This window comes from Megalops cyprinoides, chromosome 9 (genome assembly GCF_013368585.1).
Source record: "Megalops cyprinoides isolate fMegCyp1 chromosome 9, fMegCyp1.pri, whole genome shotgun sequence".
NCBI lineage: Eukaryota > Metazoa > Chordata > Actinopteri > Elopiformes > Megalopidae > Megalops > Megalops cyprinoides.
The window spans coordinates 126788-178685 of record NC_050591.1 but is presented as its reverse complement, the minus strand read 5'-3'; the positions used below and the strand labels follow the sequence as shown (position 1 = coordinate 178685).

The following is a 51898-nucleotide window of genomic DNA, read 5'->3' as shown; positions in this document are numbered from 1 at the left end:
GTTTGGGGTTTTTGACTGTGTAAAGATAAACATTTTTGTAGCCTGTCTTCACTATAGAGTGATTCTTTTTTGTATATGGAGATGAATAAATGAGCCTTCAATGTCAAGGGCTGTGGGAGAGTGGACATTTTTTCCATCATGAAACTCAAGCCTGTGTTCCAAAATTTGCATGTGTATTAGCTAAATTATGCATAGAAGTGTGGAAGCTCTAGGCCATCATATGAAGTATTCCAAAACTCATGTGAGAGCTAGTATGTAGCAGTAGTAGTAGATGCCCCATGTGTTCCTGCTTGCTTGGGGAACTGAAACTGGTAGCACATATCGAAGAACATTTTATCCGTATTTCTTATTCCAAGAGGTTTTCTCTCCATGAGTCTACCGATTCCAACTCGGACAAGGAGGAAGGTGGCGGCAGCCATAGACAATGAGTGGTCAATGAGTATTTTGTCTTGAAATGACCTTTCATTCAGAATTGTGTGTTCAGCACACACTACCTCAGAATGCTGGCATTTTTACTATCACCTCTACTGGTGCTCAAGCATGCCTTCTGGAACACAGCCTGATCTTTGGGTCCGATGCATAAATAAACCTGGATAGAAACCTGCAGAGATCCAGTAAGGTTCTACATGACCTGTAGATGATCCACAGAGGTAGATTTCTCTCATTCAGCTGTAATATAGGGAGAGCAGGTCACATGCTCATCGGTCTAACAAGGTCATAATTAATTATAATAATGAGACCTTTTTTATTAATATCTTACATTCAAGATAAATGATACATCCTTTACAATACATACTTTGTCATCCAAACATTGGTTTTCCAAATAAAAATATGTTTAAATAAATAAGAGTCAGTGCACCACATTAATAAAGAACACATAACAGTCAACGTGTAATGAAGGAATGCCACATTCAAGGCTTCACTGATCTGCAGCGTACAGGGGTATGGTCTTAGAAATGCAACAATGAAACCAAAGTAAAAAACAGAATCTGAAATAAACCTTCTTTACTGTCCTGTATAGAAATATTGGGCTATCACTCTGTACAGTGGCAGAGATGGACAGAGGGAGTAATGTATCGTTCTGCACAGTAGGAATAAAAAGTGTCATATTTAATACAGCTAGTAAAACAGTCTCGGGGGAAATATATGCATGCCACCAGGCTTTGGTACACCAGCTCCTGCCAGAGGGACAGATGGTCATGGCCTCTCCCCACTCCGCTCAAGGAGGGGTGGGGCTCCTGCTGGCCAGCCTGATCCACGGAGATGGAGATGACATGCAGAGGTTGTGCGGGGGTATCAGAGAGAGGACAGGGGGGATGGAGGGGCCTTGAGGGGGCAGGGGGAAGACATGCGCTGAATCACAGATGTTGGTCTTTTCCAGATGTGGCTATAACATTTGCGTCAGATGGTTAGGGCTGGGGGCTTGGGGTGGGGGGGAGTGCCGTAGGTGCTGTTGGGGGGGGGGGGGCTGTTTGTTCAGTTTAACAGACCCACCCCTGCCTGTCCATCTGTCCATGTCTGTCCGTGTGTTGGCACTCTAAGCTCTACAGTCCGTCTGCTAGGGAGCATCCCTGCAGGCCAGTCCCAGCTGGATCAGCAGCAGCGGGCAGGGCACGTGGCAGGACACCTGTTTGTCTTGTGGAAGTATCCCTCCCACACCCACCCCCACCCCCCGAGGTCTCCCCTTGACAGGGGCACCACCCAGCTCCCCCCCCAATACCCAAAGTTGTGCAGGCTGGGGAGTGTCTTCAAAGTGCAAACGGTGAAGAGAAGTGTGTGAATATTCTCATGAAGGCAACATATTTTCATGTCAACAATTCCAAGCCATTAAATCCCAGAAACATGAAGAGAGCAGCAGAATGAATCCAGAGTTATCACCTCCCATACAAACACCATGAAAACGTCCTTACGTTGGCACAGTTCTTTTGGTCACAAGTTAAACTGGAATATTTTCGTGGCTTTATGTTAGTGGGGAAGTGGCTGGCACAAAATCCATTGGCAACCGCGCTCTGCTTTCTACTCACGTGCTCTGTTATGTGCTCTGCTTTGACCATGTTCTGCACACATGCTCCACTCTGACCACATTGTATAGACATGTCCAGACATGTGCTCTGCCTTTACGGTATTCTGCACATGTACTCTGCTTTGACGCCCCTGTACAGCCACCACTGAGAGGAGGATTGGGCTTTGTGGTGGTTGAGCAGAAGAACCCAGCTTAAATCCTCGGATTCCAGAGAGCAGAGATTGCTGAGTGGAAGAGACTGATGTACAGGCTCCATGTGAGGATTGAGGCATTACTGTAAACTGGACTGATCTAAAACGATCTAATAAATACCGCATATGTGTGTGTGTGTTCGTGTGTATATTTTACATAAAAACTCAAAACTGGGTCACAGTGTGATCAAACTCACAAGCATGCAGACGAGTCTGAAGTCCAACACAATCGCATTCTGTGACAGCAAGTTAAATACACCCAGAGTTGCACCCTCCCAGGGCTGCTGCTCATTGCTGTGGGCAGTCTGTGTCTGGGAGGGGCATGGGGAGAAGCTGGTGGGGAGTGGTTATTCTGAGGGTCACACACTGAAAGGAAGTCCACACTGCCTCTTGTGCCATCTTATCCCCTGTCATGCTTCCTGGCCCTCCCCCTGTGTTCTCAGCTCCTCCCCCATGACGTTCACTTATTCTCGATGAGGCTCTGGACCTTGTGCACCAGCTCCCGCGCCAACTGCAGAATTCTCTGCACATCATGTCGCTCTGCCATCTCTGTTAGACACATGCGTAGACATGGGGTCAGAGTTCATACACAATCACCCACTCACACACACAAGTTCAGATTTCATACACACACACAGGATCAGAGTTCATATACATTCACACACACATTATCACATTATTGGCATTTAGCAGACGCTCTTATCCAGAGTGACTTACATAGGTTACAATATTGACGTTACCCATTTACACAGCTGGACATTTACTGAGACAATTCTGGATTAAATACCTTGCCCAAGGGTATACACACACACACACACACACACGCACACACACACACACACACAAACACTGGGTCAGAGTTTTCACACAAACACAGAAAGAGAGCAGCTAACCATTGAAGAACTTGATGATGTCGGTGAAGTCCATGTTGTTGTCGCGGATGATCTCCCTGTACACCTCCACAAGTGCCAAGGCGATGAAGAGCACAAAGTGCTGGGAGGAGATGCGTGGGGCCACCCAGATCACCTCCCACATGGCAAACACATCCTCATACAGCATCTCTAGAGATGGAGAGAGTCAAAGAGTCAGGGCCCAAGTCTGTGACCCAAACGGTATTGTCACACGGGGATTGCAGCCCTGACTCGGCACCTCGTTTGAAGTCCAGCAGAAACCAACGGTAGCAGAAGTAGAAGTGTGTGTAATCCCCATTCTGCTGCATCAGCTCGTACAACTCTGAGTCCAGGATCTGCGGCAACGCACACGCATACACACACAGACACAAGTCTGAGATCAGCCAGGGAGCACAGTGCACATGCCACAACATTGCCCTCTGGTGGAGACAAGACATAGTGTGGTCACCTGTATCAGCGACCTCATGTTGGCAAAGTGAGTATCCATGGCACCGCCACTAGGGAAGTTCTGACTCATCCTCTTCATCAGCTGGGTGAAGCAGCTGTATGCAAGGCATTCTGGGATACAACACAGTACACAACGTCTCAGCACACAGACACCCACTCAAAAATACATTTGAAATACAGCATTTTCAAATACAAGAGATTTGCGTTCAAGATTGTATATGAAAATACATTCAGTTTTGAAAGTAATTGGGGAATATGTTCAAATGCTTTTATGCTCATATAAAGGTCATTGCAAAGCCCTTGTAGCCATGTGTGTGTGCATGTGTGTGTGTGTGTGTGAGTGGGTGTGTATATTTGTATGTCTACGTGTGTGTTTGTGTGCGTGTGTGTTTGTGTGTGAGAGTGTGTATTTGTATGTCAACGGGGTATGTGTGTGTGAGCTTGTGGGTGCTTGTGTCTGTGTGTGTTTAGCTGGCTTACTCTTACCATCTTCCAGAATGACCATTAAAGGGGCCAGTAGGTCACACATGCCCTGGACATAACCCATCTCCAGATGCTCCCAGACATAGCTTCACCGTGAAGGAGAGAGAAAGAAAAGAGAGAGAGGACAGAAGGATAGAAAGAGAGAGTGAGGAAGTGAGGGAGGGAAGGAAAGGATGGGACAGGACTGTGTGCACATCCCAAACCTGCTCTGCTCTACAGCCCCATTCTCCCATTCTCCCTGTGTGTGGCTGCAACTTCAGGCTCCTCACTCCAACAGGAGTTCTGGTTGCTGTGTGAGGCAGCAGTGCAGAGGAGGAGCCTTCACTGCAGTTACCGACTGCATGTCACATGACACGAGTGTCCAATCGGAAGGAGGCAGGCAGGTTAATTGACTAATAGGACACAGAGATGTATAATTGCTGCCAGCGAATTAACTGACCAGCCTCAGCATGGCACTGGCTAGCACTGGTTTCTGTTATCTGCAGCTCAAGTACAGAACATTGTCACAGTAAAACACCCACTGTAAGAGCTAGCAGACTTTCTGGTTTGCTAAATCCATGGTAGCTGGTCAGCTGGCTAACATTAGTCATTACAGGTTTGGTAAGCTGTGCGGTGTGCGTGGCCTCTGACCTGCACATGATGTTGCGCAGTTTCTCCAGGTTGTCTGGGGTGAAGTAGTAGTAATTGCGGTCGCAGCGCTGCACGTCCTTGTCAATTCTGTGCAGGTTCAGCGCCACTGTGTCCAGCAGCTCAATCTGAGCACAGAGAGAGTGGGGAGTGAGTGAGTGACTGCGTGTGTGTGTGTGTGTGTGTATATGACTGTGAGAGAGACAAGGGAGTGAGTGTGTGCATAGGAATGAGTGTGTGTATGAGTGTGAGAGAGAATAGGGTGAGAGTGTGAGAGTAGGCAGTGAGTGTATATCTATGAATGTGAGTGTGAGAGTCAAGGGAGTGCCTGCGTGTCTATGAGTATGACAGAGAGAGGGAGTGAGTGCGTGTATGTGAGTGTGTATGAGTGTGAGAGACAGACAAGGGAATGAGTGTGTGTGACTGTGAGAGTGTAGGGAGTGAGTGTGTCTGTATAATGAGTGTGTATGTATGATTATAAGTGTGTATGAGTGTGAAAGAAGGTAGGGAGTGAGTGTGAATGTATGAGTGTGTACGGGAGTGTGTACATGTGTAACAGAGTAACAGATGTACACATGGTGTGTGGATGCTGGGGAAGGTAGGATGGAGTGTGTGTAATGCGGCTGTGTGTGCGCATGTCTCTGTATGTGTGTGTAGGTGTGCATGATGGTTCTGTATGTGTGTGTGACTGTGAGTGTGTGATGCGGCTGTGTGTGTGTGTGTGTGTGTGTGTGATATGACTGTGTGTGTGTGTTCGGCGTTTCACCTACATCGCTCCCCAGTGGTGGAACGAACTCCCTGTCCCGCTACAGACAGCTCCTTCCTTCAGACGGGGCCTGAAGACGCACCTCTTCAGACTCTACCTGGACTGACCCAGCACACAATTGCTGCCCCCCCCCCCATCAGTGCTGTCGTAAATTGCTGTGCTTTTTAAGTTGTTTCTTGTCGCCACCTTTACCCTGACACTCATTGCGCTGTTTGAAGTTGTTGATGTTTGCTGTTTGAAAGTGTATCGTATTAGTTGCCCTATACGCTGTAGTTGTACAAATCTGATAGTACTGTGTCCTCAAACAGACCTTGCTCTCAGCTGAGAACTGTCTCATTGTGGAACTGTACACATCCTGTATGGGGTACTGTCGCTATACTTACTGTATGCACGTTTGTACGTCGCTTTGGATAAAAGCGTCTGCTAAATAAATAAATGTAAATGTAAATGTAAATGTGTGTGTGTGTGTGTGTGAGTGTGTGATGTGACTCTGTGTGTGTATGTGTGTGTGTGTGTGTGTGTGTGTGTGTGTGTGTGAGATGTGAGAGTGTGTGTGTGTGTGTGTGTGTGTGTGTGTGTGTGATGTGACTCTGTGTGCGTGTGTGTGTGTGATGTGACTGTGTGTGTGTGCGCGTGCGCGTGCGTGTGTGTGTGTGTGTGTGTGTGTGTGTGTGTGTGTGTGTGTGTGTGTGATGTGACTGTGTGTGTGTGAGATGTGACAGTGTGTGCGTTGTAGTACCGTGTAAGAGGAGAAGGACACGGGCATGCCCTCACTGCTGGTTGCCAGTTTGTCCATCTGGCCGCAGAGCCGCTCCTCACACAAGGAGTCCTGCCGACTGTGACCTCCCAGCATTCCCTGTGGAAGCTCCTCCCCCACCTCCTCCCCTGGCTCCTCCTCCATGCTCTGGCTGTCCTCGATGCTGGACAGGATCTGGGAGTGCCCCGAGGCCACCGAGTAGTTGCGTGAAGACGGGAGACCAGAGTCCGGTGAGTCAAACTCCACTAGTGGCCTCTCGTCTGGGGCCAGTGCTGCCGGAGTCACCACAGCAGTCAAAGTCGGGGTACCGGACCCCCCACCTGGCGTGTCCTGTCCGCCCCCATCCGGCTCATCCACAGACATAAAAACCTGCCAGAGAGAGGGAGAGGATTAACCCCCTACCTACTGTGTGTGACTATATGTGTATGACTATATGTGTGTGTGTGTGTGTGTGTGTGTGTGTGTGTTTGAGGATGTGTGTATGCATGAATGTGTCATAATATGAGCGTTTGTATGTATGGGTGTGCATATATACACTAGGGTCCAAAATTATTGGGACACCTGGGCATTTTGTGGTTAAGTGTGGATGTGTCCATGTAGCTATTAGTTTTATCACTCAAACCTAATTTATGGTGTGGCGAAAACAGTTACATGTTTTGGCAACTATTAACATTTTCAAAACATCTCTTTATGTGGTTGGCACACAATTGCCTGATGACTACCCTTATTTCCAACATTTTAATAATATGTATGACATTAATTCTGCCAAACAAACTGACAATTCCATGACATTAACTTAATTTTAAAGGTACCTACATACTTATAGAACAAAAATGACCATCACTTCAATTAGGCCTGATTGAACGTTGCCCTGCCCCCTAATTGAACACTCATACTGAAGCCTATATAAACCTAACAAGGTTGGAACATGGTCACAGAAGATGAAGCTGAAATTGACATAAATATGACTTTCCCAATGTCTGATGGAATATGCAGCAAAAATATTGTGGGTTTTCAGAAAAAAAAAGTGAGTGTCCCAATAATTTCGGACCCCAGTGTATTTATATGTGTGTGTGTGTGTGTGTGTGTGTATATATGAGTGTAGGTAAGTATTTATGCTCATGGATGCATGAATGAGCATGTGTGTGTATTTATGGGTTTGAGTATGTGTGTTTGCACTGTCTAAGGATATGTGTGTATTTTTGTGTGTCTGTATATGTATAAGCATATGTGTCTATTATTGTGTGTGAGTATGGGTCTGTGTATACGTATATGTGTATATGTATATATTTGTATGTGTGCATGTGAGTATGTATAAGCATGTGTGTGTATTTTTCTGTGTGTATGTACAAGCATGTGTGTGTATTTGTGAGTTTGCACGTGAATATGTTTAAGCATATGTATGTATTTTTGTGTGTATGTATTAATGTGTATGTACTGGTGTGTATTTGTAAGTGTGAGTGTATGTGTGTATATATAAGCGTATGCGTGTATTTTTGTGTGTGTGAGTGTATATGTATAAGCATACGTGTGTGTGTGTATGTGTGTGCGGGTGTGATCACCTCGTTGCTGAGGGTGGAGTCTCTGTGAAGGAGACGCAGGACATGGCTGTCAATGCTGCTCCCAGAGGACAGCTTGGCCAAGATAGCCGACTGCGTCTCCTTCTCCCGCTGCTTCACAATGACCTCACAAGCCTTCCACTCACGCATCACCTGCTGGTACCTGGTAGTGATCTTTTCATCGATCTGCAGAGTGCATGCACACACACACGCGCACACGCACGCACACACACACACACACGCACGCACACACACACACACACGCACACACACACACGCGCACACACACACACACACACACACAATTAAGCACAGTCAGTGCCTTGTCTTGGCACCCATAATGCATTAAGAAATTTAATTCAGCAATTCAGCAACAGTTTTGCACTCAATTAGCTTTTTATTAATTAGCCATTGCAACAGTAACTGCTGCCAGATCATATTTCCTTTTGTTTCTTTGTACAAACCCACCACATCAAATAAACCAAGCAAAAAAATGTACTCAAGGTAGTGGGTTGGATACTGTCCAGTCATATTATACCAGTGCTCTAAAATAAGCTAAGCTGCCACACCTGGCCAGAACTTACCTGAGTCATATCCTTCTTGCCCATGCCAAATCTGTAGTGTCCCAGCAGGAAAGGCCACACCTCCTTCCTAATTTGGTGCTCCACCCCCCCATAGTATACCAGCCGCAGCAGTTCCAGCTCTTTGTAGTTCTGAATGGAAAAAGAGACACAGAGACTAAGCGCCTGTCCTACGCTGCCCTCCTGTGCCCAGATGCAGCATTACCCAGCCTCACCTTGCAGTCCTTCTGATACTTGCTCCACACATCTCTACTCAGTCCCCCCGAAGCCTCACAGGGTTTGTCTGGCGGCACAATGTTGTGGTTGACCAGCGCAGACAGGTGTGTGCGTACAGTGGACAGGTGGCGACAGTAGGCCAGCCCTGATAAACAAAGAAATGATCACCATTCTGACAAATGTCTGTAATGACACAAACACCGGTGCCATTGTGTATTATGTTTAATGTGTAACACAATAAAACATATCTCAAGGATCTACAATTTGCAAGTGTTCCTGAAGTTTTTGGAATACTCATCATTTTTGTAACACTCACAACATTAACTTACAGCGGCTTACAGCAGCTGTATATGTTGACAGGTACATATATTTCTAGAGCCTAAAGGGTGTGACATCATGAGAGGTGCTGGGCAGGATGTGAGTGGCATGCAGCGGTGAGCCATTAGTGCCTTATTCTCAGTACATTAGTACAATAGTCTGTATGTCAGACACAGACCAGTAAAGTATTTCTTGTATGGCTACCACAAAGTCTGTGTGTATAGGTGGAACAGATGACAGGTGATGTTCAGATGGGATAAGTGCCAGGTGAAGTTCACTCACAGCCATAAAAAGCCCTGGAGACAATCTGCCTCTTCATGTTTTGGCAAAGCATCTTCAGGGGAATACTGTATATAAAAACACAGCAGTGAGACACCTCTCCTTTCTCTCCTCTCCCTACCTGTATCCCTCCCTTTCTCCCTACCTCTATCCCTTTGCTCTTTCTCTACCTCTATCCCTCCTCTTTCCCTTCATTCTTCCTCTTCCTTTATCCCCCTCTATCTCCCCACCTCTATCCCTCCCTCTCTACCTCTGTCCTCCCTTTCTTCCATCTCTCTTTATCTTCACACCCCCCCCCTCTCTTCCCCTTTCTTCTCTCTCTCCCTTTCTCACCGGTCGTGCATACAGGTACAGCCAGGTGGGAGCTCAAGTGACGTGCTGCTGCCTGCAGTGGAACAGGACAGACAGGACGACATGTGGCTGGTGCACTCTCCCTGCTGCCATGACAATGGGCTGCCCCCAAAAGCCTGCGCCTCCAGTATCTCCCCGTGATCTGGGGGGGGAAGGGAGGGACAGAGACATGGGGAGAAGGAGAAAGGGAGAGACAGATTTAACACGCTATATTGTATGATCTGGGCCTCTCCATTCTCCCTTGTGCAGTACATCTGCATCTCCAGGAGCATAAGGTGTGATCTTTCAGCTTTCTTGTCCTTTTTCTGTTAATCACTGCTCAGCTGAACAGAACATCAGTGCATCTCCCTCACCTGAATGCTTTTATCCCAGTTTTTAAAATCTATTTTAAAACATCATATATTAACCAACACAGCGCTGTATAAAAAACACACATGGCCATATGCCATTTGCAGTCAAAAGTTTTAAAATGACTGTGTTACTTCAGTGTACCAATCTACTCCCAGAAATCACTTTGTGTAACTAAGCTGTGTATAAAGTAAACTGCCTCAGAAACACCTGTTCAGCACAGACTCCTCAGCTCCACCTTCAGGCTAATTAAGGTACTGATTTCCAATTCAGAAAGTGATTGTCACACAAGTTACTCATTCAGAAAACAAATGCTTTAAAAAAAAGGGTACATAGATGTACAAGGTATACATTTATGTTGCCAGAACACATTGTAAAAACATTTTAAAAAAGCATGAGTTAGAAACTTTGAAGGGCATGCACCTGTGACCGAGGAACATAAAAGGTGAACCAAATCAGGAAGAATCAATGTGGGGGGTGCAGTTCAGCACTCTACTCGAGCCACACGATGCAGACAGAACAAAGGCCAAACAGAAGCTTTCAGAGTCAACTGCAAGAGGGAGACATGCTGGATGCACTTTCACCATAATAACAGAAAAGGAGAAGCAAAACAAACCACACAAAGAGGTGCACACGTTTACAAATACACATGCACAAACCAAAAAAAAAAAACTTGAACATTGATTAAATGCTCTTCACCTTAATTCTTCAGGTTGGAGCTGACAGCCTGTCATAAACAGTAGCCTCTCTCTGGTAATAATCGTTAAAAAAAAAAAAAAACGAAGGGCAGATGACGCGCGGCATTCTCTCCCTTAAATCTCTTTAGGCTGTGTGAGTTCAAATCGCTACTCTAGAGTCAATGGGTAGAGTGTTCACAGAACGATCCAAGTTTCTACAACGGCAGAACCCCACAGGACCTACGCATTGTGACAAAAGGTGACCGAATCAGTGAAGAATTACAGTGAACAGCATTGCAGAACACTGGGTCAACAGAGGGAATGAAATCAAAAAATAACCAAAGCAAAAGAAGGAAGATTTTTACAAAAAAATCAAAATACAGAGAAGATATTTCTTACAAATATGCAGAAATACACACATAGGGGAAAAGGATATTGGTGCAAATATCACATGCAAAATAGGCAAGCATGTTGCAGTAAAACAAAAGGAAGGGGTGGAACCCAAAGTGGAATCCAGAAAGTAAATGCAAATGAAGAGTTGCAAAGGAAAACAGCAAATAATTGAAGCATCTTTCCTCCGGCCCCAAAAACCCGAGCTCAACAGTGCTGAGAGGAGGGGGACCAGATTTCCACAGCTCCACTCCTCTAGTGACCTCTGACCTCTCATAGAATCACAACTGTTTACAGTGCATCTGGAGCCCTCAGCGTATAGTGAAAAACTAAGTGAAAATGTCTGAATGGACACGAAGAATTTACAGCTCCACCTTGTAGGGGGCACTTGATTGGGTGCCACCTGGTATGTCCAACGAAATGCTTTTCCCGAGTTTTATTTTCGAATAGTCATCGATGCTTTCCAGATAAGACGTACTGAACTTGAAAAGTGGCATTCAGTTCTTTAAAATGACTGCCTCTGTGAAACTAATCTTTTTGTCATCCGGTACATGACTATGTGTCACAGCACGAGAGGGGGATGTGTTGGAAGGGGAGATGGGCTTGGAACAGGTGAGAAGGGGGCCCCGAGCATGAGGAAGTGACAGCAATCGGCTGGGGGTGGGAGGGGGGTGTCAATCGGTCAGTGGGAGGATTGGGTCCCTGGCGACCTGAGAGCCATGGAGGATGTGAGATGGAAAAAGTGACGACAGTGAGGGGTGACTCACAGAGAAACACATCTCAGACGTAAGCGCCAGACTCCCTACAGACTCATCTGGAGGTAACCCCTGGGGGAGAATGCTCAGGGAGAAGGCAAGGGGTGGCGGTCAGGCGCGGAGGCTGAGTGGGGTGACAGGGGTGGTCCTGGGTTACCAGGCGGACACTACATTGTGGAAACTGCTGCTTTTTCAGTTAGAACAGCAGATGAAAGAGGGTTTGTTCCTACTGAAAGCCTGCAGACGCAAAGAAAAGTACTTTAAAGGCTGGCTGGGGACTGGGCTGTGTAAACATGCTTCAGCTAAGCATTAAGCTACACAGCCACCAGCACAGGTTCAAGCATTACTGATATGGGGAGATTCAGCACTAAGGGAATCAGCTTCCCTTTCAGTTAGACATGCCAGCTACAGTACAGATACAGAGAGCGGGTGGTGTCTTAACGACAATGGCCTCTTTTAGTCTCTCCCTTTCTGCACAGCCCCAATCTCTGCCTCTCTTCTCTTTTTTGTTCTTCCACTCTCATTTTCTCTTCGCCTCTCTCTCCCTCCCTCCTTCTCTCTCTTTCTCTTCCAGTGGTGAGTGGTGGAGTTCATTGCAGAGAGAACCATCACCCTGCCTAGCTTTCTCCTACAAGTGTGGAGATCACCATGGCAACACAAGGGCCTGCTAGAGCGGGCCTGGAAGGAGCACGCCTGGCCGGGTCAGCAGGATCTGGCCGATCCGGGTCCTCCCGCAGCACTGTTGGGCCAGGCCCTGTGGTCTCAGACAGCAGCGTGAGCAAGGTTTCATGATAAAAACCTTTCATGACATTAGGGTCTGTGAGGTTCCGCGAGCAGATCATTGAAATCATTGCGTGAAGTCTATCCTCCTCCTCCTCATCGTCGTCCAAAGAGGGCGCACGACTGCCCGTCGTGTGGTGGTAGTTTATAGTGACTGCTCGGGTAATAAGAGAACACAGTTTAGCACCCCTCCAGGGAGAGTCAGAGAGTTACACACTCACACACTCTCACACACTCACACACTCACAGCCACACACACACACACATAATCACAAAAACACATATACACAAGCACAGACACACTCACAGCCACATACACACACACATACTCACACACACACACAGCCACATACACTCACACACACATGCGCGTGCGCACACACACACACAACAGACATATACACATTCTAGCACACACACGTACACACACACATGTATACACACATACGTATGCACACATGCACATGCACAGACCCTCACACAGACACTCACACACACACAGACACACACACACACCCACACCCACACACACATATATGCACACACACACACACACACACACACATATGCTCACACACAGACATGTATGCGCACAGATATACACACGCACACACACACACACAGCACTCTGAGGAAACCTCCTGTCCTCTCCACGGACACAGACTCTGCTTTAATCTCTGCTCCCACTAAGCAGAGGATTACTCTTTCTCTGAAATATGGCACAGAGGTCTCCTGACACCACTCTGCGGTTCCTGTTCCATTAAACTTACATACGCATTGCCCACACCCAGTGCCAGCTCCTGATTGGTTGAGATTCAGGAACAGCAGCATATGGTCCTTGCTGACCCTTTTAGAGTTCTCCATTCAGGACCCCACCCAAGGGCCCTGCCCAGCCCTGCCCTCAGGGTGACATCACTGTCACTCACTGGACTCATGCCGGTGACCGGGGTAAACGATGCGAAAGACGTAGTCGGCAGCGGTGTCCTCCTCTCCCCCAGTGTCCTGCTCTGTTACCAGCCTTGCTGTGCTGTTCCTCTTCCTCAGCTTTGGGAAGACCTTCCCCTGAGCACACACACAATCATTAAAACACATACACAGTGAGAGATGACAAAGGCCATCACTCTCGCTCAGCACAGCACAGAGAGACTCTCTCACTGTATCTCTGATACCAACAGCACAGAGAGACTCCCTGCTGCTCTGACACTAACAACACAGAGTGACTCTGTTCCTCTGATGCTAACAGCACAGAGAGACTCCCCAACTGTATCTCTGATACCAACAGCACAGAGTGATTCTGTTCTTGTGATGCTAACAATACAGAGAGACTCTCTCTCTCTGTATCTCTGATACCAACAGCACAAGATCTCTCTCTCTCCCTTTCTGTTCCTGTGATGCTAACAGCACAGAGATCTCTCTGAGAGTGTCCTGACAGCCACCCAGCCTGTGGGCTGCTGAGATTCAGCTGGGGGCTAATTACCCTGCAGGGACAGAGTGTTTGTCTCTGGCACGGCAGGCGTACAGTATACCCTGACAAGTGGAGGGCTGTCAGAGAGGGGTGGCTTCAATGGCTTTCTTAATTGCCCTGGTGAACGCACTCCAATCTCCTCCCCATCCAGAGAGGGTCTGGCCTCACCTTGCCACGCTGGGACCAGAGAGGGGGCTCCAGCTGCCCTCGGGGCAGAAGGCCGGTCTCCAGGCAGGACAGGAAGGCCAGCAGGTGCCCCCCTGGGGGGAAGTGCAGCGGGGGGCGCTGGATGCCGTCCTGACTCACCAGCACCAGGGTTCCTCCGCAGTCCGCTGTGGAGAGAGCAGTGAGCAGAAAGTGACACACTGAGACACACCTGCCACTGACCGTTACTGCCCAATGTCTGACTCACTGCCTTATGTATAACTGACCACACAGCATCAACCTTATGATATTATACTACTGAAAAACTCAAAATGACAACATCTGTAACGGAAATGTAAGACTTTGGTCTTTTGACCCTTTGGAAACTGTGATGCTGAAACAATGCTCTTCCTGGCTGCTTTGCTGTGGTTATCAGCAGCAAGAGGGGCATTTCTCTATGGTTATGAGCAGTGAAAGGGGCATTTCTGTGTTTATGAGCAGTGGAAGGGTGTTTTTATGTGGTTATGAGCAGTGAAAGAGTGTTTTGTGTGGTTATGAGAAGTGAAAGAGAGACTGCTGCAGTCTGTGAATCTCACCTCTCTGGTGACAGTGAATGCAGACGATCTGTCGAATAGGCACAGTCAGGGCATAATCCCAGTAAATACTGTTGGAGGGAAAGAAAGGGAGGGATAGTTTTTCAGTTCTAATGATGTGCTTTTTTGACTTATTTTCTAATTATTCCTACTGTACTTATATTACATTACATTATTGGCATTTAGTAACATTGCTTTAGCAATAATGTACACTGAGAACCCGGTAAATACAATTATGTATTGAGCACGATTTTATTTAAATTTCAATGGAGGTGGGGGTAGTGCTGTGTATGGTGTGGGGCAAAGGGGATCAGGTACCTTTTCTCTAGGTCACAGTCCCCCAGGGTCCCATTGATCAGCTGGTTGGGGGTCCACTTTAGGGTGAGGTTTTCCCCTGCCTGGTGGAGGGACAGGTATCCCCGCAACACCTCCATATCCTTTTTCTGGGGACCAGAGAAAGAGGAGAGGAAGATAGAGGGAGACAGGGAGGGAGAAGGAGAGAGGGACAGAGTGAAGGATGGAGAGATGGACAAGGGAGGGAGGGAGGGACAGATAGGTGATGCACAGCTTGGCTGAAATATAGTCCTCCTTAGCCAGGCTGGCAGAATTATGGCTGCAGCAGGATTTAACTATCTGCTTTCACACAGAAATCCAATTAGAGGTAAATCTTCCTCTCTCCCTACTGGCCCTCCTCATTTGAAGTATTGATTGTCACATAGTTGTGCCAACCCCTCAGAGCACTGCACCCAGATCCATCACAGAGCACTGACAACCCAGAGAATCAGCTGTATGGCCATATATGTCCAAAGGCAGCAGACAACATTTGTGCTGAGGCAAGAGAGGGAGAAGGACACGGAGAGAGGGAGAGGATAGAGGGAGAGGAGAGAGGACAGCAAGAGAGAGGAAGAGAGGGAGAGTGAGAGAGAGGGAGAAGGAGAGGGAGAGAGGGAGAGAAGAGAGGAGAGAGGGAGAACGAGACAGGGAGAGAGGGACCATGCTGGTTCAGAGGCTACTAGGTTGCCTCATGGTTATCATATGCAAGGATTTTCCAGAGAGGAGAGTATACAGAGGCTGATTAATATTCCCCCCCTCTCTCACACAGTATTGGATTTGTGTGGCAGAATGCATTTTTGAGCCATGTGAGTGACTGGGGGTCAAAACCAATCCCCATTGCAGCAAGCATCCCACACAAAGGCCTATGGGAAACGTCTGCTCCAACGTGCATGTAATGTGTGTGTGTGTGTGTGTTTCTATGAATGTGTGTGTATGTATATACAGTATTTAAATATGTACATATGTGTACGTGCATATGTATATGTATGTGTGCATGCGTGTCTGCGTGTATGTTTATGTGTGTGTGTGTATGCGCGTGTGTGTATGTGTGTGTGTGTGTGTGTGTGTGTGTGTGTGTGTCCTAGCTCACCGGCTGCACCAGCACGTTGTTTTTCCCGTACAGCAGGTGTGTGCGTGAATTCTGGTGTAGTGACTCTACATACTCCCGCGCTGATGCTGCAAAGCGGTCCTCCACCATGCTCCCACTGGACTGCCGCTTCCGGATCTGAGAGAGGGAACATCACGTCACAGGGATTGCTGGCTCACTGGGTTATGTGCCACCTCACTATTTTACATTTCTATGACACTGCATTCTGTCGGTCGCTCGCTCTCGCACCCCCAAAGCGGGTCTCCGGCCAGGGGATGGGTCTGTCCCCCGATGGGCCCCATGGATCCGGTGCCGCTGGACCAGCTCGTTAGCAGACGGGTCGGTCCAGAAATGATCGGACGTCTTCAGCTTGGTGTACTCTAGAGCACAGGGCCCAACTGAGAGACAGGGGAACACATGGTAGAGGGACATTTACATTTACATTTAAAACAGTACAGACACAGAAAATGTCAGAGTACATTTGAAGGTTTACCATAGATACAACTCTGAAAATGTGTGTAGTATAGGTGTATAGCCCTGTAGGTGTACGTGTGACATAGATTTAGGAACTCTGTAGGTGTGTGTGTGGTATACGTGCATATGTGCTGAAGTGTGTGTGGTATACGTGGATATGTGCTGTAGGTGTATGTGTGGTGTAGGTGTGTGTGGTATATGTGTATGTGTGCTGTAGGTGTGTGTGGTATGCTGGGAGATGTGGGACTCACCAAGCAGAGCTGCCAGAATGGGGCCACAGACTGAGTCATGCATCAGGGCCTCCTTCTCATAGTACTTACTGCAGAGACACACAACGGCAGTGCTCACTCACACACAGAAGCAGCCCTCCCCCTCAGTCTAACCCCACACAGAAAAAACAAAACCTCGCAGGCCATTAGCCCTAATGCAGCATGGGCCATTTCCATTAGCATCTACATCAAACAGGGGATCACATTGCAGTCTTTCATCTGGTCATTACTGAGAACACAGGCTGTAGAGCGTGTCTCAGAAAATGGACCATCCAGCACAAAAAGCAAAACACCAAGGCAGCGTTCTTCTGCGCAGACTTCCAGCAAAGTCTGACAGAACCCCCTAAGGTGAGCAAAAGGGGCCGGAGGGGGTAGAGGGGAACCTTTTGGGTCAGAACTGCAGTGCTGCCTTACCTGGAGTTGTCCACAATGTACTGGACGACCTTATCCAGCACCTTCTCGAAGAGTGCAGTGCGCACCCAGATATGCTTGATAGCCTGGGCGGAGAGGGGCTGGGGGGCGCGGCCAGCACTCGAACCCTGCCTCCTCAGGGGTTCCTGCCCTGTGTTCTGCATCCTTCTGAGAGAGAGGAGGGAAGGGGGGGGGGGGAGAGAGGGGGAGAGACAGAGAGGGAGAGAGAGAGGTCACATTTCTCAGTGTCACAAGATTGCACTGAACGCAGTATCAGTTCTACCACCAGGTGGCAGTGTGGCACAGGGCAGAGCCTCAGAGCTGAATTGCATGCTGACTCCTCTTGTTACTCAGCTATTGGGTGAAACAAAAGGTAAAAGGCAAAAGATTCCAGTTTAAGGGTTTGCTAACCAAAACCCACCAGGCCGCAACCAGGAGCTGTCCCAGAAGTCTCAGCAGTTGGGTAACTCTCCTCAATCATGCTAAGACCTCTCAAACTGTATACCAACTGGCCTTTGATCACCTTTCCACAAAGGCAAACAATCTAAACTCAGCCATTTCCATGGAAGAAAGACTGGCATTACAACATGAAAGCACAGCAGTTGCTCAACTCAGCAAAGGAGGACAGCTCCCTGCCTGGAGGCCCAGGGTAGTGGTCCCGCAGGGTTTGGAGGGGCCGCTCATCCAGTAAATCACTCAGATCTGTGCTGGAATGACTCCTGACCGAGACAAGTGGAGACAGATGTGAATAAATTAGCAAGGGAGTGCCAGGACTGAGCCCATCTATTAGGAGTGCAGCCATTAATGCCACATTGAGAAGTAAATTAGCCACTTTCCTCTGGAACATAAATTCACATGCTACTTCCGACTAACCCCAACAAAGAAAGCAAAGTCCTACACTTTTAAACAAATGTTCTCAGAAAAACTGTTCTCTGTGAAAACTTTGGGCTAAAATATTCACTCGCATTGAAAGCTGGCCTGATGTTCACAAAAACAGATTCAGATGGGTAAAGCTGATATACAGAATACAGTCTTGCTGCACTGTCAGCCACAGTACATGGTATTTGTAAATGTGTGGATGTTTTAATGAGGTCAGCTTTCTTCTGACATTTAAAAGTGAACTGAACCGAAACACGACTGCATTAGCACCCCCTGTTGAGCTGGAGTGTAGGGTTTTCCCCAAACAGGGTCAGGTTGGTAAGGTATCAACCCACAATGTACGGGTTCAATGGGGCATGTCACTTTAATGCTGTGTGAACATTTCCACATGGCTTTGTTTTGCTTTACCCCAGCCCAGAACTGCAGCTTCTTCCATAGCTTCCTGAAGTGTTTTGACGGACATGAAAAAATGAATCAAAAACAGCTCTTCACACCAGAGCTGTTAGGGAGAGTGGGGTTTGTAGCAGCTGCCTCCTCCTCTTCCTCCCAATGGTGCCCTCTCCCCGGTAATCTCCAGCAGCCACGGCGGTAGATGCAGCTCTGCACAGCCCCTGCTGTCACGACTCCCACTCTCAGAGCCACTCCAGGCCCAGGGAGGCTCCTCACAGCACAGATGAAGCAACCACCCTGGCCATCCCCCACGGCACCAGGCAACACCCAAGAATCAAAAACAGGGAGATAAAAGACTGCAGCACAGGTTGCTGGAGATGGCCTGCGGGACAAGGGCACTGCACATCCATTTCCAAAAGCGGGAGCTGTTCAGAGCCACCTCTGAGTCTGTAATGCCTCCCATTCAGAAGTGGCTCTTCCCAAAAAGTGCTCTTTGCTTATTCTACACACAGTCTGACACTTCCTGATAATGGCTGTTTCACAGGGACTACATACACAGTCAATATGTTACAAAATGACAGATGGACACACTAGGAAGTGAGGAACATTAAATAATTTAAGGGTGATTTTTAAGGGTAACAGCAAGAAAAACAGATGACCATGGCGGCCTCTTTTTTTGTTATCTGGAAGCTTAAAAAAACTCAGCATTTCCTCTCTGGGGCAAGTGTGCTGGTATGTATTTGTCTGTAAAGATTTGTCCTGCCAGCTCTGTGCTTGAGAGGGAATTGAAAACAAAGTGAAAGTTGTATTTATAGAACAAGAGAATTATGACTAAGAAACTGTCAGCCCCTGCTGTGAGGCCCAGCTCTGGCCTTGTGCTGCAACATTGATGTGTGTGAGGAGGCTGATGGTGTATGGATGCTAGTATGACGATGCTGGTGTGTGGATGCTGGTATGTGTGGGGATGCTGGTGTGGAGATTCTGGTGTGGAGATTCCAGGGTGGGGTGCTACCTGAGCATTCAGAGGTTTGGTTACTGTGGGGAGATTAGCACTGGCCACCTTCAACAACATGGCTGACACAGGCTAGCAGAGGAGCAGCTCAATCTAAAGCACATTAATATCAGCCTTGCGACACTGTTTGCAGCTATTAATCAGTATCTCTGTGTGTCTAACCTTTCAGAGTAAACAATCCAAATAAATGACAATAACTTAACATCATATCAGAAGGTTATTTACTTTGTGAAATAAACAAGAATCCTTCAACCCGTGTGAGGAGTAATTTTTAGCTTTGGCAGTACATCAGTGTTCAGGGCAGTGTTTAGGAATATATCCTTTTAATGATTAAAACTGCACTACTGAGGGTGGAGTCAATGAGGCCTTTAAGACTGTTGGGTGTAGTGCAGCAAATTGCCTGCATCAGCTCATCAGGCCTAATCGCATTTTAGACCTCTGAGAATTACATAATCAAACCAAAACAAAGCAAATGAAGAAGAAAAAAATAACAACAGTAATGATGAGCATGGTGTCGGTCACAGACTTGGGGAAAAGGGGGGCTCCTTACCTCATGTGGGGTAGTGCTCTCACGCCTGTTTCCTTTATTAACCGTATCAGAATCATACACCATAATCTCTCCATGTTTGAAATTAATTTGTGTCCTTAATCGCTGGCACTCCAGGTTTCCTGTCCTCCCTTTCCTGATGGTGACATATGATGATGTAGCCATGGCAACATGAGTAACAAAGAGAGGGAGCCCCAGTTGAAATAGGGGTGAGATTGGAGGGTGGGGTTGGGGGTGTGCATGAGCAGGACAGGGAGGTGGGGGGTGGGGGGTGAAAGCTGTGCTGGCTTTGGTTCATTTCTCAGTTTCTCCTCTGCAGAGGAGTAAGGATTATGGCTGGAGATCTGGGATAGCAATAAAGGGCAGAGGAGACATCCCCCATCTCACATCAGCATAATGCAGACTGCATTGGCGAAACAAGGAGATCACTCACATCTCAACACAACTGGGCAGCTTCTATACAGTGGCACAGACAGACCAAGGGTCAGGCAACAACATCTACGTGTGTCCACCTGAACCCTAGGTCTGTGTTGGAGTGGATGTGGTGTGTGTTGGAGATGATAGTGTGGGCGTGCTGTGTGATAGTATGGATGTGCTGTGTGTTGGAGATATTGGTGTGGACATGCTGTGTATTGGTATGGATGTGGTGTGTTGGTGATGACAGTGTGGATATGCTGTGTGTTGGGTGTGGATGTGCTGTGTGTTCATGATGATGGTGTGGAAGTGCTGTGTGCTCAGCTGCTGCATCTGACCTGGTGACCTCAGCCTGCTGCTGCAGCTGCTCCTGCACCCTCTGGCACACATCCCCCGCCGTGCTGTTCACCTTCCCAATTTTAGTGAACAGGGCAGCAATCTTATCACTGCGTAGGAAACCAGCTGCTCTACGCTTCAGCATGTGTGTCAGGCAAGCCTCAATGGTACCTACAGGAGAAAGGGAAGGAGAGAGAGAGAAAGAGACAAACTGAGGTTTGGATTTTAAAGCGACTTCAATTGTTAAAACCATCAAGGAATACTTTTGTAAAAGAGAGAGAGAGAGAGAGAGAGAGAGAGAGAGAGAGAGAGAGAGAGAGAGAGAGGAGAAGAAGGAAACGTACCTTAGTTAATGTACTGTATTTAAAGTCATTTTCAATAGTTGCATGAATGCTTTTATTACAGAAAATTGTTCCTGGGTAATTTTGTTCCCACATTAGCATGATTCCTGCAGGAGGAAATAATTAACTTTACAGACATGGTGCAATATCTTTCTGTAAAGTAAATGCTTTTTCCCTGTTGTTTTTTTTTTGAGACTCCAAGTGGGCACATGCTCAGCTGTGTGAGGCGGAGCTGTGGCGGTCACAGCACAGCTCTGGAATGCTGTGGCATTGGCAACATGGCCCGGCCTGAGCTGTCTTCTTAAATATTTAGAGCCAGCAGCTCACAAGAGAAATAGCCGGTTGAAGCTGTTAGATGGTACTCCTTGGGCAATGAGCTTACATATTTTATGACAACAGCCACACTTCAGCCACTATAGAGCTATTAAAATCCAGCGTCTGGAAAGTAGAATAAATTAGAGAGTTAACACCCAGCAGGAAAGATGTAGCTCAGCTCTGAAGCAGATGGCTAATCTATGAGCTTGACTTGTAATGCTTCGGGACCCACATGGAGGTACCAAACAAAATTAATGTAATGCAATAAAGGCGACATTATTATTTTTGTATGGAGAGGCTGTCTGGAAGATTTACGTCTGTCTTGACAGTTGTCTTAACCCTCAGTCTGGCCGTAGTCTCCCAGCATGATAAATGCCATCAATAGCTCACCAGCCACGAAGAAGGCAAGACAACATAATAGACTATGTTTCAGAGGCAATCCCAGTGTTATGGCCATAATACCAACTTTACTGCTGAACTACCACCAAAGGAACAGGAGCTAAAGGACATTGTGTTTAATGTCCTTATACAGTCCAATTTCAAGTTTGTGTGTGTGTGTGTGTGTGTTTCTATGCATATTTAATGTGACAGATTGCTTCTCACTTCATTGACAGACAGTTCCATATTTAAAACCAAAAAGCTTCTAAGCAAAAGGAGTAAAGCACTTCGACAGAACATCAGAGACTGCAGTGATGTGGAATGGCAATAAGGGAGAAAAATCAGGCCTAATTAAATGTGTTTTTTTTTTATTAGATTACAGGTTGTAAATAGGACTTTGTCAACAAACAAGGCCCAGTTGGACACTGTTATTCTACATTTGCATAATGGCTGTCCTAAACTAGGCTGTTCCAATTACACAGCAGGATATGTACAGAATGAAACAAGAATCTGCAGACACCACCTGGAAGTTGAACCTGCAACCTTTAAGGTACTACCTCAGTTCCCCTCACCCTGGCCTCACACTGCCAACATGGTACCTCTCTAGGAATTTTCAGCCCCAACTTGAAGATTTGTGTGCTGCCGATTGCCAGAGAAGACATGTAGCATTAGGGCATTAAGATCTGAGGGAACCCCCTCTACTCCCTGCTGTGGCTGTGGGTTTATGGGCGTGGGTCCTGTAAGATGATCTCATGTAGAGAAGCTCCCCACAGCCTGAAGGCTTGATGGGGTTTGGAGCTGGGTGCTTGGCCTGAATGTTCATCAGCTAGCTAACATTAGAATTACAAGCAAAGGCATGAAGATGCTACCCATCTTTCAGGCTAATGCACTAGCCACTAGACATGCTAATATTACATTGCATGTACACTGTTATGTCCCAGAAGTGTAATAGCGTCCAGGGGTACGGATGAGGGACGCAACACAAAAAGAAGACCCACCACCAATGCTGGCTTGGACGGTGCAGAGACGAAACACACAGACACGGGAGCAACGTACAAGGTCGTGCAATATATTTCCAATATTTACAGGAACAACATACACAGGAAAAGGGGAGAGGATGCCAGGTGGTGCCAATGAAAAAAACTTAACAAAACAAAAACAACCCTAAACACTTTCACCCAAGTTATACAACTAACGACAAAACAAAAGGGTGGCAGACCCAAACAAAAACCCAAACAACTACACTATCTTAAAACAAATTATACACAGGTGGCACCCGCCTCTACCCTAACCCTATACAAAAGAAACAACTAACGCAGGGATCCCCCACCTTACCTGTCCTCCTCCCAAAACAACCGAAAGCAACCAAGCCGAGACACAATCCAAAATCACAGTCTGAAAACGATACAAAGTCAAAACACAGTTTAGGCAAGTTTGGAAGTCACAATGCACAAAATTAACGAGAGATCAAAAAACAGCCATCTCCACTGTAAGAAGCCAGCATCTTTAAAGGGGGCGCTCTGTCTCTGGTTGGCCAGGCCGGAACAAGGAAGCGGGACGCAGCGCAGCGGAGGCGGGATGCAGCGCAGCAGGAGAAGAGAGGGGTAGGAACTTCGAGACACTGGTGGCCCAGACCCCCCACAAACGCACAGTGCGCCGCACGTAACACCCCCACCCATAAGAACAAACGGGGAGCAAGGCAAAAACAGAGAACACCAAGTCAGGGCACGAGACAAATAAACTGGTTCAGGTTCAAGACAAGGCGTCTGCCAACACATTTTCGCAACCCTTTTTGTAGTGGATCTCGAGATTGTAATCCTGCAGGATCAGCGACCAGCGCATAAGGCGTTGGTTCTGGTTCTGCATGCGTGCTAAGAAAACAATCAGGTTATGGTCGGTGTACACCACAACTGGGAGGGAACTTGATCCTATGTAAACCTCGAAATGCTGCAAAGCTAACAAGAGGGCCAGGCATTCCTTCTCAATGGTGATTTTACATTTAAAAAAAGTGCATATTAGCCTCCTGAAATGCTAACACATTAGCCACCTGAAACAACAACACATTTGCCAACTGAAGGGCAAACATTAACAGATTTGCATGTAAACCAATAAGAGCCTTCAACTGAAGCTACTGTATAATTTCTGTGCGTTTTCCTATAATGAAGGATGACTCAACTGCCCACAATCATGGGCACCATCTCAGTAAGCAGAGGAGAGAGTGGACAGTGAAGCAGCAGAAGCTGTAAGCCTGAGCGGTCCTCAATGCACAGAGAAACAAAGAGCATCTAGGTGTTTACATAATCCTCCAGCGCCTGGCAGCCAGTCCATATAACGTATCCACCCACACACAGAGACACACACAAACACACACGCAGACACAGATACACACACAGAGAGACACATACAGCAATATACACATACATATATACACACACACACAGACCCATACACATACTCACATACACACACTCACTCCCGCTGCCACAGTCCAGTATCCCCTGAAGACCTGTCTGCACCCACAAAAAAAGAGATCTCACAGAACATCATCAGTAGGAATACTGAGAGACCTTGGCTGAGGACCATGCTCTGAGAAGTATTCAAACATCAATCACTAAACAGAGTTGAGATTCTCAGTCTGGCTCTGAAATGGCTCTGCAGCTAAAGTCGAGTGTCCGTGTATGTGTCTGTGGAGTAGGGAGACACGGCACCCCAATGGCAGTCTGGTGCCTGGCTTTTCAGCAGCTGCCTCCCCTGAGCTCGTTAGCAGATCTCATTAATACAGGGCAGCCTCCAGACGGTGAGAGGGCTGTCCGGCTGAGGCCTCAGTTGCCTGCTCAGCACGGCAGACGGTGTCGATCCCGAGCGTTAACTGGGCCAATCGATGGTAGTGATCGATGCTCCCCATTGGGTCCCTGAGAAGCCAGGTTGCAGAGCCTCAATCCACCGGGGAGTCACCTGTGACAGCGCAATGCTGCTATGAGTCACGGTAATTGACAGTAATGAACTGCATTACAAAGGGACTCGGCCGGCTGTGGGGGAATGTGTGGGCGCTCGGGGGGAGGGGGGAGCGCAGTCTGAGTCATCAACCCCCCCCACCCACTACCTTCTCCCCTCCCAGGATTAGAGACAAAGGGAGCATGCATCACCTTACACTGAGAGACCCTCCTTGGCAACAGCACAGAGGACAGCGAAAGTTCTCTGTTCCAGAGTCTCTGCTCCAAACATCTATCAGAGCACACGCATTATGGGACATATGGTTTAGAACGGTCTGCTCACAGGCTTGGGTTTCATGGACTCCCATTGCTGGGGGAGGGGGGGGGGGGGGGGGGGGGGTGGAGCCAGACAAATGTGTTCTCAATGAAACTTGGAACGCAGATGACCACTAAATAAGGTCACTGCAGAAGGCAAAGAGGGCTAAAAAGAGAGGAGTTAGAGAGATGGATGGAGAAAGGAGAAAAAGAGAAGTGGATGGAAAACAACACTATTATCCTTTGCACATGCTCAACCGGTGTGATCCACCGGTGTGTGGTCTCCATGCAGTCAGGGTTCAGTCTGTGTGCAGTAGAGATGCTAATAACACACAGCCCTGTCTTTCCTCATACCAATGGAACATTCTTGCACATCCATTGAGGGGTGGCATTTCCTCCTTGTTGTACCAGTCCTGCACAGGCCAGGTTGCCACAAAGATGGGAAGGGTGCCCCCAACACATACTGTTGAGCTGCAGCTGAACAACCTGTAGGGGGTGCTGGCAGGTTGGGCACAGCACATGCTCATCATCTGTTTCACAATGAAGCAAAAGGTGAACTGGATTTATTCAGATTTATACATCTACATTACATTTACATTTATTCATTTGACAGACACCTTTATCCAAAACGACTTACAAGTGAGGTAGAGTCCAACACAAGCAAAATCCAAATATGTCACAATATTAGACAATATTAGAAATGCTGCATGACCAAGTTTCAATAGTTGGCCAGACAAGGTACAAGCTAGCCCCTTATACAGCACCTTTCAAAGGGACCTAGTGTGCTTTATAGAGAAGAGGGTGGGATGGTGGGTAGACTACGTCACCCCAGTCATGAACCCCCAATGGGAGGGGTGTACAAACACCATCTTCCACCAAAATGTTTAGCATTTTAATGAGGTTCTGAGGCAGGGATTTATTAGGCCTGGTGGGTGATTAGATGGGTAGACTGCAAGAGCTTGATTTGGAATTTAGCCAGGACACTGGGAAAACCCCCTACTATTTGCACTAAGTGTCACTGCGATCGTTAATTAACACAGTGGGTCAATGTCTTGGTTGAGTTGAGTGCCTCATCTGAGAGACAGGGTGCCTCTCCTCATCATCGTGTCTCTGTGAAGAGCTTCTCTGAGAAGGAGGAGGAAGACTGTCCACATTCCAGCACCAGGCTTCCCACTGGGTGGACAGATTTTGAGATCAGTCTTCTCATCAGTGGACACATTTCAGGACAAGCCTTCGTATTGGTGGACATATTTCATGACAAGCCTTCTTACTGGTGGGCACATTTCACGACTGGCTGTCTCATTAGTGGAATGTGGGTTCATCCACTCTGTCAGAGTATAAATTCTAGGAATATGCAGTGAAGAGACAGACATTCTGTATATTATGACCATCTGTCTTTCACCATGACAGTTCTGTTTCTGCCATGGTGCCAAGCTGTCAGAGATTAGCATCTCTGGGACCGCCCTTTCTTGGTTCAGGTCCTACCTGACTGGTAGATCTTCCCGGGTCTACTGAAAAGGCTCCACCTCCACACCAACTCCCCTCACTACAGGTGTCCCCCAGGCCTCTGTATTGGGACCCCTCCTTTTCTCCATTTACACCAACTCGCTTAGTTCAGTCATTAACTCACATGGTTTCTCTTATCACTGCTACGCTGATGACACTCAACTAATCTTCTCTTTTCCTCCCTCCACCCCATAGGTCAACGAAAAGATTACTGCCTGCCTGGCCGACATCTCCAGATGGATGGCCTCCAACCACCTCAAGCTTAACCTGGACAAGACTGATCTGCTGTTCATCCCGGCCAGGACCTCTCCTCTCCAAGAACTCTCAATTACTGTCGATGGCACCACAGTAACTTCCTCCACTTCTGTGAAGAGTCTGGGTGTCACCCTCGACAACAGGCTGGACTTCACCGACTACATCTCAAAGGGAACACGCTCCAGTTGATTCCTCCTCTTCAACATCAGGAGGATTCGCCCTTTTTTGACCACCTACTCCACCCAGCTGCTCGTCCAGGCCACCGTGATCTCCCGCTTGGACTACTGCAACACCCTCCTCGCAGGCCTCCCAGCCTGCACCATTCAGCTGCTGCAGCTCATCCAAAACACAGCTGCTAGGCTGATCTACAACCTCCCAAAGTTCTCCTTGCTGAGATCGCTCCACTGGCTCCCAATCACAGCCAGGATCCGCATTAAAACCTTGACTCTCACCTTTTCTGCTGCAAAAAAGACTACCCTGACCTAACTCCAGGACCTCATCCAAACTTAAGCACCCACTCAACAACTTTGCTCTGCTACATCCAGACGCCTCATTCCTCCCACCATCAGAAAGAAAGGCCCACGCTCCTCACAACGTCGTTTTTTCCTTCATCATCCCCCAAAGGAGGAATGAACTCCCCACCCCCCTGAGAACAACCCCTTCAATCCAACCCTTCAGACGTGGTCTGACGACACACCTCTACCTGGACTGACACCCTTGCCATTTTGATCTTGTAGATCTAAGATTCTTGGCATGTACTTGTAGCTCTATCCCTTGCCTTGTATTTATAGCATGTTTTTGCCTAGGTAGTATAGTGGTACTTTATTGTCCCAATAATTGTATTTGATATATGTACCCCTAGATCAGATTAGCTCTGTCTTGCTACACTGACCTTGTGCTCAGCTTCAGCACTATCTGCTTTGTATGACATGTACACATCTTGCCCTTGTGCCTGTGCCTGTTTGCTCACTATATGCACTTTTGTACGTCGCTTTGGATAAAAACGTCTGCTAAATGAATAAACGTAAACGTAAATGTAAAATTAACAGCAATGTTGAATCTGGGACCCCATGACACCCCGACGAAAAGTCTAGCATATCAGAATTTTTTGAGAATCTCCTACAACGTGTTCCGAAGTTGACCAATAGGATGACAGAGTGCTCTCTGCAAACATGGAAATTAGGAATAGTAACAGTATATTATTGTTAAACGTTGGTAATATTATTTTAATTGTGGTTACACATAAAGTGTTACAGTAACTGAGAGTTGCATGGAGTTACAGTAATAACAGTAATCAGTATTATTATTAACATGTTTGTTAAACTTACAACTACATTTACTAGTTATAGAAATCGTGTACTAGAGACAACGAGGAACATTCTGTATCTGCGATTTAGGAGCTGATAGCAAAATCTCTGGTGTAACGTTAATGCGTGAACTCGGCAGCAACAACACACATATCGCTTCTGTAGCCATGATTGACACTTTCTTGACCCACCTCCCCGACAACACACAAGGACATGAACAATGGTTGGTCGGGGTCAAACTTGTAGTGTTGCCAGTCTCCCGACCAAGATGAAGATTTTATGCCATTATGAATGCCTAGTCTGACATAGTGACCGTCGTGAAAGGCAAAAAAATTGTGTAGTCTGAACCTGGCATAAGACATGATGTGTCAAACTGTGGCTGCTCTCAAATTTTTAAACATTAAGCTCGGACATGCATTTGGTTAAATTATAAACTATACTGAAATAAACTGTCATATTCACCATAAGAAATCCCAGGAAATCCATCCCTCCAGTTTCTGCTCACTGTGCTGATCCAGAATCAGACTGCTTCAGTTGAAACCCATTATAGGATCACTGAATTAGGTTTAGGTCATGCTAGAGTAGATAGTTAACGTGTTAATGACACATTCATTATTGAGGAGAATAGTTAAAATGGTCAGGGCTGTTGACTTTCTTTGTGGTATGTTCAACTAAATGTATTCCCAGGTATTTATTTACCAAATACTTGAAATGTAAGAATTGCTGTCAGTTTTCTATCACATAGGATGTCAACTGCTAGGGAAGCAATTGGATACCCTTTAAATATGAGCCCAAAGTATGCCATGCAAATGCGAGCAGCCTTCCAGTTTAAATCTAATAACAGCGTGAATCCACAGCCACACACATCTTAGGGCTGGTCTTCCTCTCCTTCTCTCTCCACTGCCCTGAGATCCTCTACCATGGATTTGCACACTCCATGGCTCTCTGTGATTAAATATAAATTATCTCTCAGCATTGATCCTTATGTCTGAATCATTACTGAAATCACACACAAAGTGCCACATGCACACAGACCAACACACAAAGCAACACATACAGTCAATTCATAACGCTCATGATCAAAACTCAAAATACAAACCCCACCCCCCTCCATGTTACACAGTCTGCCTGTAAGACTCATATTCCAAATGCCTCCCCCTCCAGTCCCCTTCTGTTCAGGCTAGAGCATTCAGACAGAAGCGCTGCCCCCCTACCCTTGTGAAACTGCTACATATGCTAACATACGGTACACCGGAACCAAAATCCTGTGTACAGAATTGTCATTATACAATATATTATACAATATTATAAAATATACATACATGTTTCCCACCACGACCCACCCAGCAGATACTTAAGTAATTAAGTAGCTCTGCATAAACCTCCAACTGCATGATGTACGACCTCCTCACAACTGCAGTCCATTAAAGACAGCAGGGGATTAAACCATGAAGCAGAGCTTAATCCTGCAGCTGTGTCCACCTGTGTTTAAAGAATAATGTGGGATGTGTGACAGCACACACAGGGAGCCTGTCCCTTCCCAAGAATCACTGCAGGGGGGTGGGCATCCCCTCATACTCCACCATAGGCTAATGTGCACAAAACAGATCTTTGCGTGAGTGTGTGTGTGTGTGCGAGCGCGTATGTTTGCGCACGCATGTGGGTCTGTAAGTGAAAGTAGGTGCACACACAAACACACACACACACACAGATACACAGACAAAATACACAGTCTCCTCACCCTTACTCCACACCAGCCCCACACTGCCTCCAGAATACCAGCAAAACTCCAGCTGCTCTGCCCTTTAAAAAGAGAGAGCCAATCCCTGATTGCACGAGGAACCTTCACCCAATGAGAACACTGGAACCCCTTACCACGCTTCCTTCCTAGCGCATAATCACCCCTGCAAGCCTGACTCAGGCTGCTCCTCCACAAGTTCATGAGCTCACAGGCTGGGGAGAGGCTCTTAGACTGAGCAGACAATCACAGCCACACCTCACAAAACACAGTGTGGCCATCATATGCAAGGCACTGAACTGTAGTTTGCCACCTTCCACTGCTGGCTTTTTACAGAGGAATGCAAGCGGTGCTTTGACTGATCCTGGGCCATAGAGTGTCTTTTACACTGACTTAACATCATACATGTTTAACATCAGTATACACATGTAGATATCTGTTATTTGTTTATATTCCATTTCTGTTCTTAAGATGATGCTTTTATCCAGAGCCACTTACGCAGTGCATCTAATGAAGTGGCATGAGAAGTTGCACAAACAGGGCAGCACTAACCACACATGAATATGCATCGGCACTAAACACAGTGCCAAAATCACAAATGTGTGCCAAGATCAACATGGAAGTGCAATACAATATGCAGAGCCTAAGGATGACACCATTCCAAATACAATGCTGACACATGCCCTGAGTTAACCTCTATATATCTAATTACATAAAACTCTCAGGTATGCTTCCATGTACATAATAACACAAAAGAGAGACCTGGTTTGGTACACAGAAGCTGAATGGTGACTTCTGGTATGCTTCCCCTTGTTGCTGGTGGTACTCTGGGGCCCCAGAGGGCAGTAGAGATTCCAAAACTCACATCCAGGCATGATTTAAAGGACAGGGAGGCTGTGGGAGTCCTGGCTCTCCCTGTTAATCCTATCGATCATGCAGACAGCTGGTGTTATTTATGAGAGCTGCAATGGAGTCCTGCTGTCAGCACCGCTGTGTGGCTCTGGTGCAGGAGTCACAGTGAGGCGATGGTCTCACGCACACACAAGCTCCAGACCCACAGATCACAGCACTGTGTCACAGACACATCACACTGACACACAGGGCTCTCACACTGCCAGGCCTCAATCACATCCTATAACTGTCTTTCTTAATGCCCCTCTCTGTACCCTGCCCTCCCACACTTATATCCTCTCTCTCTCTCTCTCTCTCTCACACACACACACACACACACACACACACACACACACACACACACATACACACACACTCCCTCTCTCTCACACACTTGCACACACACAGGAATACTCTCCCACTCTCTTTTTCGCACATGCACACACACACTTGTCTATGTGTGTGTAACTCTTCCGAGCACTGCTCACATGTCTGTATGAGTAGTGCTGGCTGGCATAGCAACAGGCTCTAATGGATGGAATACCCAGGCCTTCTTATGTCTTTGGTGGGTCCTGCTTTTCTCATGTAGTTTATGCACCTGCAGCAACAGCACACAGTCTTCAGAACTGCACTGTGCCAGCAGGTCACATCCTGTCACTGGTCTGAGCATGCAGACGGGTTCTCTGTGTCTGCTACAGTCCCCATTGTGCCAGTGTGCAGAAGCCTGGGCGTGGCACCGCTAATGACACCACATGGCACTTTCCATTAAACGTGCCATGGACACCTTAATCATAGCACTGTACAGAGAGGCCCTAGCATTGCATGGTAAAAAATACAGTAAAGCTTTGCATTGTTGGCTATTAATTTCCTAACATGGTTCCATTTGATGAGTGCACTATGCCTGCGCTACTGTTTAAACTCTTTTGCTTCCTGTCTATTTAAATTTGAGTGTTATTTCCTCCATGCACCTTGTCTTCTATATGTAATCCCTCACCTCATGTTAGATGCTGTTTTTATTAATCATTCAGATCTGTACTGTATGATATCCGGGCCACCATGTCCAGTACAGAGCCACAGAGATGATCTTCTTTTAGCACAGACTCAGACAGGCTGAAACGGTGGCCGTTTATGCACTGAAAACTGAAATGGGGAAATGGGGGACTGAAATGCACAGATACTCAGGTACCTTTGAAATCATCCATTATAAATGTGTAATCTGCCAGATGGCTCGCAGTCTGACAGAAATAATGATGCTGAAGTGGCCCTGCCTATTTACTGTGCTCTCATCAGAGAGATAAAGCTGGCCACACTTTATTCAAGACACCAGTGCATCTACATTAGGCCGTGGGGTGTGTTGGGGGGTCGAAGCATAAACACAGGTGACTCACGGCTCTGTTTGCTTAGCAATTAACTCCTAATTAGTTCATACTTTCGCAGGTGTCACATGATGGGCACAGTGGACGGGGGAGCTTAGCCTCCAGGAATGCTTAAACTGCCATCCTCACCCTTACCCACAGAAGAGTGGAGCGGAGATGGTGAAAGCGAGGCAATGCTGGCAGAGTTCAAAGGTCACTTGTCTGTATGCCTGTATGCTAATGATATGCTAATAGGAAAGGCTCTGAGTGCTTCCTGTCCCCTAAAAACTAACCCTAACCCAACTGGTCAGAGACCAGCTTGGCACACTGTTTTTTCAGGACACTTCAGTAACCCAACAGTCAAATGAATCTGTGGTTAGTAACATGAGCAAGGAATTGAGGCCAATTACACACACACACACGGAATCCACACACTGCAGGTGAGATGAACACCACTCCCTGTGATGCACAACAGTGCCCTCCACCACACCAGCCAGTAAAGGCGTGACAGTGAGACTGGGTCTTAAAGGTCCTTCAAGCTCCCTGCTGCCTACTGAGCAAGGAGTCTGCACTGCACAGGACGGCGCCACTGCAGCCTTCAGGTATGTCACTGTTCTGATCCACTTGTAATGGAAGCCAGTCTTTGGGGTGCAAATAGCCCAAAAGTATCTCTGTCCCCACAGCCATTGGCTCCTCTGTCTCCTCTGGAACATGAGCTGTAAGACACGTGGCTCTGTGCAGACATGGTATCACAGTTTAATGCGCTGCCAAGCTGCTATGCCACAACAGAGCCAATGCACTTTTAGCCTTGCTCCAGAGATCCACAGAGACAGAGCAGTCATCCGGCAGGATCCGGCATCAGAGCTAAGCCAAGCCGAGCTGACCTGAGCTGAGCCACAGACCACCAGGGGAGGAATGCAGAAACAGACTGAAGCCAGCAGCCTGACAGAGTGCAGTTAGGCAGGAAGCAGGGCTGATGTATACATTCGCTGCCAGGAGCTTGTCTGGACGGACTGCGCTCATTACCGCATTACACATTACCGCATTCAAATGAGGCATCCAAATTAAAAAAGCAAATCACTGAAATCCCCTGACAATTCAGACCATTTTTCAAGATGTAAAATATTTAAATGGTAATTGCACTCCCCCCACCCCCTCCCTATCACCTCTGTTTTCACCCATTTCACCCATGCTTACATTTGGAATGGTGCCTTAATGATTCATGAACATGCAATTTTCAAATCAATCTTCCTGTGGGTGACAGAACATAATGCCTGCTCTACTCACAACTTTGGAAATGTCAGGATATGATCTTTTTAATAAAGAAAAACTTCTGAGAATAATGACAGCTTAATATTATGCTCACTGTCAAAACTTGTTGACATTATACAGGGATTCAAGATGAGTGTTTTGAACACTGTACTGAGATCAGTTATGGAAAACATGGAAGACACCCCTCCATCTGCCCTGCTGCTTCAACAAGATAAAGCAGAGAGTGTCAACTGTCCAATGAGTGAAGTCGTATGTGCTCAACACACACACACACACACACACACACAGATACAAACATGCACAAAGACACGCAGAAACAAACACACACACACGTACGCAACTCTCTCAGATCCTCAGAGGACCAGTCATACTTGCTATTGCCCAGTGATCCTCTGACTAATGTGCCAAGGTCAGAGAGCTAAGATGGCAGTGCAACGTGTACCAGTAAGGGGGGGGGGGGGGGGGGGTGCAAGGTGTAGAACTGGAGAGGAAAGCCGACACAAAAAAGAAGTCTGGGACTGGACAACATGAGTAAAAGAGCTAAAAAGACAATTCCTGTTCATAGGGCAATAGAGACACTATAAATGCCCCATGTGCTGTATAAACCCTGTAAATACCCTAAAAACATCCTATAAATACCGTGTATAGTACAAACCCTGTATATACCCTATCAATACACTGTAAATACCCTGTACTATATAAACACTGTATATACCCTATCAACATCTGTTAAATACACTGTACTGGATGAACATTGTATATACCCTTTAAACACCCTGTAAATACTCTGCACTGTATAAATGATTTGTATACTCTATAAAAACCCTGTAAATACCTTGTAGTGCATAAACACTGTATATACCCCATACACATTCTGTAAATCCCCTGTACTGGCTAAACACTGTATATACCCTATAAACATCGTGTAAATACTCTGTACAATATAAACTCACACAAACACACAAACTGCACACACCCTATAAACACCACCTAACACATCCTGCACTGTATGAATCCTTCATATATTATAAACCCAGTACTGCACAAAACATTTGATTACCTCGTAAATACCCTGCACAAACCCTGTGATATATAAATCCTTTGCACATCATTTAAACATGATGTAGTTTATACATGTAGCACATAAACCTTTAATTCACCCTCTATCTACACAGTATAAACCCTTCGCACACCCAAAGTACACCCTATAAATGCTGTGCTATATAAAACCTTTATATATCCTGTTGATAATGTGTAGTGTATAAATCATGTATGCATGATACAAGCACCCTGTATTATGTAATAAAACATATAGAATCCATATAAATTCTTTATATGCATGCTATAAAAACCCTGTATATACTGTCCAAATGTTTTGAACACCTTTAAACATAGCCCATTTAAACACTATATAACCCTTACAAATCACCTGTTTACCTGCTGTTGGTCAGTTAGACCTTGTATACTCTTCAACTCTTCTGCTCTGTATCATAGGTCTTACACTTCACAAATAGTTTAAACACGAGACCCCAGTTCTGTCCTATACAGCTAGCTCTCTCCTGTACAACTAGCTCACCTTGCACTGGTCCTCACAAAACCCCTTTTCAAATGCAACCTAACATTCATCAGTCTCCTAAACTTGTCATAAGAGGAGGCTAAGCTACCATTAAAAAAAATTTGCTTAGTCAACACTCATCTTCTTTTACATTATCCTTTTATATAACTATTTCCTGAGTCAGTTCAAGCAAAGGAACTTCCCCCTTTGGGAAACAAATTGGAAACTTCTGGGTTATGAACCGGTCTCCTTAACCACTGCTGTTGCTTCCCAAACATCGCCGACCACCATGTCTCTCTTCAGCTTCCCTCTAAGTCCAGGAAGAGACTGACTGGTCAGACACTAGACAAGAGACATGAGATGGTCAATGCTCCTGGCCAGTACCACAGTGTACCAGACCATCTATAACAGGGTGCTTCACCTCCTTTTCCTCCAGGACAGATTAAAAAGAAACACTGCAGGAAGGCCAAACATCTCCCACTTCATTTTTACAAAGCAATGTATGAATAAGTGTATAAATAAGCCATTGCCTTCTATTTGTTTATGGTAAATGTAGTAAACTAATTTAGAAATGTTAAGCACTTATTAAACAAATAAAACATTACTGAAAAAAATATATTTCAGACTGGCAATTAACAGTTAAGACTCCAAAGAAACATTATGAGCAGTGCATATTAAAAAAAGAATAACAGGTGATTATATTTATTCATTGTGCCAGTGTCATTGGCCTTTGTCACACCCGCTCCCAGTCAGCCAGCTCAGCCACGCCCGGTTGAGCAGGGCTCATGATTCAGTTCCTGGCTACTTAAGGACTCAGGCTGTGTTGCCTCATTGTGACGTATTGTTCGTGAGACTCTACCTGCACTCTGCTATACTATGTTTGACTGACGTTATTTTGACCCTTGCCTGTTCTCTGGACCTTGTGTTTGTTGGATCTGTTTGTACTGCTGCTTCTCTGTTACCGACCTGTTTGCGTCCCTGACTATGATTTCTGTCTTTGTGGATTAAAAGAAAGAAAAGATTTTGACTGCACTTGGATCCCAGTCTGTTTCATTATAGTCTTATGATAATTATATTATAATTAGATTTTTTTATACGTGCAAATTTTTGATGGACATGAAGTATTTCACTGTAATCAAGAGCCATAATAATTCCAAAGTAGTTTTTGTAAATTGCTTGTAAATATTTTTCTACCGTAAATGGAGCTACATGTGGCTGACCACAGCTTCAGGTGTTCTCTCACATTAATGCGTCATTTGATGTGAGAGGCCACCAAACGTATCTCTGAACACAAACATTCTATTAAATTAGCTGAAGTGCCCTGTAACAGCCATCCTGAAACGGCAGGTAATCCCTCTGTAATGCTGTTATCAGTGGGGACACACACTGTCGGTGCAGTACAAGCTACGATTGGCCCCCCCGGCTGGCGCAGAGGAGACGGATTTGGCGCAGCCCTGGCCACAGGAGCACAGACATGCAGAGATTCCTCTCTCAGATGGAGTCGTGACAGCAGAGCCTGCGCCCCTCCCCCCAGTCAAACTCCTGCCCCCACAACCCCTCTCCCACAGCAGCGCATTTCTGCATGCCTCATGCCTCTCTCTCTTGCTCTCCAGCACATGATTCCTGAACTGCATATGAACTGTGTGTGTGCAAAAAGACAGCAAGACACAATAATGCACAAACATGCTGGCAGAGGTGCATGCACAGTCATGCGCATACATATACAGACACAAAAATAAACACAAATTCACATATAAATATATACACACAGGCACACTAATGCACAAACACGCATATAATACAAACAAACCCGCAAATATACACATACCTTTTATAAATTTAAAATCCTCTATTAGATCACCCCTAAGTCTCCTCTTGCTAAGTCTAAATAGGTTAAGTAACTTGAGTCTTTCCTCATTACTTTTAAATTTCATGCCAGGAACTAATTTAGTTGCCCTTCTTTGAATCTGAAGATTGAAGATTTGAAGAGCCTCAATATCTTTTTTATAGTGCGGTCCCAGAACTGCACACAATATTCCAAGTGAGGTCTGACTAAAGCATTGCATAATTTCAATATAACCTCTTTAGATTTATAATCAATACTTTTGGCTATATATCCCAACATCCTGTTTGCCTTTTTTACTGCTACAGCACACTGCCTAGATCCTGTTAAGCTTGGGTTAAATAGCAGCCCTCCCATGGACCAAAAAAAAAAAAAACACAAAATAGCTAAAGTTCCACACAACAGCAAACATCTTCCAACTCAGTCACTGATAGGCTCCTGGCCGGCACCATCACATCCCCTGCATTTTCAATGCCCAAAAAATAGGGGTGCATGTCAGAAGGCCTGGCCTGACAAATACAGGTGTTCAACGTTTACACAGGAAATGCCTCTAATCTCTCTCTCTCTCTCTCTCTCTCTCTCTCTCTGGACTCAGGGAAAACTCGGAAGCAGAGATGACTAAGAATGTGTTAATTATGCAGCCCCAAACACCAGCCAAAATAAAACATGCCTGGAACTAATGAAGCAAAAGCATTAATTCAAATTCATTGACAAATGTTCCACAATTAAAAAGGACCGCCCATGGGGAAGGGGGGGTGGGCTCAGATGGAAGGTCACTGATCTGACATCTTCACCACTCATCGCCACATGACTTTTAACCTATCCGCAAGCTTGCCGAGGGTCTTGCTCCAGTGGAGCTGTGGGAAACAGCACAGTTCCGGTCATTCTTCCAGCTGTAACACTGCAGGTTATAATTCATGACCTACTCTCCTGCCACAAAGCGCAGTGCAGAGGTTCCCTGACAACCTGGGAGAGGACTGTTAATTTTCCACTTGCGGGCGCCATTTCTCGGAGCTGAAAAGAGAGGATCCGGTTTCATGGCCAACAGGAAGCTCGGCGCTCTTGGTGTGAGCAGACACACCATATTGGGTGAAAACAGACACATGAAAGCTGCAAGTACAACAAAACCACCACACTGGCAGTCAGATCCACGGAACAAGAACTGCCAGGTGGAAAAAAAACAGCTCTGCCGAGGGTGTACTAATCATAAAGTACCTACCTCTAAGACACACTGAGCCTGCCCCAATCACACAGCTTCTACAACAGTGAAGCTTAGGACATACCAATCAGGAGGCCTTCAAAATGTACCAATCAAAGAGCTTTGACCACAATGACACTGTGATGATATATCAATCAGAGGGCTTGAGAGTCCATTCTGTAGCATCTGTTCTTAATAGCGTGTGCTCTCCCTACAAGAATTCACTATTGCTGCCACTGAACAATGAGAACACTTCACTATTTTCACTGAACAAATCAAATGGACCCAATGCACGCTGTGGCCCTTTTACAAGAGATAAACAGTGCTATCCAGATCTTTACTTCAACTGGAGAGAACAGATCAGCACACTGAGCACTGTAGAGGTGGAATTCTGCCTGCAATCCAACAGCTGGAACAGCCTGAGGGAGATGATAAGTATTAGAGATATGATGAAGGTTACGGATTTGTAATGCATGAGAGATGAACATTATGGATCTGACAGGCATCTGAGATCTAATGAGCATTATTGATGTTTAAATCATCAGAGATGTGATAAACATTATTTATGTGATAAGCATTAGGGGTGTGATGAGCATTAGAGATGTGATGAATTTCATGGATGTGAGGAGCATTAGGGATGTGATGAATTTCATGGATGTGAGGAGCATTAGGGATGTGATGAATGTTATGGATGTGAGAAGCCTTTGGGATGTGATGAATGTTAAGGATGTGATGAGCCTTAGGGAAGTGATGAATGTTATGGATGTGATGAAGGTCAGCCCAGCATATTCCAGTGACAGGTGATGAGAGAGATAATGCAGTGATAAATGTGGGCCTGGAAAGGTTGTGCTGCACAGCTCCTCAGTATTGAGCTGATCATGTAATTACAGCTGATCTCAACCACAGGCTGACAGTTTAATTTAAAACAGCACCTTTCAGGCACAGTGATCTTGGAGCTCTTAAAAACAGACATTATGTTCTTTTAAGTGATGGAGTCTCACCCCTGAGCAGTGGAAGCGGTCAGATGTGCCTAAGTGACAGTCCTGACCGAAGGAAGACATCTCTTGGAGAGAGGTTAGCAGCTCAGGAAGTCAGCAGTACCCAAAGGACAGCAAAAGCCTCAATAAGGCCCATCCAACCACTGACTCACTCATTCACTTACCCACCCATACACCCACTCACTCACTTATACCAACTCACCCAACCAATCACTTACCCACTCATCCACCCACACACTCACTCAGTCACTCACACTACATCATCCACACATTCATCCACTCACTCACTCACTCTCCCATTCACTCAAACACTTTTTCACCCTCTCACTAATTCACTCAATCAGTCTCACATGTCCATCCATACCCCCTCTCTGCAGTTCTGCTCATTAGCTTAGCAGGCAGCTCTTACTAAAGCTAACCTCGCAGGTTAACAGTGAGTCTCAAATCAGCTTCAGATGAGCCACAATCTGCATTGTTTGGGAAGTCATTCAGCTCAGATCAGCATGGCAGGCTTCATGCTGCAGAACAACCCTGATGGTCAGTGATTAACTCACTGATCTGGAGCCTGGCCTGATGTTACATGGCCGTGGCCAGGACCTCTCCCTCTCAGACTTGCTGGGGCATGCATTGATCAGGACATGAGGCATGGGGGCCAGCACATTGTTGCCTGAACAGAAAAACCTGCACTCTCACAGGCAGTCCTGCAGTGGTCCCGTGTCACTCATCTGCCAAAAGCAGCCGGGACTTCGGGGAAATGGGATGTTTGTGCACAGAAGGCTTTCTGACAAAGTGGTTTCCAATAATGGAGCTCTGCAGTGATCATAACCTCGTCAACCACAGCAAGACAGAGGCATACACAGTAGCAAAATTCCAGAGCTGAGCCAGCTCAAGTGTGAGTGTGTGTGTATGGATGAGTGTGTGTGTGTGTAAGTGTTTATGTGTGTGTGTATGGGTGAGTGTGTGGGAGTGTGTGTTTGATTGTATGTGGCTGTGTGTGAGTGTTTGTGTTTATGTGTGTTTATGGGAGAGTGTGTGTGCGCGTGTTTGTGCTTATGTGTGTGTATGGGTGAGTGTGTGGCTGTGTGTGAGTGTTTGTGTGTGTGTGTATAGGTGAGTGTGTGGGAGTGTGTGTCTGATTGTATGTGGCTGTGTGTGAGTGTTTGTGTTTATGTGTTTATGGGTGAGTGTGTGTGTGTGGGTGTTTGTGTTTATGTGTGTGTATGGATGAGTGTGTGTCTGATTGTATGTGGCTGTGTGTGAGTGTTTGTGTGTATGTGTGTGTATGGGTGAGTGTGTGTGTAAGTGTGAGAGATTTTGTGTTTACGTGTGTGTATGGGTGAGTGTGTGAGAGTGTGGTTATGTGTGTGTATGGGTGAGTGTGTGTGTGTGTGTGTGTGTGAGTGTGTGTATGGGTGAGTGTGTGTCTGATTGTATCTGACTATGTGTGAGTGTTTGTGTTTATGTGTGTGCATGGGTGAGTGTGTGTGTGTGTGTGTGTGTGTGTGTGTGTGTGTGTGTGTGTGAGTGATTTTGTTTATGTGGGTGTATGGAGGAGTGTGGGTGTGATTGTATGTGGCTGTGTGTGTTTGTGTTTATGGGTGTATCGGTGAGTGTGTGTGTGTGAGTGTTTAAGTGTGTGCATGGGTCAGTGTGTGTGTGTGTGAGTGTCTCTGTTTGTGTGTGTGTGATTGTATTTGACTGTGTATGTATGGGTGAGTGTGTATGATTGTATGTGGCTGAGTGTGAGTGTTTGTGCTTGTGTGTGTGTATGGGTGAGTGTGTATGATTGTATGTGGCTGAGTGTGAGTGTTTGTGTTTATGTGGGTGTATGGGTGACTTTGTGTGTGTGTGAGTATTTTGTGTTCATGTGTGTGTGGAGGTGAGTATGTGTGTGATTGTATGTGGTTGTGTGTGAGTGTTTGTGTTTATGTGTGTGTATGGGTGAGTGTGTGTCATTGTATGTGGCTGTGTGTGAGGGTTTGTGTTTATGTGTGTGTGAGTGTTTGTGTTTATGTGTGTGTGGGTGTGTGTGTGTGTGTGTGTGTTTTTATGTGTGTGTATGTGTGTGAGTGTGTCTGTCCATGTGTGTGTGTGTGGGTGAGTGTGTGTGATTGCATTTGGTTGTGTGTGAGTGGTTGTGTTTATGTGTGTGTTGGTGAGTGGTTGTGTGTGTGAGTGTTTTTATGTGTGTGTATGGGTGAGTGTGTGTGTGTGTGAGTGTGTACGTTTATGTGTGGGTAAGGGTGAGTGTGTGTGCATGTGTGTGAGGGTTTTTTGTTTATGCGTTTGTATGGGTGAGTGTGGCCTTGTGTGAGTGTTTGTGGTTATGTGTGTGTATGGGTGAGTGTGTGTGAGTGAGTGGTTATGTTTATGTGTGTGTATGGGTGAGAGTGTGTGTGATTGTATTTGACTGTGTGAGTATTTGTGTTTATGTGTGTGTATGGGTGAGAGTGTGTGTGATTGTATTTGACTGTGTGAGTGGTTGTGTTTATGTGGGTGTATGGGTGAGTGTGTGTGTGTATGTGTGTGTGTGTGTGTGTGTGTGTGTGTGTTTATGTGTGTGTATAGGTGTATGTGTGTGTGTGCGTGTGTGTGCGTGTGTGTGTGTCTGTTCATGTGTATGTGTATAGGTGAGTGTGTGTGTGATTGTATTTGACTGTGTGTGAGTGTTTGTGTTTTTGTGTGTGCATAGGTGAGTGTGAGTGATTGTATTTGGCTGTGTGTGAGTGGTTGTGTGTATGTGGATGAGTGTGAGTGAGTGAGTGTTTTTATGTGTGTGTATGGGTCAGTGTGTTTGTATGTGAGTGTTTGTGTGCATGAGTGTGTATAGGTGAGTGTGTGTGATTGTATTTGGCTGTGTGTGAGTTTGTGTTCATGTGTCTGTATGGTTGAGTGTGTGTGATTGTATGTGGCTGTGTGTGAGGTTTTGTTTACGTGTGTGTATGGGTGAGTGTGTGTGTGTGTGAGTAGTTGTGTTTATGTGTGTATGGGTGAGAGTGTGTGTGTGTGAGTGTTTGTTTGTATGTGTCTGTATGGTTGAGTGTGTGTGATTGTATGTGGCTGTGTGTGAGGTTTTGTTTACGTGTGTGTATGGGTGAGTGTGTGTGTGTGTGTGAGTGTTTGTGTGTATGTGTGTGTATGGGTGAGTGTGTGTGTGATTGTATGTGGCTGTGTGAGTGGTTGTGTTTTTGTGTGTTTATGGGTGAGAGTGTGTGCTTATGTGTGTGTGTGTGTGTGTATGGGTGAGTGTATGTGTGATTGTATCTGGCTGTGTGTGAGTGCTGGTGTTTATGTGTGTATTTGGGTGAGTGTGGCTGTGTGTGTGTTTGTATTTATGTGTGTGTGGGTGAGTGTGTATGTGACTGTGTGTGGCTGTGTGTGAATGTTTGTGTTCATGTGTGTGTATGGGTGATTTTGTGTGTGAGAGTGTTTGTGTTTATGTGTGTGTATGAGTGAGTGTGTGTATGGGTGAGTGTGTGTGTGTTTATGTGTGTGTATGGGTGAGTGTGTGTGTGTGTGTGAGTGTGTTTATGTGTTTGTATGGGTGAGTGTGTGTGTGTGAGTGTGTGTGTTTGTGTTCCTGTCTTTGTATGGTTGAGTGTGTGTGTGTGTGTGTGTGAGTGTTTGTGTTTGTATATGGCTGTGTGTGAGTGTTTGTGTTCATGTGTTTGTATGGGTGAGTATGTGTGTCAGTGTTTGTGTTTGTATGTTGCTGTGTGTAAGTGTTTGTGTTTGTGTGTGTGTATGGGTGATTGTGTCTGTATGTACTTACTGCACAGGGCAATGACGTGGCTGCTGTCCTCATGTACGAACTTCTTGGTAACAGCCTCCTCCATGATCTGTTTCACCTGCAGGGACAGGGCAGGTCACATCATACAGCCATTTTGCTGTACAATCATGTCATTCTTACTATCCACTAATCATTGTTCTCTATTTGTTTCCTGTCCCTGCTCCGGGCTCCTGCCTGGAGCTGTAGTCCAAGCATCACACCCCGATCTCCAGTCCTGCTACTTCGCTGCCCTGCCTATCAAGCCAACTGCGTGCCAAGAACCGGACATTCTCTAGGATACATTTTATAATTACTGTTATTTACTACTGTCAATCAAAACTCAAATGTCTTAAAGTACTTTGTACAATTTCAAGTATTCTATATAATTCTATCTGCCCAGTGCCGGCCTGAAACAGATGGGCTCCCCCTCTGAGCCGGGTTCTGCTCAAGGATTCTTCCTGTAAATTAGGGAGTTTTTCCTTGCCACTGTTGCCTTAGGCTTGATCTCAGGGGGTCTCAGGCCTGGGAAAAATGTAAAGCCACATTGTGACAACTTGTGCTGTAAAAAGCGCTATACAAATAAAATTGACCTGAATTCAATTGAATTCACATGCAGGACAGCAAATGCCAAAACACTATGTCACATGATTGCCAAACACTATGCAGAATAACAATGCAGATAATCTCTCATCAAAAATGCCTCTGGTACACAGAAACACTGCATCAGCTGACAAGTTTTTTTGGTAGTACCAGGAAGTATGTGTGTCTCTCCTCCATGCACTCAACGGTTTAATTAATTGCATGCAGTCTTTCTAATTAATCATGGACATTCCAAGCACCCTTGTCTTATTCTGTAATTGAGAAACAGGAGCGGAATAATTGCAGTGTTTTTGACCTGCATTTGTTCCCCTGTCAGACTATCTGAGATTGGAGCTGGAGGATCTGCTATTCCCCTTGTCAGTTCTGCCATGAAACCACTGCTATCAGCGCTAAGGCAGGGAGAGCTCACAGAAGAGCAGGAGGGAGACAGCCAGAGAGAGAGAGAGGGAAAACCAGACAGTGAACAACAGACAAACAGAGATAGAGAAACAGAAAGAGCAAGAGAGAAAGAAAGAAAGACAGTGAGAGAGAGATGGTCCACATCTCTAGTCATTACTCTAAGGACTGTAATCATTCAAGGCAGAACTCAAAACCCGACCCACCTGTCCGGTGTCCTGTAACACTGCCAGGCTCAGCCTGAGTGAATCCCAGCCAGTATCCATACCTCAATACCTGCTGTGGTTATTACTCACGCCTGGCTGAAGTCAGTCTTCATTTGTCCTTCTGCTCTACAGTTCATCATAGTAGCCCAGTCAGAGGGTCATGCCCGGTATAAATGTAGAATTTTGATTGAGTTGCACAGCAATCGTTCAGGGAAATCCAATAGGGGGGCTGGTAACAAACACAATCCCTCCAACATTGGTTCTGACTGATTTCCTCATTTTCTTAACCATATTGCACTTCAATCAATTCTGGATACGCCACACTTGCCACATACGAATACTCTGATAACAGAAACACAACTGAGGCACCGGCACCAGGAGCACAGATGGCACTGCACCTCTTACTGTGACTAGAATGTGTCTGATTGGCTGTGATTTGTGCAGCTCTGAATAGAATCGGCAAAGGTCTGACTGAGTGAAATTAGCACAACTCTGAGCAGGATTAGCACAGGTATGAATATGGATTAGCACAGGTCTGACTGGGTGTGATTAGCACAGCTATTGCTGCAAGTAACACAGCTCTGAGTGACTGGGGTTAGCACAGATCTGGCTGCAATTAGCACATCTTTTACCTACTGGGATTAGTACAGATGCGACTGGCTGCGATTAGCGCAACTATAATTGGCTGTGATTTACACAACTCTGACGGGCTATGATTAGCACAGCTCTAATTGGCCGTGATTGGCACAGCTCTAATAGGCCATGATTGGCACAGATGTAATTGGCTGTGATTAGCACAGCTGTAATTGCCTGTGATTAGCAGGGCTCCACTCCACAGCTGCCTGTTTTCTCAGCAATGTGCTGAGCCGAGCCTGATGTCCAGCATGTCACCTCTCAGGGATTTTCCGTGATAATCAAGGATATTTTTATGCTTTAGGCAAACAAAGGCCAGTAGTGACATCCCTGTCAAGCAAGCAAGGACTCACCTGAGGAAAACAGAGCAGGCCTGTGGCGCTTATTCACTCACTCATTCACTCATCCCCTGACTGACTCACCCACTGAATCACTCACTAACTCATCAATTCATTCATTCACCCCTCCACCCACTCACTCATTCAAATACTCCCGCAACAAACATGCACATGCATTCATTGATTCACCCACATACACAAGACACATAGTAACTATTTTATACATACACACATGTGAACACACTCATACTCTCTCAAACAAATACACACAAGTATGTGTACACACACACACACTCAGACACACATATATGCTCTTACTACATCACTCAAACACACAAGAAAAAGAGGGAGGTGAGAGCAGTCAAATTTGTGAGTGAGCACAGTGTGTGTGTATGTGTGTGTGTATGTGTGTGTGGATGCGAATGTGTGTGTTAAGGAAGATGAACATATGAGACTTACCTTAAAGAGATATCTATCCTTGCATTTATATGACTTGCAAGTAAAGACATCTATCACTATATATATTTAATGTTTAAATATATATACATTAACATTAATATATATATTAATGTAAATGTAAATGTTTATTTGAGTGACAGGACACAGTGCAGTGTCTGTATATGTATGTTTGCGCTATCTATTGATCTGTGACAGGACACAGTGACTGTGTACATGGACCACATGGTGAGGCCTCTTTCCATTGCCCCCCTCACAAAGCCACCCTTGAGCCCCATGGATGTAGCCTTAGCCTCTCTGTCCAAGCTGGATTTCACAGGAGCCTTAAGGAGTTAACATGCACTCCCATTTCCACGCTTAATGGACTGCAGGAACAAAGGAATTAATGAAGTAATAATTCATGGCTTGTTAGAGCAGGGAGATAAGGGGGTTATCTCCCCAGTGCGCTTCTGCTTGGGAGAGAGCCACTGTTAACCATCCTTGCTTCTCCTGCAAGACAAAACGGCACAAGGAGCATGCAACCACATAACAAGCAGACAAACAGTGCATAGCCAGTGCACTTCTACGTAGCCAGTACACGACCGCAGAAGGACCACACAGCATGAGTAAAACAAGGACACTCACACACACAGTACAACCATACAACAGGTGGTGCCTCCAAGGCAATAAGAGAAAGAGCACTAATCAGGGGCTAAGGTTGCAGGCACTGTTATTAATTTTGGGAGCCACTCAGTGAGTGAGTCAGTGAATGAAACAGTGGAGGAGGCGTGAGTGAGTGAATCAGTGAGTAAGTGAGAAACACTACCCCTTTTGAGGTGGCTTAATCACAGTTATAATCACACAAAAGCACATAAAGCATTGCAGAGGATACAATAAATAAACAGGTATAAGGTGTTCATTTAAGAGTGCTAATTCCGAGTACAGACAAAATCACTTTAGCCTAAATGCTTATTGCACACCACTCATTTTAAAAATGACTCAGATCATACTGATCTGCACTGAATTCAAGGACTTGGTGTAGCCAGCCTGTACCTAACGCTAAGCCAGAACACCACTCCTCAACAGGATCCTTATGACCCTCTTCCATCAGAGAGTTCCAACACAAGAAGGACAGTGAAAAGAGTTGGAAAGCAGAGGATCATGGGAGGACTGGCTGATTGATCATGGGTTCTGCAGAGTGGCTGTCTGTGTAGCCTGAAGAGGCAGGGTGACAGCACACGGCAACAAAGAGAGGCTGCTTTTGGAAATGTCACTGACAATACCACACACACTCACACATTACACAGACAGACAGACAGACACACGCAACATCCCACCTCCCCACCAAACCACCCCCCACCACACCAAGTGACATCTCTCTCATACCAAAGCCCTGCCCCTCTGAGCTGGCACAGGATGGCATCTGCTGGGTGGTTCCCAACAACTCATGACAGTGGTGGAGACGGGGTTAAAAGGCCTGTGCTTGACCAAGAGAGAGGACCAGCCGTTAAAACTGCTACCATCTCCGAAACACCCCACTAGAGTCGGAGTCCCTGAACGCCTGGGCACTGAATGGAGCCACACTGGAAACAGCTTTGTATGGAAACAAATGGAGTGGGCAAGACAACAGCTAGGAGTGTAGCACATTAAATACACTCTAAGCACCAGGTACATAGGGAGACAGATAGCAGGAAACTGAGGAGGACAAGGAGATGAAATGACAAAAATCACGGAAATAGCTGGAGATAAAAATCTGACACCAACATCAAATCTTCAAGTGGATTGAATCCTATGTGAATCTCAGTGTTTTTATGTGAAATGGAGGAAACGTTAAAAACGCACACCCCCTTTTTCAGTGAAAGGTTAGAATGGATGAGAATTAGGCTCCTGTTTGCCTCAGCCTTGCCTAGCTCCCTGCAGCAGTATTAATCCTGAATTGATGCAATTTAACTTCTTAGGTAGCTGCTGATGCTTTCAGTTGCCAAGCAACCTGGTAGGGGTTGACTGTAGCTTAAAGAGACACAAACCTGAAACTTCACAGGCAGAACAGAGCAGAGGATGCAGCCCCACCACTGCCCAGCCCTCTGCTGAATACAGCCGTATCCTTTGAGTTTCACTGGCAAAGGTGTCTCTGTCCTCATGTGGCATATGATCTGATTTTATGTGATACGATTCTGAATCAACCCAAAATGCCATCCCATTCTGAATAAACCCAAAATGCATCCCATTCTGAGTAAATCCTAAACTCAATACAATTCTGAGGCAACCCAAAATGCAATATGATTCTGAATCAACCCAACACAACATCCCATTCTCAGTCAAACCAAACTGTGATCCTGAGTCAGCCCAAAAAGTGATACATTTCTGAGTTAACCCAAACATACCACAGTCAAAATACTTGTAATTACCCATTCTATGTAAATAGTGATTCCATGTAAGGATACTGAGAGCATCTGTTCAGCAGATAAGACCACTCCCCTGACCCACAGATATTACTCAACTTTTGTGTCTCAAAAATGACCAACTAGTTCAAACGGGCTGTTTGTTTGTTGCGAGTAACCAACGTGATCTCCGAAGGGAAGGGAAATAATATGAGCTGAGCCACAGCCTGGATTTTACGCTCCAGTTAAACATACAGGTGGGACTGAAACATGGCACCCATGTTGCCTTGTCTGACTCTACCTGTGCAGGTAGAATATGGGTCTGGACCAAACCTCCTGGAGTGTCTGATATTTCAGGTCACATGGGTTACACTTCCTGCAAGATTCCACTTGAGGTGCAGAGCTCTAACTGTGTAGAGAGCCAAGGCAGGTCTGACGCAGGAAAGTCTTTAAAACTTTATCAACAGGGACTGCAGGACTTTAACTAACCACTTCTGCATGCACACACAGCTACGCAAATGCAGAGGCAGGCTGCAGTGTCCACACACCTAAGGAGGCTTTGCAGGAGTCAGCCCAATGGTTTCACTGCACAGGCTGAGACCCCACCTGTCCTGCTGTCATACATACTGCTGCCCACAGGTGCTGATAATGTGGTCTGCTCCTCAACCACAGAGCTTCAGGTGAACCATCTCTTTGTTGGAAAAAGGCTGGCAAGGGAGGGGGTTAGCAGTTGTAAGCGGGGACCATGCCATGCAATGCATTGAAAGTGAGTCTGCGGGGGGGTTCCAGATAGCAGGAGGGCAGACTACCAGGGCACAAATGAATGAAGCAAAGCCATCTCCATCTCCACTGGCAGTGCTTTAAATCAGCTTTTGATCCCTGACATCACTGGGCAACATGCAACAGTCACCGATCATGCTCTGGGACTGTGACATCATTAACACACAACTGTGTCACAGAACTGTTTGAACTGAGTGCACACATTTAATAAACACTTAATTAAACAAGACTAATCTCGTGATTCCACTCATTCATCTATCATTTGAGTCACCCGACACAGAGAGCCATGCTACTTTACGTGCTTAAAAGAATCATACCTCTTTCTGGTGTACCCTATAGAAAGCAGAAGTGTGTTGCTTTCTTCCAATATAGCGTGACACCACTATTTATACAATACTGTACTCAATTGTTTTGTGCTCAAAATTGAATAATTGTTAATCTGATTAAAAGCAATAATGACTGCTACACACCAACCCAAGCCTGCGAGAGCACCGAGAAAAATTATATATTTCTATAATTACTATATATATATATATATATATATATATATATATATATATCGCGCCAATTAAACCTCTATACGCTCCGAAACATCATTTCGGAAATGGCGATCATAAAATGTGTGTGTGTGTGTGTGTGTGTGTGTGTATGTTTTCCAACGCGCTTTCTGGTGCTGGATTTGGTTTGTTTAAACAGACAGCAGTAGTTTCGCTGGAAGGGCTGGCCAATTTTTTTTTCTCAGTTGCTCGGCGACAGGGAGAATCTTTTATCACCTGTTGTTCGACCTCCGAAATTATAAGAGGCATATATGCCTCCTAGGATTTCCTCTAGTGCAGCACAGAGCGCAAAACCAAGAATATGTTCCAAAAACGATCATGGATATATAGCGATTTCCTCTTTACCTCGCCTCTTACGAAGCTGTGGTCTCTCATCTGCTACCAGTTGTCTTTTGATTGTCATGACGTACGCAGAGCACTATTTCTATCCCATTCACAAATGTCGCCCGCATAAGATACTATATTAGAAAAAAAATCAATGGCGTATCCATATCCCATTCCACACCATCTGCACGCCATTTAATCAGAACAATGACGTTACGTGTCATGATTTCCATTTTCAGTATTTCAGCTCTGATAAACAATTATCTAATGGTTGCCCCCAAGACGGAGGTAAACTTGCGCAGCAACGTCAAAAACCAAGGATGACGAAATAACAGCCATGATAAATATATATAGAGATGCGATCTGAAATTAAGCAGCCACGTAGTCGTGTTGACACAAACACAACCACCTGATTACTTGTTACATTTGGCCAGCTGGCTGTGTGTATGTGCACTGAAAACCGTCACATTTTATTCTGTAGCTACACGGAAACTGTCAGATAAACTGCAAGGACCTGACAGTATGACCATACTTCCTTCAACATCGAGTTCAATTCGCAGACTCGTCAGGTAAACGATCCGAGGCGAAGGCACCTACCTCCCGTTTCACATTCCACAGCAATTTCTCTTTAAATTCTTCGTCCGTGGACGACCCCATGGCTCCCGCGTGCGTGCGACGACCGGAGCGTCTGCTGTAGCACTGATCAAGGGTGAACTCGAGCGATGGAGTTCCGCCCGTCAGACTCGTTGTATTACTGCTTTTCCTTCTTCCTGCTCACACAAATGTGCGTTCTGACAGCTGGACGTTGACGCAGCTGTGTGCCCAAGAAGCGTATAGAGGAGCCATCTTCAGATCCCTGGGAATGACGCCACTAGAGCCGGGCCCGCCTCCTCCCCATTGCCGATCAATGGGCTAAATCACTTCACGCGACTCACGCTCAAACGCAGCGCACAATAGACTCACTTATTTTTAGAACCTTTCTCCTTAAGAAAAATCCAATCGTGGAGTTTGGTCTCGCAAACTCGCCCATGCACCAAGAATGATACCAAGTCTCCTTTCGCCTTTGTTCCAGTCACACACTCTTCCTACATGTTAATACTCACTCCCACAAAAGCACGACAAAACTGTATCGCACAAGGAAGAGCGCTTACTGGCAGTATTCCGCGCTGGTTTCATAATTAAAGAATAAAAACATGGAACATATGCGCAGACACCGTTGTACACCTAAGGTTAACAGGAATCATTTTGTTTTTATAGCTCACATCTGTATGCTGAGAAGAAAAAACACCTATTAGCATCAATTAAAATAATCATTGTACTATAACATTAAATCTATTGATGGTCAGTTCATCTTACAGTTCCAAGAATATCGCTCATTTCCTCCAGTTCTAAATGTGGAGACAGGCTGCTATAAAAATAAATGTATGTCATCACATCAACATGATGTACCGAATTACCCTCAAGCTATCGCTTTTATCATTGGGGATCTCTAGCGCGCCCTCCAGCGGAACAAACGTAAAACTGCGGCGGCTCTTTAGGAAACAAGTGATGGGGGTAGGGGGTCTTCATTATTTTGTGTGTGATTATACATTTGAAGCTGTACGAACGCATATCTTCCTTACTGTTTTAATTAAAGAAAAAAAGACACAATGTAGCTAACTAAGCAATGTTAAAAAGGCAGAAGAGCATTACGTCATGCTGCCTCAGAGCACATGCAACCTTATGACACATACACTTTCAGAACAGACAGAATCAAAATATGATGAATCAGAAAATAAATACAGACGAGAAAGAGACAATGTCCTGCAGCAGATAACTTGAAACACCTTTAATATATTAAAAGATGAAAAGGCATATAGAGACAAAACCACATATAAACGTTTCATATTATAGACTTTCAACACTCCTTAGTGTTTTCTGAAATGAAGTAAACAGGTCATTTTTTGATTAAAGGCTTAAAAAGTTTTTAAAAACAACACTAAAAGCTATACCACATTCACAATGTGCGTAGTCATTGACTGACTGTGTACAAAATAGATATGTTTTCTTTCAATGCCTCGTGTAGGTATTCAGTCTTTGGCCCAATCAAATGTGTATCAAATGTGGGAAAATCCAAGTGTCTCCTCCAGAATCCACTATGCATCTAGCTTGTCCTCATAAACCCAGTAATGGCTAAACAGTGAATGGATGCGCATTAACGCTGTGGAGCTGTGGGAGACGAGGCAAATCTTGCAGTATACATGACAACTTCCTGTAGGCACAGCTGATTGGATGTTTGAGAGTTCCATGTGTTAGTGGTTACTTATCTGATAGGCTGATCAAATCCATGATTTGTTGATGCAAGAAACATCTCAAACAGATCGGATTATCCGCAGTGTTTCTGTGACAGCTGATATGTCTGACTTGGGTGAATAGTGCCCTTATAACAACGAACCACACACAGGCAAGGAAATGGAAGAGCAAATA

At 45.8% G+C, this 51898-nt stretch overlaps 1 protein-coding gene across 3 annotated transcripts; it reads right to left on the bottom strand.

The window, feature by feature from the left end:
- Window positions 1–1420: 1420 nt before the first annotated feature.
- Window positions 1421–50500, bottom strand: sgsm2 (small G protein signaling modulator 2). Of its 3 annotated transcripts, none has more exons than XM_036536329.1 (24): window positions 50030–50500; window positions 42786–42861; window positions 20816–20984; window positions 17239–17403; window positions 16807–16874; window positions 16331–16479; window positions 16085–16219; window positions 14980–15104; window positions 14665–14732; window positions 14093–14256; window positions 13386–13521; window positions 12479–12613; window positions 9492–9651; window positions 9162–9226; window positions 8561–8706; window positions 8349–8477; window positions 7768–7950; window positions 6188–6574; window positions 4686–4810; window positions 4059–4141; window positions 3574–3683; window positions 3364–3460; window positions 3108–3275; window positions 1421–2763 (listed from the first exon to the last, which is right to left on the bottom strand). In XM_036536329.1, the coding sequence occupies exons 1-24, from the start codon at window positions 50087–50089 to the stop codon at window positions 2675–2677; spliced, it is 3192 nt and encodes a 1063-aa protein (XP_036392222.1). In that variant the 5' UTR covers window positions 50090–50500; the 3' UTR covers window positions 1421–2674. The 3 variants fall into 3 exon arrangements, with proteins under 3 accessions (XP_036392222.1, XP_036392223.1, XP_036392225.1); XM_036536330.1 differs by having other exon boundaries at window positions 17239–17400; XM_036536332.1 differs by lacking the exon at window positions 12479–12613 and having other exon boundaries at window positions 50030–50499.
- Window positions 50501–51898: the final 1398 nt, after the last annotated feature.

Coding starts and splice junctions, on each gene's coding strand:
- sgsm2 (XM_036536329.1), bottom strand. CDS start 50,089: ATGGGGTCGTCCACGGACGAAGAATTTAAAGAGAAATTGCTGTGGAAT. Junction 9,227..9,491: donor TGTACCTGTATGCACGACCG/GTGAGAAAGGGA, acceptor TTTTATATACAG/TATTCCCCTGAAGATGCTTT. Junction 7,951..8,348: donor GCAAGAAGGATATGACTCAG/GTAAGTTCTGGC, acceptor TGCACTCTGCAG/ATCGATGAAAAGATCACTAC.